The following is a 72089-nucleotide window of genomic DNA, read 5'->3' as shown; positions in this document are numbered from 1 at the left end:
AAGGAGCTGACTCTGGGGTCCGAGTGCCTGCAGAATCTGGAACGACTTCCCAGGGTACAGGAGAAAAGCATCTAGAAGCCTTGTGAAGCCTGAGGACTCTTTGAAGCGAGAGGGAAGACAATGTAGTCGTAATGTTAAGCGGATGAAAGCACAGAAAACTCAAAGAGATCCCTACCCAAAGGATAATAAAAGCCTTTATATGGCCGAGGCTTTGTCATAAGAGGACCCCGCCCTTCATCCTTCCTCCCAGGCAAGGAGCCTCCCTCCTCTCCAGATGGATGAACAAGGCACCCTCCACAGATATGGTAACTCAAGTGACACAGACGTTGGAAAGGTACAAAATTCCACACAAAAAGAAGGAATTTCAGAGCAGAGCAATAGTCCAGCAGGCAAGGTGCTTCCCTTGCACACTGCCGGCCCAGGTTCAATCTGTAGCATCCCATAAGGTGCCCTTAAAAACACCAGGAGTGATTCCTGAGTGCAGAGCCAGGAGTAAGCCCTGAGCACCACCTAATGTGGTCCCAAAAAAAAAAAAGTGACTTTCTAATAGGTTCACAGCTATTAATGCATTCTATCAGTAATGAAAACCCCCCAAAGCTGAATGCATCAAGCCCAAATGATTCATTCTAGCAAACATTCTACCAAAAGAAGAAATCATACCAATTTTCTATCTCCTCCAGAAGCAAGAAGTCGGCAGAACACTTTCTAACTCGTTCTATGAAGCCGAAACTATCCTAAGCCCAAAGCAAAGAGCTTGTAAGCAAAGAAAACCGTTTCTCAGAAAACTGAGCATACAAAAGTCAATCATAAAAGCACGACCTGATGTGGCTCAAAAACCAAAAAGTAAAAAGGAACAGGAGAAGAGAATGGAGGAATTCATGTGGGTAATCCACGGCACTTCCACACATGGCTGGACTCGGCAGAATGACCTACAGGCCGGTCTCCCCCAGGCAAAGGGACACGGACCCCAAGCACAACCCATGTGCTGATCAGCATCAGGACAGAACACAGGCTCCTCCCTGCCAGCCCCCTCTGGGAAAATCCCCAGGTAAGGCTCCCTTGAGCCCCTCCAGGCTCCTGTCCACTTCCAGACCCAAATCTGTGGTTCTAGTGGAAAGAGGGTGGGGGTGTGGGCTCCTCCATGAGCTCAGAGCAGTTGCCCTTGGTATGATCTAGCAATCGTTATTGAAATATTAGTAATAAGTTAAATACCCCTGCTGGGTTGGCCTCCACTAATTTGGCCTATATTCTCCTGTATACAAAGTGCTGTGAGTTGCATTTCCTTTAAAGTTAGGTATGATCACACTGGACAAGAACTGGGTGTTAAAAGTAGGGAAAGGGATATTACTGATAACTTTTCAGTGTCTGTACTGCAAAACGCAAGGGTCAAAAGGGAGGAGAAAGGAGAGAGAGAGAGAGAGAGAGAGAGAGAGAGAGAGAGAGAGAGAGAGAGACAGCCTGCCATACAGACAGGCAGGGGGTGGGGGTAGGGCGTGATAGGAGAGAAACTGGGGAATGTGCACTGGTGGAGGGATGGGTGTTGGAACACTGTATGGCTAAAACCTAACCATGCACAGCTTTGTAAGAGTCTATCTCACAGTGATTCAATTTAAAAAAATATTTTAAGGAGAAAAGAAAAAGCTAATTTTTTAAAATAAATAAAGTTAGGCCAGAAAGATAATACAGCAGGCATTTGCCTTGCACACAGGCAACCAAGTCTCAGCCCCCTAGATAATCTCCTCCCCCTGCACCCCCACCCCACTCCCACCTCTCCAGGAGTGAGTCCTGAGTGCAGAGCTAGGAGCAAACCCTGAGCATACTTGGGTGTGCCCCCATAAAGAAAAAAAATACGTTCAAACTCATGTTTCTTTTCTATATTTATGAGAGACTTTTGCTGTGATATGGGACTGAAATTGTTAGACCTCTTCACTGCGTTGACTAGTCGCCACGGGTTGTTTGGTTTATTGATAGAAATAATCAAATAAAAAAATTCAGATGTTGTTTCTTCTGTCCGACCCCTCTACATGCTCAGCTCTTTCCAGATTAATGTAAAGACACAGGGACCTGCCCTCACTGTTCCACATCTCTCTCTCTCTGTCTCTCTCTCTCTCTCTTTCTCTCTCTCTCTCAAGCCCAGCCCCTGACCCGCACTCTTCCCTGACTCAAGTCCTCCAGGTTCACCCCAACACGCCCCAACAAGAGGATCCCCAGACTCCAGTTTCTAGGAATGACTGTAATTCTGTTACACGCTTGCAAAGAGCAAGTCACAGGGTGTGGACAAGCCCGGTCTTCCCTGGATGGTGACCCAACGCAATGAACTCACTTTTGGGGTGGGGTTGGGGTGGGGTGGGAAGGGGGGGTCACAGCACAGAGGGTCCCATTCCCAGGCCTCGCTGTCCAGGGGAAAGGACCTCGGAGCTGTAGCTTAGAGGAACCAAAGCAGAGTCCTGACCCATGGCGATGTGCACTCTGGCTTGGGGATAAACGTTTGTGAGATGAGGAATAGCACATCTCTGTACACACACGCGCGCCCAGCTCAGCCAGGACTGGGGAGAAGAGATGCATGTCTCCCTGGGGACTCATTTTTCTTCTTTCCCGTCAGCCTTCGAGGTTCACAGCCAGTGGGTGACATCACCACGGCCGCCCTCGGCCTTGCTTCAGGAGCTCTCCCTGGGGGTGGGTCCAACTGCCACGGGCGTTTCCGACCTCTGTGCATGCAGCAGCCTCTGAGTGTTTGAACGTGTGCAGTCGGGAAAGGAACCAACACCGAGGAGGAGGAAGGGGGTGTCGATCTTACGTCCAGAGATGCCCAACTGAGACATGAATCAAGTGAGCGAGGACAGGGGAGGGGACGGGAAGGTCTGAGAACGTGTCGTGCTCTGCCTGCTGGCCGGAGGCTGGGGTTGGGTGGCCAGTACCACAGGTGTGGCCCGAAATAAAAAGTTTCCAAAGGCAAGTGAGTGAGTGGTTCATCTCTCGTGTGGGATAGCATGGAGCAGTGGTAGGGTGGATGCAAAGAGAGCAGGCCCAGCAGGCCCCCTGGAGAGACACAAACTATCTCGGGAAAGGAGGCTGCGAGGATGGAACTGGTGAATCTGGGCCTTGTCCTGCAGGTGAGGATGACCAAGGCTGACATTGCATGGCCAAACTACGTGCGCGCTCTTCGGGGAACTGGAAATCTATTCCAGTTCACAGAAGGTGAGCTTGTGGGGACTCAGAGAAGAGCAAAGGTGGAACGACAAGAGGACCAAGGCGGTCACAGCAGGTGCCTCTCCTGGGCGTCACAAGACCAACGTCAAGTAGCCGGAGAGATCGTGCAGTCCGAAGGGCACTTGCCTTGCACCGTGGCTAACCCAGATTGGGTCCCTGGACTCCTAGGTTGCCCCCAACCCTGCCAGGAGCGACCCCAGAGTGCAGAGCCAGGCGGAAGCCCAGAGCACAGCCGGGCATGTCTCCGAAAAAGAAGGGGAAACATCCTAAGCACAGGTACAGAAGAAAGGGACTGGAGCGATAGCATAGCTGGTAGGGCGTTTGCCTTGCATGCGGCCAGTCCGGGTTCGATTCCCAGCATCCCATTTGGTCCCCAGGAATGATTGCTGAGGGCATGAGCCAAGAGTAACCCCTGGGCATCGCCAGATGTGACCCCCCCCTCCCAAAAAAAGAGAGAGGAAAGACATGCGCAGATGCCCTGCTCCTGGGGACAGTCATTGGCCGGTGTCAGAATGCGGGTCTGTCCCCCTTTAAGTACGCCTGCCAGCCTGGAGTGCACTCTGCCCACCTCCCCGGGACAGGTGCCCGCCCACGAGCCAGTTCAAGTGGACACTTACACCCTCTGGGTACCGGGCCGGCGGAGACTCCGAAACTGACTTTTCCATCCGCTGCTGCGACTCAGCGTGTGTCCCCGCACCTTAGACCAAGGGAGGCTCTGAGGACCCTGGGGAATAAGGGGGAGACCAGCTGATGGTTCACGGCGGGTGCAGCCACCCACACCAAGGCTGTGCTCCTCAGTGGTCATTCCTGGGAAAGGGTCAGGCCAGCCCGTGCTACCCGCCAGGCTGCCCCTTTGAGACCGTGAAACCATGAGCATTCCCTGTGCTCCCAGCCTGGGCTCTCCACAGTCAACGCTGCGGGCAGAAGGAGACCACCCCCACCCCCGTCCCAGGATGCTTCCCAGTCCCCAGGACCTGGGGGCTGCCAACGGGGGCAGGGGGAGAGCCACCACAAAATCCCACCCAGGCTGGAGAGATGCAGGAGGCCGGGGTGTCCCTCACCAAGGAACCCTTAACAGTCTCCAAGTACCACTAGGTGTGGTCCAAAAATACAATTGAACAGAACTTTTTGGAGGTTTTTTGGGGTTTTCTTTGTTTTTAGGGGGGGTCACACCTGGCGATGCACAGGGGCTACTCCTGGTTCATGCACTCAGGAATTACTCCTGGCGGTGCTCGGGGGACCATATGTGATGCTGGGAATCGAACCCGGGTCAGCTGCATGCAAGGCAAACACCCTACCTGCTGTGCTATTGCTCCAGCCCCAGAACTTCTTCTTCTTTTTTTAAAGAGTGCACCAGAAGAATGAAAAAATAGCATCTTCATTGTTTGTAGTGCTGGCCTGTCACAGTGATAATATTTTAGATGCACAGGCTAAATAGAAATGTGTATTGTTAAAATGGATTTTGCATTGGTCTTTCTTACTTTTTTAATGTGCCCCCCGCCCAGAAATATTTAAATTACACATACGCCTTATTTTTTTTTTTTTTTTTTGCTTCCAAATAACAAATCGTGTTCTGTGGAGAAGCATTTTCTTTTTTTTTTTTTTTTTCTCATCTCAAACAGGAGGGCTGCAGTTCACAGGGAACGTTTGGAATCTAAGAATGCTGCCTCTGGAGCTAAGTACAAGTGGTTTGGGTTGGTTTTTTTTTTGGGGGGGGGGCTGTGCGAGAGGGGTCCTTGTGTAGGGGCGGAAGGGGGCAGGGTAAGGAGAAACCTCTACGGTGGGAGGGACTTACTCATCCCTCCGTGCTCAAGGATCAGAGATCATTCCTGAGAGACTCAGGGGACCATATGCGGTGCTGGGGATCGAACCCACGTCACTGGCATGCAAGGCAAGCGCCCTATCCATTGTGTATCTTGAATCCCTATTGAGAGCAAAAAACTGTAGTTTCTGGGAATCGCCAGAAGAGGGAGCAATTGCCACACTTAGGACTAGACAATGGCAGCTAGCTCCTTGAAAAAACTTATTAAACCAACTCAAACAATCAATTGATCAACAAGTCAATTGATAGAGCTAAGAAAATTAATTCAATGATGGAACAAAACTTTTAGCATTCACAGATAGGTAATATCAGTAACCAAAATATAATTAAAAACATAACCCAAAATATAATCAAAAGGAGGACTTATATCTGAATTCCAATGCTTTTAATTTTTCCCCCTTTCAGTCCTTTGAATTACACTATTCCCATTCTCTGTCCAAATTGCACATTTAAAATTAATTTTAATTCCATCTCAGATCTAGATATGCAAAATTAAACTTCCTAAGTGTCCTAATGTGACTTGACTTCCTGCCTTATTTATAAAGAAGCTTGTGTAAAAAAATTACAATAAAGGGAAGTCCTGGTAGTTGATAGTCAACATCCTATCATAATTAATGTACTTAATAGCAGTTACTCTTCAGAAGCTACTTGTCATCGGATTCTGCTTTTCTTGGAAACCTGCTGTTTATGTTTGGAGAATAAATCAGTTTGCAATTGACATTCCTCAAGAGGTTTCACGTGCAAACAAGAATAGCAATCACACTGAGGCAAATGAGAGTGGATTTGTTGCACGACAAAAAAGGTGATAAAACTGAAGGGAAAGGACGGAGCAAGAACCAAGGAGGCCAAACCCTGGGCAGGAGAGAGAGAGAACAGCAGGGAGAGACACCTGACCGAGACTCCCAAACTAGCAAACACAAAGAAACTTCCAGCCCCATGCTACCCCACCATCCCGGGGACGACCACAGCAGGTCACCCACCCCTTGCCAGGTCACTGATCCTAAAGCACTGGGCCACTTGTCCAAGATTCCAAAGCTCAGGCAGGACCACTGACTCCTGGATTTTCTGGACATCTCCAAGCTCTGCAACACCGACATCCCAGTAGTAACACACCAGATTGGACGGGATGTGACAGCGCAGCCAACCCATCACAAGACCAACAATAACATGGACACAAAAGGCTTAACTTACAACAGCAGCTCAATAAAACCTCAGACAAAGACTTAGCGTTCCCATGGTGAAATGCAACAACTTTCACAAATTCTCTTCTACAGAAGTACATTTTGATCGATCTGTTAGCCATTTAGTGGTTAGAAGCAGTATAAACTAAATTATTGTGGGGGCAGTCTTGAGGAGTGTTTGGGGAAAATGGAGACAACGGTGGAGGGAAGGTGACAGCGGTGATGGGATTGGTGTTGGAATACTGAATGTCTGTAACAAATCATCAGAAACAACTTTGTAAGCCACAGTATTTAAATAAAGTGTGTGAGGGTTGGGGATGGAGTGATACCATAGCAGGTAAGGCGTTTGCCTTGCATGTGGCCAACCTGGCCAACCCAAGTTCGATTCCTCTGTCCCTCTCAGAGAGCCCAGCAAGCCACCAAGATATCTCTCCTGCACATCAAAGCCTGGCAAGCTACCTGTGGCGTATTCAATATGCCAGACACAGTAACAAGTCCCACAATGGAGACGTTACTGGTGCCCGCTCGAGCAAATCCATGAACAACAGGAGAACAGTGACAGTGATAGTCGGGGGAGGGGTAATAGGAAGGGTTGCAAACTAGAACTCCAAAAGCAACCTCAGATATAATCTTCCATTTCCTGTGCTGATACATTTGACACAGTTTCTTATTTGGGGAAGAGAGGAGTTGGGGACATATCTAGCAGTACTCAGGGGCTACTCTGGGCTCTGTGCTCAGTAGTAACTCCTAGTGGGGCTTAAGGATCGTATGTGGTACCAGAATTCAAACCGGGGTGGACAGCAAGGCAAATGCCTTACTTCCTTTACTATCTGGCCTTTGACAAGGCTTCTTATATAAATATATATATGTGTGTGTGTGTGTGTGTGTGTGTATATATATATATATATATATATATATATATATATATATATATATGGGCTGGAGCAATAGCACAGCTGGTAGGGTATTTGCCTTGCACGTGGCTGACCCGGGTTTGATTCCTCCGTCCCTCTTGGAAAGCCCGACAAGCTACTGAGAGTATCCCACCCGCATGGCAGAGCCTGGCAAGCTCCCTGTGGCGTATTCAATATGCCAAAAACAGTAACTACAAGTCTCACAATGAAGAGGTTACTGGTGCCTGCTCGAGCAAATCAATGAACAAAGGGACAACAGTGCAGTGCTATATATACTTATACATATATTGTATATTCACAGTCAGTCACAGTCACAGTCCTCCCGTTGTTCATCGATTTGCTCGAGCGGGCCCAGTAACGTCTCCATTGAAGACTTTGTTGTTACTGTGTTTGGCATATCAAATACGTCACGGGGAGCTTGCCAGGCTCTGCCATGCGGGCGAGATGCTCTCGGTAGCTTGCCGGGCTCTCCGAGAGGGGTGGAGGAATTGAACTCGGGTCGGCCATATTGGCCGCTTGTAAGGCAAACGTCCTACTGCTGTGCTATCTTACAAATATATGTATAGGGAAAAGAGTTGGACCATCTCCAGCAGTATCCAAGGCTTACTCCTGGCTCTGTGCTTAGGGATCACTCCTGGTAGGGCTCAGGAGACTCTATGTGGTGCTGGGGATGGAACCCTGGCTGACTGCATGCAAGGCAAACACCCTACCTGTTGGGCTATCTCTCCAAACTCTTCAAGCCTTGTTATTCTTAAGCCTTTCAATAGTCACAGAAACATTTCATAAAGAGTGAAGAGCAGAGAGACTGTTACGTGTGAGCTGATGCTCACTGATACGTGCATCCATTCATGAATAAATTCTTCCATAAGATCAGTAAACGGCAGAGATGAGCCTCACCCAGTCCCTCCTGCCATCAATGTCTGTGGGCCTGAGAGGTGTGAGTCCCACATTGCCTGAGGCTCATTGCCTCCCAAGCCATCATTTCCATCTTAAGGGTCACACCAGCCCCTGGGGTTGACACGGGTGGCTGAGGGGGGTCGGACTTGGCACAGACAAGGAAACCAGCCAAGCGCGTGCATCCAGCATAAAGCACCCACTTTGGTAACTCAATACTGTTCCTGAACTTTCCTCGAGTTTCATACCTGATCGCCATCACTCTTACAAAAGAGCATTATATCGTGTGGGCCACTGCAGTCCCCCTGAAACTGTACAATGTTGCCATGTTTTATTTTCCCATCAGCTTAAGGTTACACCTTGGCATCAAATCATTCCTAGAGGTAAAAAATCAATATGCATCACCGTGCATTGAATTTCTGTTACGGTCTAGACATCGTAACTCATTATCTCTCATCTTTGCAGTAACTTGGTAAAGAAGGAATTATTCCTCCAATTATGAAAATAGAAAAATGAAGTTTCTGTCCCCAGGTCTCGGTTCAAGACCTGTAAGAGTTTCTGTTTGAAACCTTCTCCCCCCCCCCCCACTCCTCCCCACCAGTGCCACCCTATACGATCTGGCATAGAAGCAAAGTTGCGACTTGAAGCATAAGCAGTTATTGCAAGTAATAGAATAACATCACAGGATTGGTGTAGAGCTGTGCAAGATTTTAGACGTGCTCGGGTCACCATCTTCCCAAAGAAGTCAGCTAAAGACAGAGAAGCCAATGACTTTCTTTATGACCAAATAAAAGCAAACTGAGTCTAGAACTGGGGTCATCTGATTGATTCACGTCCCCTTTAATCAAATCTCTGCTCTTCACTCTCCAAGAAAGCCCACAGAGCTGTGAATGGGCGGGGGGTGGGGGGGACAGGATTAGCTCAGAGGACTTGAGGACGCCAGCCTCAGGGGGGAACTCTTTCTATCACACTGCAACTTAATAAAATTCCAAAACAATAAGACACAGGATAATAAACTCAGAGCACCACTGTTGGCACTTCTAAAATATATTTGTGTTGTAATACCCTTGAGTTAGACAATCAATGCACAATGCTGGCCTTTTTCACCAAGAAAGCTTAGAAGGGGGTTTGAAAGCGGGTTAGATGCCTTTCATATAATAGTCACCTCCATTTAGATGTGAAGATTGACATATTGTTCGCTGGGATCATTTACATGATACTTTACACTCCAGGGTCTTTGAAGAGAGTCAATTCCTAAATAAATTGATGTCTCCATCCCCCTCCGAGGTATATATTTACCCTGATCTCAAACTACTCCCTTGGGACTTTTATAATATCCCTTTTCTGGAATTCCTCACTGGCACAATAAAACCACTTTGTTTGGAGGGGGTATTTCTTGCCTGTGTGGGGGGAGTAAATGTTCTCTTTTAATAGGGAACCTGAACCCTTTGCTTCTACGAAGGGCCACCATCTTAAAAACAGATCCGAAATCAAGACTAAAAGCCAAGCATTTTGGTCTTTTCACGTCTTTACTTGAAATTTCCCCTCCTTTACATCTCTTACTGTACAGTGTGCTTTAAAAAATCTTGTGACTCCATACTCATAATGACACAGGAAAGGCCCTCATCATTGCGCTGAAATTTGCTGCTTTCTGGAAAGATTTTTATAAACTCAAGTGGCCTCAAAAAAATCCATTACAAAATTGCTTTTTAGAGTGCTACCAGTTGTCATTCCCATGTTGCTTTTCCATGATAACTATTTGGCTCCGATGCTTTGGAGGCTAGTTTAGGTACTGAACTCTCCAAGCGAACTCTCCAAGATATCAGGGGTGGCGAATGGAATTTTCCCATGAAAAACACAGCCATTTTGCAACTTCAAAAATATCTTTGGCTATGAATTGCCCTTGGGAGTGCTTTGTCTGGCATAGAATAGCTTATTTTCCCTGCATGACCTTAGGATATAATTTGGTAATGAGATCATTTGGCAACCTTGAGCTTTAATACAGTGAAATTAAATAATTGAACTGGCTGTGGTTTAAACCTATCTCACTCTTCCAAAGTGGAATCCGGCCAAGATTATGAATAAACACTTGAGCTTTCAAGACTTCCATTTTGTAATTATCATTTGAATAATATGGAAGGACAACGTTCCTCAGTAGCAGAGTTCCTTTATAGGAAAAAAAATGTAAATTCTATCATTGGAGCGGAAGTTTCTCCTCTCTGCACAATTCAGGTCCAACTTTATGTGATCGATGCAGCCAACACTTCTCATCAATGGCTTTTAGCTCATGAGGCATACTTTGTGTTTCTCAGGGTTGCGGGAGGATTGGCCCATATGGGCTGTTGACTGTGACTGCTTACTTTTTTCACCTCTGGTGGAGTTCTCTGGAGAAGGGCTCATGTTTGACATGCTGGACTCACATCAGCATCCAATGCCTCGTTCTAATAGGAGCTTCGACTGCACGACCTTTCTAGGTGTAAAATAAGGATTATTGGTTCAAGCATTGGTACATCAACAATCCCATCGTCTCTTCTTAGAGTCTTGGGGTTTGCATCTATTTATTCATATCAATGAGAAGTCCAGCCATGGACTTCGACAACAAAGTCCAAAGCACTAATAAAACAGGGCCAGGACTATCCGAGTGAAGCTAGTGTTTCTACCCAGTTAAGATTTTGTCTTTAAAAGCGTTGACCCTGCAGCTCAGCTAACCAAGACACATGCCTTTTAGGTCTGGCAATTTTTGTTTTTTATCACCACTGGAAAAAAAAGATTATTTTCAAATCTTTTTTATATTACATAGAAGCACTGATACATTTACAAAGAGAAAAGTTGCCAGCTGATTCTTGACTAAAGTGTGATCAGATTAACCTACTTCCCAGCCCCTCTGCCCAGAGAGTGAGCCAAAACCAACCAGAATGCCATTCACTACAAGTTCAAGTAGTAATGAAGTGATGAGGTTTTTCTATGGTGCTTGACCCAAAACCATAACCAAATTCTTTTAAATTCTTGTTCGGAGGGGGATGGCTGCAGAAGTTTGCACAGCAGTTAGGATACATGCTAGAACATAGACCGTGTCTATGGGATGACTGTGATAGACCTGGCTTCAGTCCCCACCATCACATGACCTGCCAGGCAGCATAGTTGGTGACTGGGGTAGCTCTAGAAGCTTCTGAGCAAGGATTAGTTAGGCCCCAAAGGCCCCCAGTGTTACAGTGAAGGGGAAAAGGGATGCCAGTAATTTAGTGATCATTTTTCATCTCACTAACATGAATGCTAACTGGTCAGATAGATCGTGCTAATATCCAAGAAGTAAGAATAAGCACAAAAAAGGGGGAACACATGATTGAAAGCCTACCTCAAGTGCTGCTAGAGAAGGCAGCTGGGATAGAGAAGGAACCACTATGGCAAAGATAATTGGAAATGATCACTCTGGATAAGAACTGCATACTGAAAGTAGGTAAAGGAACAAACATGATAACCTCTCAGTATCTGTGTTGCAAACCAGAGTGTCCAGAGGAGAGAAAGAGTAAGAGACAGAGAGAGAGAGAGAGAGAGAGAGAGAGAGAGAGAGAGAGATAGCAGACTGGGGCAGAGGGATGGTGGGAGGGAGACTGGGGTCATTGGTGGTGGGAAATGGGACACTGGTGGAGGGATGGGTGTTGGATCATTAGATGACTGAAATCCAATCATGAACAGCTTTGTAACTGTATCTCATGGTGACTCGATAAAAATTAATTAAGTTAAAAATAAAAAAGGGGGACACAGAGCAGGTAAGTTGTCCTTTTACCCATCATCTGTGCCAGGGTTGGAAAGTAGTAGTTTTCTCCCAACATCACCTGACCACATAGGAGAGCCAAGGGAACAGAGAGCTGCAGGGTTCTGGGCCTTGTAGAGAAGGCTGAGGTGTCCCAGTGACAGGGTCCAGAGCACCAGGCCCCAGACCAAAAGGACAGAAGTGGATATGAGGTCACTCAGAGAAGGGTTAAGACAAGTGACATGGGGCTGGAGCAATAGCACAGTGGGTAGAGTGTTTGCCTTGCATGTGGCTGACCCGGGTTCAATTCCCAGCATCCCATACGGTCCCCTGAACACCACCAGGGGTAATTCCTGGTGCATGAGCCAGCAGTAGCCCCTGTGAATTGCCAGGTGTGACCCAAAAAGCATTGTAGCACTGTCCTCCTGTTGTTCATCGATTTGCTCGAGCAGGCCCAGTTACGTCTCCATCACGAGACTTGTTGTTACTGTGTTTGGCATATCGAATACCTCACAGTTAGCTTGCCAGGCTTTACTGTGTGGGCAAGATACTCTCAGTAGTATCTCGGGCTCTTTGAGAGGGACGAAGGAATTGAACCTGGGTCGGCCGGGCCGGTTGCATGCAAGGCAAACGACCTACCACTGTGCTATCGCTCCAGCCCCCCCGCCCCCCAAAAAAAGACAAGTGACATGGCACACTGGGAAGTCAGCTTGGGAACAGGATGAGTGGTGTCCTCCGTGGGTTAAAGAGAGTCCTGGACACAGAGGAGGGACCTTAAACTACCCACTTACACTGTGAACAAAGAAACACTGTCACACTTGTTGGGAATTTCATATGATAATTTGGCATATGGAGTTCAAGGGCCCACACAGTTTTGTTGTAACACCAGCACCTTGGAGAGGGGGTCTGGGGGGCGGTAGTCCTTGGCACATTCTTAGGTCATCACATTGAACCACAGCCTGTTTGGCCAAATGTTGTGTGGAGTAGCCCCCAGGCCTCCTGAGCAACACTTGGGAGATCCTCAAAAATAAATAAATAAATAAATAAATCTTGTACATTTGGGGGACGCTGGAGAGAAAGCTCAATGGACTGAATACATGTCTTTCAGAATGTACCATCCCCTGCATCACAGTTCCCCAGGCACCACCCAGAACCCAGAACCCAGTCAGGAGTACCCTCAGAGCACCACTAGGCACGGCTCAGAAACATGAACAAAAAAGTTTTTTTCTAATAAAATGATATCTTTTTTAAAATATTTGCAAGTCTAAGTCTAGGCATTTTGAAAAGAAAGAAAGATGAAAGCAAAGGTAAAGTCTATAGGAAACATTTTCTTGAAGATGAAGTGATAAACTTCTAAAAATAATTGTAAAGACTATCCATAACAAGCAGTACAAAATAAATCATCTAGCATCTGCCTGTGGGGCAGGCTTGAGTGGAGGTGGCAAACTTTGAAATAATGGTGGTGAGAAGGTGTAATGGTGGGATTGTGTTGAAATATTGAATGTAATCAATTACTGTGAACAACTTTATGAAAATAAAATTGAAAAAATAATTGTAAAGAACAGGCTGGAGTGATAACACAGCAGGTAGGGCGTTTGCCTTGCACATGACCAACCTGGCCAACCTGAGTTTGATTCCTCTGTCCCTCTCGGAGAGCCCGGCAAACTATCGAAAGTATCTCACCTACACGGCAGAGCCTGGCAAGCTACCCGTGGTGTATTCAATATGCCAAACAGAGTAACAACAAGTCTCACAATGGAGACATTACTGGGCCTGCTTGAGCAAATCGATGAACAACAGGAGGACAGTGCTACAGTGCTACAATTGTAAAGAATATTGCAATATCATCAGAACAGAACAAAGTGCTTCTAAACAAAAATTATGCTTGAACTTTCTGTGTCTAACACATAAGTGCTACTCTCTTTTTTTGGCTTTTTGGGTCACACCCAGCCATGCTCAGGGGTTACTCCTAGCTCATGCACTCAGAAGGTGCTTGCGAGACCATATGGGATGCTGAGAATCGAACCCCGGTTGGCCACGTGCAAGGTGAACGCCCTACCTGCTATGCTATAGCTCCAGCCCCAAGTGCTACTCTTTTGCTGTTGTCTTTTGTGTTTTTTGGAGAGAACTCATAGCAGTGCTCACAGGGGTCACTCCAACAGGGCTTGGGAGATCACGGAGCACCAGGCACTGAGCCAGAGTCCCCAGCATCAAACCTCTGAACTGTCTCCCCAGGCCCATAGTTACTACCCTTACAATGTATTCATTTCATTTCTATTTACTTTTTCTGTGAGTTGACTTAATTTAGCAATCAAATCAGATGATGACAACTAATTCAGACCCGCTATTTCTGGGAAAATGTTCACTTAGACAATAAAATGCAAAGTTCTTTTCCTAATCTAGATTACCATTTGCCTGATGATGGCATTGTTGTTGTTGGGACTATTGTAGTACTTAGTGCTGGCAATTGCTCTGAGTCTGAACTTGAATCCTCTTAAATCTTTCTTTTGAAATTGGTCCTCAAGAAGTAAATGGAGGTCAATTTTTGGTCCAAATTTCTGTGTTTGTTTAGCGGAAGCAATCTTGAGAAACTTTGCCTTTGCAAGAGACAGCTGGAATGAATCTCTCTAAAGAAGGATCTCTCAGTGGACAATAAGAGTTTCTATGTCCAAATCCATTTTTCTGCTAGAATATGCATTATTCAGCACATTTGGAAGAGAAACTACAGAGAAATGGATTCTTTTCCTAAATCATATTCTTCTGCTCCAGACAACAAATATTGTTCTACGCACTGGTTTATACTGAAATCTTCCTCTATACATATCGATCTTAAGTTACTCCTTTTTTCCCTCCCTCACCAATTTTATATCTTAATAAAAGTAATATTTTTTATAGTCCCACAAAACATAAGTCACTATCACTATCATCCCATTGTTCATTGATTTGCTCAAGCAGGCACCAGTAACATCTCCATTCATCCCTGTCACATGCTAGTGTAGCCTGATGGCATATTGGGGGCTCTTTCAGGGTCAGGGGAATGAGGACCATCATTGTTACTGTTTTTGGCATATCGAGTACACCACTGGTAGTTTGCCAGGCTCTGCCATGAGTGCAGGATACTCTCAGTAGCTTGCCGGGCTCTCCAAGAGGGAAGGAGGCTTTTTTAAAATTATTGTTTTTATTAGTGAAACACCATGAGGTACAGTTGTAGATTTACAAATTTTTGTGCTTGGGTTTCAATTATACAATGATCAAATACCCTCCCTCCACCAGTGCCCATTTTTCACCACCATGGATCCCGATATCCCTCCCACACCCATCCCCCCCATCCCACCCTGCCTCTGTGGCAAGGCATTCCCTTTTGTTCTCTCTCTCCTTTTGGGTGTTGTGGTCTGCAAAAGAGGCATTGAGTGGCAATCATGTTCAGTCCATAGTCTACTTTCAAACTGCATCTCCCCTCCTGGGAGGATCCTCCAAACACCCTTAATTTGGTGCTCCCGGGAAGGAGGCTTTTGGGGCAGCCTCTAATCACCTTTACAGGTGTTCCCAGTCAGGCATATATAACATATATATCACACATTTATACATATAGAATCCTAAAACTGTCAAGCTGCTTGTCAATGTAGTATTTATAGTATTAATCTTATTTATTTCTTTTATGTTGTGAAGAGAGCATTATATCTCCTGTCTCTATAGGGATTTCTTCTAAAAGATGACTATGACAGACACTATCAGTGCTACCATTGGATAATTCATTCCCTTTCTCAGGGAATTTAGGAGGAAATTGTAAAGATGATTAATATGCAATGATGAGGGGACATTGCCAGTGCCGAAAAGTTCACTGATCAGTAGATTTGGAGTGAAAAGGGAAACTAACCTGGTGGGTCTGATCTAGTCAGGTGAGCTCTTTAACTGAGTTCCAGACTGAAGGAGAAACTAATGTAAGAAGATTTGGGGAGTGTGGAAGGGGATGGGAGACACTTGGCAAATTTTAGGGCTTACTCCTGACTCTGAGCTCAGGGATCACTCCTGGTCATGCTCAGGGCTTACTTCTGGCTCTGAGCTCAAGAATCACTCCTCACAGTGCTTGGGTGACTGTGAAGTGCCAGGGATAGAACCCAGGTTGGTAACAAGCAAAACAATTGCCTTGCCCACTGTACTATCTCTCCAGCCCCTAAAGTAAGAGACTTGAAGCAGAGAGACTCTGTGTAACTATGTGTGTTGCTTTCTTTGATGAAGCGAACTATCACAAATTCCATACACTTAAGGAAATTAATTCCAGCACAGCAGTAGGGCGTTTGCCTTGCGCGCAGCCAGCCTGGCTGAGCTGGGTTCGATTCCTTCGCCCCTCTAGGATAGCCTGGCAAGCTTCCGAGAGCATCTCGCCCGTGCGGCAAAGCCTGGCAAGCTATCTGTGACGTATTCGATATGCCAAACACAGTAACAACAAATATCAAATAATCACTGGAAGTTTGGAATGAGAACCTTCCCTCACTGGATCTCCTAACAAGACAAACGTACACTGAGTTTTACAGCAAGGCTTTGTCTGAACTTCTCACTCAAAGAAACTGTGATATGTAAAGTGTGTCATTTTAAGTGTCTGAACTTATATTCCTTTTTAATATAACAGTAGGAAACAAATATAATACCTAAAACAATTAGTCATTAAATGCTACAAGCATTTCCTCTAATAATATGAAGGATACTTTTGACATTTCCAACACAGAGAAGGAAAGAAGCGAAGATATCTTCATTTTTTACCTAGAAACTTCAAAAGAATATGTTGATAATCCATTAGAAATCATTTCTGTCAAGTTGACCTACATCTATGAACTGTTTTCTGCACATAAACCTACCAACTAGAAAGTTTGAAAGAAGAAAACATACTACTACGATAGAAAGTATAACAAAATAAAGTATAGATAAATAAGACTAGAATAAAAGTGTTCCAGAACCACAAACAAAATAATTAAATTAAATTAAATAAGAAGTAGACATGAAGACTTAGTAGACATGATATGGTTTGAAACCTCATGGATATTCAGTATGAGGTGAGGACAGGTGAGAGCTCAGAGCTCTATCATAGGCTTTGTATAGAGAAGGGCCAAGTTCAATTCCAATACCACATATTTCCGACAGCATAGCTGGGAGCAACCCCCATGCATCATGCTGGGAGTAGTCCATATCTTATATATATTTATGTAATTTATATATATACATATGCTTTAATCTACCAATCCAATTCTAAAAGAAAACTTTCAAAGATAAAACTTGATCAAAATGACATCAAAACTGACATGAAATGTCAATAGAAGAAATAAGCTATTATAAAATTTATTTATAACTAACATTTAGTGATATCAACACTCACCATTTTACAGATGCACAACAACAACTTAAAAAATTAAGGAATTTACATGCTAGCTGCTCAAGTCAAGATTTAAGCTTGGATCATTTTAATATCAAAACCTGAGTCCTTAAATAGTTTTCCATTCTCCTTGTAAAGAACTGGGCAGTCCCACAAGAAACTGAACATTTTTTTAAAATTTTTTATTACTGAAACACCATGAGATACAGTTGTAGACTTAAAAATTTTTGTGCTTGGGTTTCAGTTATACAATGATTGAGCACCCATCCCTCCACCAGTGCCCATTCTCCACCACCATTGATCCCAGTATCCTCCCACCCCCAACACCCCCGTCCCACCTTGCCTCTGTGGCAGGGCATTCCCTTTTGTTCTCTCTCTCCTTTTGGGTGCTGTGGTTTGCAAAAGAGGCATTGGCTGGCAATCATGTTCAGACTATAATATACTTTCAGCATGCATCTCCCATTCTGGGAGGATTCTCCCAATACCCTTTATTTGGTGCTCCCTTCTCTATCTGAACTGCCTTTTCCCCTAGAATGTGCAGTTGGCCTCCAAGCCATGGAGTAAACTTCCTGGTACTTATCTCAGCTATTCTTGGGTGTTAGTCTCCTAATTTGTTACTTTATGTTCCCCAGATGAATGCAGTCTTTCTAAGTCTGCCCCTCTCTTTCTGACTCATTTCGCTTAGCATGATATTTTCCATGTAAAACCACTTTTATGTAAATTTCATGACTTCATCTTTTCTAACAGCTACTTGATCACTTGACTTCCCATTAATCATTTGTCCCTGTCGCGTGCTAGTGTAGCCCAATGGCCTCTGTTCTTTCTAGGAACACAAAGAGCCTCAAACCAATCATTCATGATCTTGATGAAGAAGTCTGACCATCTGGTAGGTGGGTGGCCATGCCATGTTTTGACGTCTCGTGGAATCCAGTCGATAATGGCTCTAGTCCAGTGGTCGTCTCTAAATCTCATTACGTGTCCAGCCCTTCTGATTTTTGATGCCTTGGCAAACGAGACAGCGTCCCTGATTCTTGATTGTCAACGGAGGTTGGAACTCCGGATTCTTTCTCTCATTTGAGTGGAACGTGATAGTCCAAGCATAGCTCTTTTGATTCCTTTTTGGGAGACCCAAATAGCATTCTCATCCTGTTTTTGTAGTGCCCAGGTCTCTGAGGCGTATGTTGATGCAGGAAGAACAGTGGAATCAAAGAGATGTGCCCAGAGCTGGAGGTTCTTCATCCTCTTAGTTATTTCTTTGACACTCTTTAAGGCGTTCCAAGCCACTCTCTTCCTCCTGCGCAACTCAGGTACCAGGTCATTCGTCATAATGACTTCTGGACCTAGGTACAAATAACTGTTGCATTTGGAGATGGTCATTCCGTTGAGAGCGAATGGAACGTCAGGAACGAGGCTGTTTCTCATAAACATTGTCTTCGTAAGATTCAGCTGTAGTCCGACCTTTCCACACTCACGGTCGAAGTCGGCCAGCATTTGTGCCGCTTGGCTAATGTTTGGTGTTATTAGAACAATGTCATCAGCAAAGCGAGGTGGTGTGGTTGCCGAACCCCTCTCTTGACATCGATGATTACTTCTTTGTAGAATGGTGAGATCCTGGTAGTGAATCCGTAATACAGCTCACAGAGGATCCTGATGTATTGAGCTTGAATGCCCTTATTGGCTAGGGCTTCAATGACCGCTTCCATCTCAACAGAATCAATGGCCTTCTTTATTTATTTTTTTAAAATTTTTATTAGTGAGACATCATGAGGTACAGTTGTAGACTTACAAATTTTTGTGCTTGGGTTTCAATTATACAATGATCAAATATCCAACCCTCCACCAGTGTCAAAGCCCTTCTTTAAATCAATGAACGTTAGACAGAGCGGCATCTTGAACTCCTGAGAAACCTCAATGAGCTTGATTATTGTGTGAATATGGTCAATGGTGCTGAATCCTTTGTGGAACCCGGCTTGCTCGCATGGTTGTCCCTCATTTAGTGTTCTGCCAATCCTATTCAGGATGACTCAAGTGAACAGCTTGTAGATGACAGACAATCAGACAATAGGCAGATTGGGCGATAGTTGCCAATGTCGTGGATGTCTCCCTTCTTGTACAGTAGTACAGTCCTGCTGGTTTTCCATTGGGACGTCTAACAGCTACATAGTACTCTGTTGTGTAGATGTACCAAAGTTTCTTTAACCAGTCATCTGTTCTCAGGCACTCAGGTTTTTTCCAGATTCTGGCTATTGTAAACAGTGCTGCAATGAACAAACAAGGTCAGGTGTCACTTTGACTATACTTTTTTGCCTCTCTGGGATATATTCTCAGAAATGGTATTGCTGGGTCAAATGGGAGCTCAATTTCTAATTTTTTGAGAATTTTCCATACTGTTTTCTAAAAGGACTGAACCATTCGGCATTCCCACCAGCAATGAAGGAGGGTTCCTTACTCGCCACATCCGCGCCAGCACTGATTGCTTTTGTTCTTTTGGATGTGGGCCAGTCTCTGTGGTGTGAAATGATATCTCATTGTTGTTTTGATCTGCATCTCCCTGATGATTAATGATGTAGAGCATTTTCTTATGTGCCTTTAGCCATTCGAATTTCTTCTTTGATAAAGTTTCTGTACACTTCGTCTCCCCATTTTTTATGGGGTTGGATGTTTTCTTCTTGTGGAGTTCAACCAGTACCTAGTATATCCTTGATATCAACCCCTTGTCAGATGTGTATTCAGCAAATATCCTTTCCCATTCTGTAGACTGTCTTTGTATTTTGGTCAGTGTTTCTTTTGAGGTACAGAAGCTTCTTAGTTTAAGATGGTCCCATTTGACTATCTCTATTTTCACTTGCTCGGCCAGTGGCATGACATTTTTGAAGATACCATTTGCTTCAATGTCATGGAGGGTTTTGCCAACTTTGTCTTCAATGTACGTTAAGGATTCCAGTCTGATGTTGAGGTCTTTAATCCATTTTGATCTTACTTTTGTACCTGGTGTTAGGCAGAGATCTGAGCCCAGTTTTTTGCATATAGCTGTCCAGTTTTGCCAGCACAGTTTGTTAAAGAGGCTTTCCTTGCTCCACTTCACATTTCTTGCTCCCTTATCAAAGATTAGATGATCATATGTTTGGGGGTAGATGTCGGTACAGTCAACCCTGTTCCATTGGTCTGCAGCTCTGCCTTTGTTCCAGTACCACACAAATCACAAATCACAAATCATCCTGTTATTCGTCGATTGCTTCGAGCAGGCCCCAGTAACATCTCCTTCAACCTAGCCCTGTGATTATATTCAAGGCTCTTTAGGATAACGAGACCCATCATTGTTACTGGTATTTGGCATATTGGGTAAGCCACAGGGAGTTTGCCAGACTCTGCCGTGTGGGCAGGCTACATTTGGTAACCTGCCAGTTTGTCCAAAGTAGGAATGAGATAATAAGATGTCATAATAAGATGTCGCGCGGCTGCATTTGTGGCCACACGGTTCCGGGAGCTGTTTTTTATAGTCTCTGAGTCTAGGCCGTTGATGGGATTACACGGTGCCAGGGGGCCAGTTGGTGGGTGTGACCCCCGCCTACTGGAACTTGGAGGATCTGGGTGGAGGATGCTCGGCCCAAATCCAAGTAGGCTTGGAGATCTCGGCCCTGGAACCCACGTGACTTTGTCCCTCTGCCAGTACCTTCATGTGTGCGGAGAGTGGTCTCAGCATGGTGGTGGCTGGTCCTGGAAGTCTTTGGCTGCCGGAGCCCTGGTCAGGGCAGGGAGGAAAGCTCAACTCGCTCCCCTCCAAGGGGTCCTGGCGAGCGAGGACAGTCAGGTGCGGGGGCAGGAGACTGCACTCTTCTCTTCCGGGAGCTGGTTTTTATAGGGGTTCCAGTACCATGCTGTTTTGATTATTACTGCTTTGTAGTAGGAAACTGAATATTTTAAAACAAAACTACAACAATAAAAATTAGTTTTGCAGGCATAAGGATATGTGGTCAAGAGGAACCATTCAAATACAATCAAGATCTCAAAAAAAAATTCCTAATGAGAAATTTCATTTCATCATTTCATCATCCTGTTAATCGTCGATTGCCTCGAGCAGGCCCCAGTAACGTCTCTTTCATCCTAGACCTGAGATTATATTCACGGCTCTTTAGGAGAATGAGACCCATCATTGTTACTGGTATTTGGCATATTTGGTACGCCACGGGGAGTTTGCCAGACTCTGCCCTGTGGGCAGGCTACATTCGATAGCCTGCAAGTTTGTCCAAAGTAGGAATGAGATAATAAGATGTCATAATAAGATGTCGCGCGGCCGCGAATGCGGCCGCGCGGTTCCGGGATCTGCATTTTATAGTCTCTGAGTCTTGGCCGCTGATGGGATTACACGGCGCCAGGGGGCCAGGTGGTGGGTGTGACCCCCGCCTGCTGGAATTTGGAGGATCTGGATGGAAGATGCTCGACTCCAATCCGAGTAGGCTTGGAGGTCTCGGCCCCGGAACCCGCGTGGCTTTGTCCCTCTGCCAGTACCTTCATGTGTGCGGAGAGTGGTCTCAGCATGGTGGTGGCTGGTCCTGAAGGTCTTCGGCTGCCGGAGCCCCGGTCGGGGCGGGGAGGAAAGCTCAACCCGCTCCCCTCCAAGGGGTCCCGGCGAGGAATAAATATAATAAATATAATAAATATAATAAAAGTTGAATCTCAGATGAGTGGAGAAAAGGTGATTTACAGAATATCAGGGCAAAAAAAGAATATCAGAACAGACGAAAGATAAAGCAACAAAGCTAGATCCCTGACCATAATTGCACCAGAATAAATTTCAAAATAGTCAAGAGCTAGAGAGATAGTACAAGGTTTAAGGCATTTGACTTGTGTGCACTCCTGCCAGCACATTTGCTTTCCTGAATACTGCCAGGAGTCACTACGGAGAACAGAGTCAGAAGAAGCCCCTGAATACTACTAGGTATGACCCAACCGCCATCCCCCAACCAATGAAATATTGAAAGTACAGGAAGAAAACAGGGCATATTATTTTTTTTAAAAAATAAGTTAGTACTGGGTATTTTGTCTTAAAAATAAAGGAGAAAAATAATGATAAACGTGACCCTGATGAAACTTGAACTTTTGTATCATAAAATATTAATAGTCAAAAATATAAAATGGGAATGGCTCCAGCACATATAAAAACTCCTTAACACATAAGACATCAATAAACCAATACATAAAAGTAAAAAGATAAACACTGCAATAGAAAATTTAATTAAGAATTTGAACAGAGTTCAGTGAAAACATGGAAATACAATTTTTGAAACCACTTATCATAGCCAGAGAGATAGTACAGTGGTAGGGTGCTTGTTTGCATGTGGCTGACCCAGGTTGCATCCCCTGCACCATAGAATATACCCTGAGCCTCACTGGGAGTGACCCTTGAACCTAAAGCCCTGAAAACTTTTGAGTATGTCCCAAAACCAAACTAAAACAAAACAAAAACCTCTTACATGGTGAAATTTAAACATACAGAAAATACTCATTTCTAGTATCAATAGAAATCAAATGATCAACGAATGAATATTATTTCTTCTATAACACAAATACTTGGTGAAGACAAGTTAATTGGAATCAATTCTGCTGAAGACTTTGACAGAAGCAAAATGAATAAAAAAGAAGCTCAGACTTAATACCATAAGAGGGGCGAAGGGAGTTTTGAGAGACCAAATATCTTCTTACCTGTTTCAAGCAGAGAACTATCAGCCATAAACTCCCCAATAGCAAATCTAACGTAATAGTGAAGGGAGGCGTTCTTGGAGAAAGCCATCCAGAAAGGCAAGAGTAAACCAGACTTTGGTGGGAAAACATAAGTTTCATATATGAATTTTTATTGTGATGGTCATGATTGAGGAAAATATTATGTGCATTGACATTATAAAATCCCTGACATGAAGATGCTGAGAAATTGAGAGCGACTTATGTTGTAAATTAATTTTAAAAAATAATAAAAATAGTGATAACTATTTAAAAAACATGGCTAACTGGCAGCACCCCTCTTGACCTCTAAGAGGTGGCTGCAACTATCCTCAGTTTTGAGAAGCTGCATAAAACCATGTGTAAATAAGCCAACTTTATATGCCTCCAACAGCTTTGCCTATGGTTCTGAAGCCTTATTCAGGTTTTGCTTGAAGCTAGCAAAAAATGTCCCTCTGAGGAAACGTTCCTTCCCCAGGGACAAAGGCTATGGGTCTTAGTCACAGCCTTTTGCTAACCTGCGGAGCCTCTCCACGAGGTTCATGTCTCTACCATTGTATGCTGGCAGTTGTCATATGATCTTCTTGTGTCACTGTGGATTCTTTCCAGAAAAATCTATCATGGCTGTATCATTAGTGAGTCTGCTCCAGTTGGCGAACACTTTTGAGATCCAAACACTTTTGTATTATGTCATTTGAAACCATTTCTTTGTAAGTGCACTTTCAGTGTTCCAAGTATCCAGTTTTGGAGATGTCGGTGTGACCTTGCAAACTTCCTAGAGCAGGTAACTTCTCTCTTCTTCTGCGCCCAGGACTGACATCATTGTATTCCATAGACAGTCAGCAGTGATGACTAGTTGCTTTGGTTGAGACGGCTTTGGTCACATGACTGACTAATGGTGATGACTTGCTTCCCAAGCTCACTTATCAGTCCAGAAGCCCTAGATTGCTCCATAGGGATAAAATGAATAGGAATAATTAAAATGGGGATGGGACTCCTGGATCTCAGAGCATAATCAGAAAGGTATGCTCCTGACATGGCCAACAGGTTTCCTCCTGAAATCTGCCTGAGTCACCTCTCTCACATGATGAGACCTGTCAGGGCTTCGCCTTCTTCCAGTTATGTTTCAGGTCAAGGAGTGGCAGGCAACCCAACATGTAGAGTCCTGAGCTCTGGGTGCCTGTGTAGGGTACACTGTGAGGAATTGGTTATGAATTTCCTTTAAAATGATCTAAGAGGGGTCAGAGTGATAGTACAGCGGGTAGGGTACTTGCCTTGCACAGGGTGACTCAGGTTCTATTCTCGGCATCCCATATGGTATCCTGAGACTGCCAGGAGTGATTCCTGAGTGCAGAGCTAAGAATAACCCCTGAATACTGCCAAATGTATTCTCCAAAACAATTAGTTAATTTAATTGTCTCAGGGAGATGGATTTCATCCTGGACTTTGCTGATTGTTGAAACGACAGGTACTACATAGTAACCAATTGCCTCTCTGATCTTCAAGTCCTTGAATATGAACAGGAAGGCTTCATTTTGTTCAACACATGTTGGATATTAGGCACATAATCTGCCTTTGTATGGCTGGAGTGATAGCACAGCGGTAGGGCCTTTGCCTTGCGCACAGTCAGCCCGACTGAGCCGGGTTCGATTCCTCCGCCACTCTCGAAGAGCCTGGCAAGCTACTGAGAGTATTCAATATGCCAAACACAGTAACAAGAAGTCTCACAATGGAGACGTTACTGGGCCCGCTCGAGCAAATCGATGAACAACGGGAGGAAAGTGTTTGTTTGTTTGTAATCTGCCTTTGTAAGTGAGGAGTAGGAGTGAAGGAAATTACAAAAAGTAAGTAATAAAAACCCTCTGTCTTTAGTGACTTTACAGTATAGAAAGGAAGAACACAATGCAGGTGAAACTTACATTTATTGAGGATCTGCTTTGCCCTCTTGGGCACTCTGCATGCATGACCTCAGGAGAACTAACAGTGCAGAGTGTTATGACAGACCAAAAGAAGTTTCTTGGGACCTGAAACTTGGAAAACTAGAATGATTTTAATAGCATGACTTGGTGAAAGCTATTGAGAGCGGGAGGATAGAGGGAAGTGTATTGTTGGTACATCTGACTTTCTGAATCAAAACTTTGATTCAACAGTGACCTTCTTGACATTATTGCTTGATCTTTCATCCTGGTCCTGTCTACAAACAACAGGGAGATCCAGCTTCATAGGGCCAGTACCTGACCAAATCAGGATGGACTTTACTATGTTTTATATTTTGTTCTAACCCAAAGGAAAGAAAGGGAGGCATGGAAGGGAGAGAGAGGGAAGGGGCAAATCTTTCTATGAACGCTTAATTTCATATGGAACAGAGTTATGTTTCCAGGCTTGATGAGTCTGGTAGTGTTCCTGCATACATTTTAGTTCCTTCTCTTGCCATTCCTTCCCCAAAGCTCCTCTACATTCCAGCCAGCCCTCACACTTGTCAGGTATTTGACTCATCCATGATTTATTCATGTATTTTCTCTACCAGAGATGAGCTAGCATCTGACAGAATTCATTTAGAATTTTACACCTCAGTTTGACTAATACCTTTCCTAAGCACCTAACCATTTGTTACAGCTCAAGTTTTCCCTCTTCAGTGTTCCCATGAGACAAGCTGCCACTACTCTAGCATAAGTCACTGTTTTCTCATATTGGAATTGGAGTCAGAAGACTTGGGTTCAAACTCCAGCTCTGTGATTTAAGAGCTGTATTGGCCAAGGAACTTCTACCTCTCTAAGGTTTCCTATTTGTAAATATGGGATGTTTTATATGTAGCACTGTAGCACTGCTGTCCCTTTGTTCATCGATTTGCTCGAGTGGGCACCAGTAACGTCTCCATTGTAAGACTTTTTGTTAATGGTTTTTGGCATATAGAATACGCCACAGGTAGCTTGCCAGGCTTTGCCGTGTGGCAGGGATACTCTCTGTAGCTTGCCGGGCTCTCTGACAGGGGCAGTGGAATCAAACCCAGGTCGGCCGCGTGCAACCCTACCCACTGTACTATTGCTCCAGCCCACTTTATATGTAATTTACAGAATTAAGAATTTTGTTAAAAGACCGTAATATGAGAGCATTTGGGGGAAATTTCTATTCCAGTAGAATGCAGGCTCCTGAAGAACAAGAATCTCCCCGCTTCCCTCCAAAGATTAAATACTTTGTATTTTAATATGTATAGAGAATTACAAACAAATATGGAAATTTTAATATGCTTTTTTGCCCAACTTCCCTTATTGCCATCATTTTAAAATAACCCATGGTATGTTTGTCAAAATGAAGAAATTAATAACGATATACTAATACCAGTGAACTTTATTTGGATTTTATTAACTTCTGAACGGCACTGGTTAAACATTTTACAAAAGTAGAAAAATATTCAATTTGTGATTTTTCTGGTGTTTTCCCAACAGATTAGTCTATGGATTTTTTTGGTGCACTCCTTAATTTTTTAGTGCACTCCTTCACTCTTTTTCACTGCATATGAACATGACTTATTCATAACGATGAGAAGATGGATTTTTGACTACTTCATATGCAACATCAAACCTAGCCTGGCACAAGGTGCTAATAACTACTCGAAGAATTTCCCGGATTTGTATCTGTTTCATCTAATTCTTAAATGTGAAAAATCATGTATTACCCAACTTCAAGATTGATTGGTAACTGTTTACAAAAAGGAGTTGAACAGGAGTCTGGTTGTATTTTCTGGCAAAATCTAGTTTACCTGATAAGGTTTCTGTGATTTATTTTAAGTTGCACAGTCAAACAGCTTAATATATTTTGTCTCTTTTGTATATGAAGGACTGGAGCCCGTATAATATTTGCTTAGGAGATATAGGGAAAGACTTTGAGCTTTGATTTAGCGGTGCCATTGAGGAGACGAGAGAAGGAAGTTTAGGGTAGAGCAAAAAGACTTGGTTTTCAACATGTCTGTTTTGTCTTATGGGAAAAGCCTGAACATTTTGGAGCTCCCTGGAGTTTAGGTGCACATGCTAGACGGAAGGCAGGTGGGTCTGGAGATTCGGATTTGAAGCCCTTCTCTAATCTATTGTTACTTGAACCCCAAATCGAAACAGCTGAGATGGGTGGTGAGACAGGACATCAGACTCCAGGAAGATCTTGGGATACGAAGGGGCGACATGGAGGGAATTCGAGAACGTTAGGGCTGCTGTACAAGAAGTTGGGCGTTGCCAATATTAATTCGGGGGCTATTTTTCAATTTTAGGAGATGCCGGAAGATTGGAAATGATGCAGTGCGTAGGAAACGATTAAATCACGCCTCTGCGTGTTTAACTACGGAAGAGAGAGGGGGAAGGAGCGCTGGTCTTAAGCCTGCCATCAACGAATGAGCGGAGAAACGGAGCCAGCCCTTGAGCCCAGCCCTCGCCGGAGCCTCAGGGCGCCTGCGTCCACCGCGACTTCCGGCGCCCCCGTTCCGGGCTCGTCACTTCCGGCCTGGCGGCGCTGGGGCGGGCCGCCCCAGAGACCGGAGAGCGCGCGTGCTGATGACGAAGGCGGAAGTGCCTGGGCCCGAGGCGGGACGAGAACCCCGAGAGGCCTGAGGGGTGGGGGGGCTGGCGATTGCGGAAGTTTCGAGAGGCGGGTCGGGCCTGCGTCGGCGCGCGGAGCGGTGCAGTCCGGGCCGGGCTGCGTCCGGAGGGAGGCGGCCGTCGGGGTTCGAGCGCCGCCGCGCCTGCACTCGGTTGGTTGGGGGCCGCCCGGCCGGCGTCGCCGCCGCCGCCCTCGGCCGCCGCGCGCGCCGTCCCTGCCCCCGGGACGCGCCGCCGAGCTGCCTCCGCCATGGCCGCCACGTCGTCCAACCTGCAGGTAGGCGCCCCCCGAGCCCGGGAGTGGGGGGTGCGGGCCGCGCCCTGCGGCCGGGCGGGGTGGGCGGCGCCGCGCGGGCGGGCCGGGGGCGGGGCCGGGCCCGCCGCTTCCGGGTGGGCCGAGCCCCCCCCCTCCTCACGGGCCGAGGGCCGCGCCCCCCCCCACCCCCCCCAGCCGGCGGGCGGGGCCGGGGTCCCGGAGGCCGGAGGGAGCGAGGGGATCCCGCGGGGCGAGGGTCGTGGGGAACCGCGACGCGGGGTCAGTCGGGACCCCGTGCTCAAGCCCCCGGGTCCGCGCGCGGCTCCTGGGACACAGGCACGGACACACACACACACGCACACAAACGACACCCCTCCCCCATACACACCCGACACACACCCAGGTACGCACACACAAACGACACACCCCGCTCCCCCCCACACACACAGGCACGCACCTGACACACACCCTCCCAGGTACACACAAATGATACACCCCGATCCCCGCCATACACACACACCTGACACAAACCCCCCAAACACAAATGACACACTCCCTGATACGCACACACACCCCAGGTACACACAAACGGCACACACATACACACCCGATACCCACACACAAATGACACACACGCACACCCTCGATACACACATACCCCTGGTACACACACACACAACACCCCCCCCATACACACACACCCGACACACACACATCTATACACACCCAGGTACACACACACAAACGACACACCCTGCCCCCCACATGCACACACACCCCCCGACACACATACACCCCAGGTACACACAAATGATACACCCCGATCCCCCATACACACCCTACCCCCCACACCCAAATGACGCACACACCCCAGGTACACACAAACAACACCCACATACACACCTGATACTCACACACAATCAACACGCACACCCTCGATACACACATACCCCTGGTACACACACACAAATGAAACCTCCCCCAATACACACACATCTGACATACACACCCAGGTACACACACACACAAATGACACCTTCCCATACACACACCTGACACCCACACACACCCCAGGTATACACACACAAACACACTCTGTCACCCCCATACGCCCCCCCCCCTCGGCACACAAACTACACATACCACACCCCTGATGCACACATACCCCAGGTACACACACACAAATGACACACACACACCCCCCTGATACACACACCCCAGGTACATACAAACAGCACACACATACACACCCGATACACATACACAGACGATACCCCCCCCCCCCCCCCAGTATACACATACCCCTGGTACACACACACACGACACACTCCCGATAATACACACCCCAGGTACACACAAATGACACACACACACCGACACACACCCCCAGGTACACCCACACCAGATACATACACATAAATGACACACCCAGCACATACACATACTTCTGATAACACACACACACCACACCTGACTCTGGAGCTCTCTGAGCCCCTGGGTCTGCATGCACTTTTCTGGGACACAGACACACACACACACACACACACACACCTGACACACACACACACACACACACACCTGACACACACATCCAACCCCAGAGCTCTCTAGCCCCCGCGGCCGCATGCTCTCCTGGGACACATACGCGCGTGCGTACATACACACGACCTACATGAGCCCAGAGTCCTGCCTCCCCCCTCCCCCCCACGAGCCTGGCTGCTGGAGGAGGGAGGGTATCAACGTTTTGTTTGTAATCCCCTCCACCCCCCCCCCCCCCCAGCACCCTTGCGAGTTGAGTCTTAGTCGTTAGACTTGCGGGGATTGTGACCAAGAAGTACAGCCATTTCTGGAGCCAGTGTCTCCCAGCCCCCCCCGGGTTCTGTGGGATCCTCAGCCGGACAGTCCCCCTGGCTGGGTTAAGGCACCAGGGAAGTGTGAAATGCATGAGTATCCTTCTAGTTGGGAGTGCCGTGAGTCACACGAGTGTGCTTATTCCCCTCGGCACCCCCAGTGCCAGCATCCCTCCACCACAGGCCTGGGAAGGTGCCCCTTGTCCTGGTCTTGCCGTAGTGGTTGGCCGGATGCACATTTACCGGGGACCTGCTTCGTGCTCCTGTGGTAAGCGGGACCTGTTTAGGGAGAAGTTGGTCACAGAGTAATAGTGAGTGGGGGCAGCGAGAAGGCTTGCTTGGAACTTGCATCTGGAAACAGCCTAGAAGGATAATTAGTATTTTCTCTCCCACTTTATTATAATTGCTGCATTGACTTAAAGAATGAAAATGAATGTGCCTCTTGATTTGTGTATCCTTTCCAACAAGATAACGTGAAACTGAGATGCAGGGGCTCTTGCCTGGCACTCGGCTGTCTGGGACTTTAATCCCCAGCATCCCACGTGTTCGAACTCCCACCAGGAGTGATTCCCTGAGCACAGAGCCAGGAGTAAACCCTGAGCATTACCTAGTGTGCACCTTCCCCCCCCCCCCAAATAAAGTTGAATGCAGTGACCTTCACATCAAGTTTGTTAGCCCCATTCAGGAAGGGTTTTTTTGTCAGTGGACTTGGGAAAAGTTATTGATTGTTTGATGAAAGTATTTGAGTGTCAAGAGATGACTTCTTTGGAAAGGCACATCTTTATTTCCCAGTTGACTGTTTTTTTTTTTTTAATCTCATACCTTTCTTTTGTCAAGACCGTGTGTGCTTTGGTTATTTTACAATATCTTGCTTTTCATCTGGTATGCTTTTTTCTTTTGCAAGACTTTGCAGTTTCATTCTATAATATCAGCCCCATCATATTTTGGATTTGTTGGATATTTCCTTTGGGGGCTATACTTGGGGAGGGGGGGGGGGGACTCTCAGAGGCTTCTTCCACCTCTGCCTCCATGCTTGGGGATCATGCAGTGTTAAGGATACCACCCGAGCTTGAGGAATGCTTAGAGTATGCTTAAAGTTAACCAGGATTGGTGGTGCAATGCCTGTAGTTAAAGTTAACCAGGATTGGTGGTCCAAAGTGCGTTTTCTCATTCAAATCTTACTTGTGCTTTTGGTTTTGGTTTTGGGGCCACACGTGGTTGTGCTCAGGACTTACTCCTGGCTCTGTGTCAGGGATCACTCCTGGTGGTGCTTGGGGAACCATATGTGTGCCGAAGGTCGAGCCCAGATCAGATACATGTAACACACTGTTGAGTTTTTTGTGTCTCACTCAACATGCGATATACATAAGAAATGAGAACTGGTGAGCTGTCGCAAAGGCAGGCTCATCTGCAGACCAGGCGCAGACAGGACAGGGGCAGTGTCCCCAGGCTCTTCCGGGATGACGGGCAGAGAATGGGTGCTGGCGGGTCTCCGATCTCTAGTATGACACAGTTGTAGTTGACGTTTTGGCCATAGTCTCCATCATCAGAGTTCCATCATCCTAGTCTCCTCGCGGACCTCAAAGTCTCCCAAGCGTCAGTTTTCCTCCTCGTCGTCCTGTCTTCTCTTCGTAGCTGTGCTCTCTATCTTCATCCTTCATGCTCTGCTTCTGTGTGTGCCGTTGTGCTTTTTGCTGTCTCTGTTGTCTGTCCATGTCGACCTTCCTTCGGACTGAAGTGATTTGACTGACTTCATAACCTTGTAACCTTGTAATGTCTCCTCCCCGTCTCGTGGTCTCTAGTCTGCTACTGTTGTCACCTGCTCCAGTCTCTCGTCTCTTCTTCTCTGTCTCTATGCTCTGTCTCCATAGCTCTGTCTTTATCTCCTGCCGTTGTCTCTCTCTGACCGTTGCGCTCTTCCCTTAAGTCCTCTGTCTTCTGCCTCTCTTCTTCTGACCACCTGACTACCCCAGCCCCTTACAGCATAGTTTATATTGAAATCATGTAAGATGAGGATACAAAGATGGGGTTGAACATTAACAAATCAGCAAAGAGAAGTAAGGCCACTCATCTAGGAGACCAACTCAAGGACAAAATCTCATTGAAGAGATTCTTCCAGATTACTAGGAGATCCGCTCAAGGACAGGATTTCGTTCGGTGTGTGTTGCTTTCTTCTTTCCTCAGCTAGTAATCCATTTAAATAGTTGTAGTAAATTTATTTCTAATATTTCTGGCAATGTCATTTTATATGAGCACAGTAAGAGATAAATCAAGCTTAAAGTTTGGTTCTTCCTGAGGACATCTCACTTTATATTCCAGAACACAGTCCTCAGACCAGGTTGGTCTTCCTAACCCCAGTAGGGTCCTTATTCAGTTACCTCTTTTGGGTCATGACAGAGTTTGTCCATGACCCGGCTCTTAACTAATAGTTAAGTATTACGGCGCTTGGCCTGGTCCATTTCAATACCATCGTAGCTCCCAGCTTGCCCTGGGTCCATCAGTCCCTTGTCGGGACCCTGCTCTTGGAATACTAGGAGCTAAGGGCAACTGAGGCTTAAGTAAAGTAAATACAGATGCCCAGGACTAAATATTATTTTGGAGTCAGTTAACTCCCATGTTGCATCGCATAGCATCAATTGTCTTCTTGTGTCTACACAAAAAGGACATTGCTAAATAAACCATACAAATGACAAAAAAGGAAGAGAAAAGCAATATAGGCTTAGTAGTTGTGTCTCACTTGCACTGTTGTAGGAGTGACTCAATAAACCGTAAGCTCCCTGCAGGAGCAGCAAAGTGTTATCCAACAACACACTTTACAAGCTGTACTTCAAACTCGTGGCTTAGAAGAGGCATACCCAGGTGCCTTTGTGTGTGTGTGACTAGGAATAAAAAGATTTGAAGAGTATTCAGGTAATGAATAACTCTTCCACCGAACAAAGCAAATGTTACTAGATACATGTTTATGCTGGGGCGGGGGGCGGGGGGGAGGAATCAGATAAGTCAAAATTATAAAATAATGTAGTGGGTGCTAATAGATTGAGACTTCAGTGTGGAAGTTAGAGCACACAGGAAGGTTGTATCTCTTAAGGAAAATGAGAAATGTCCTCCAGAGGAGGTGCTGTGAGGTTAGATAAAATGAGAAGTTCTGACATTGGCTGGTGTTTGGGGTGATGTTGCTTTTATCCTCAAAACGGTTTATCAAGGTAAATTCAGTTTTGCTTCCCATAAGAAACTGAAGCGTAACAGTGTTGCAGTTTATCCCAAATTAATATTGTTAATTTGGATTCGCAATATTTTAAAAATTGGGACTGTTAAGAAATCTGTGCAGTTTTCACTACAAAATGTTGTTTTCTCAGACCACAGAAATATGTATTCCAGGCTGGGAGTGAGAGGAAAGTAAAATATGCTGCACTCTAGATGTGTAAGAAATCTTGGCAAGGATTGGGAGAAATTGCAACTAATGCAGCACCTTGAAAACCGTATCGAAAGTCCTGAGTATTGAATGAGTGTTGTTTACTATGGCGTGCATTTTGCTAATTCTTGGAGAATCATAAATGAAATGCGTCATCCCTGTCATCCAAGGGCTCATTTCCTGCTGTGATGAGGATGCCAGGACCCTTCAGCAGTACAGGGGGCAGGTGATCAGTTCTTTGAAACAGAGGCCAGGCCAGGCCTGGGTTTCGGGGAGAGCTCTGTACCCGGGGTCCGGGAGAAGCTTGAGTTGTTTGGGTTCTGTTTTTTAAACCGGGAGTGTCACATCTGGTGGTTACTTAGGGGTTACTCCTGGCTCTTCGCTAAGGGATCACTCCTGGTGGACTCGGGGGACCATCTGGGGTGCTGGGTATGCAAGGCCACATACAAGACCAATGCCCAACCCGCTGCACTATGGCTCCATCCCTGAGACTCAAGTTTTAGAGGGACAGGGCCTTTCAGATGGAAGCAGACTGTTGGCAAAGGCATGGAATCTGAGTCTTGGAGGTTGCCCAGATGGTTTGCTGTGACTAGAACTCAGTGCCAGGTGGGAGAGAACTGGGTGGAGCCATACCAGGAGTAGCTGTGTGCACCACACATAGATGTCTACCACATATAGGTGGTGAGTCCCAATCCTACTATATAAGGGGGAGGGGGGTATGGTGGAAGGCCTGTTTAGCCCAGTATAATTGGCCCTGAAGAAAGGTTACTGAAAGTAGTGGCAGTAGCTACTACTAGTATGGAAACAGCAGGCTTGTTAGACAGAATTCTGTGGGATGGGCAAGGGTGTGGGCCAAAGTAGGTTAGTAAGTATTGGAATAAAGAGAAAGGATGGACCGGGAACAAGTTGAAGAGGAAGAGGAAGTGGTCACGCTTAGTTTTGCGTTTAGAAAGTAAGGGAGGAGGCGGAATGTGGGCTTCGGAATGTGGATCACCGGAGGAGGAGCATGTTTGGGACCGGGGTGGTTCGTTGGGTCTGGAAGGTCTGTGTGGGGACAGTCGAGCCGAAGAAGCTGTTGGAGACCTCAAGAGGGAGCGCTGGACCAGATGCACGCACTTGGGGGTTATTAGCGGAGTCTGGGCATCCTGGAGGCTTTATGGGATGAGGAGAGTTTAGGACCACGGTAGGCCCCTCTGGACTCTCGACACTAAAGAGAGAGAAAGGGAGCCTGAAGAATTCTGTACCCAGAGAGGATGGTGGCGTTCAGCGCGGAGGAGACCCACACCATTGTCCGTGTTTATTGGGCTAGAGCCAAGCGACTGCAGTGCAGACACACAGCAGAGAGCTGCCTGGTGCCAGGAGAGAAATTGGGAGCTTGGGGTTCTCTCGAGGCCTTGGCCGTGCAAGTGAAGAGTTGAGTAGGTTGGTCATTAGCGGGAGGGTCTCAAAAACTTGGGGGTGCTGGTGTGTTTCCATTTCATTATGTAGATAGGAGCCTCAGTAGACCTTATCTACATAGATTTTTCTGCTGAAAAGAATCCAACCAAAAAGGAAATGGTTAGATTTACCTAGTTCCCCATCCTCTAATCGGAAAAGAACCGTCCCGGATGTCCCCAGCTCTTTCTTCCACGTGTGTGACTAGAATCTGACCCCGAGTAATGATCTTACGTCACTCTGTCGAATAGTCTATATAGCTGAACTCTGGATCAGGGAAAAAGGGAAGCATCAGGCAAACTGTTGTACTTAGGCAGTCTATATGCTAGCAGGAGACGATCGGCAAAACAACAAAACCCAGATGCAGGCACGAATGTCTGGAAGAACTTTAAGCAGAAGAGTGATGTAAATTGAAACCATTCGGGAATAATCTGCCTACACAGAATCAGCTTACATCATTGAAAACATCACAGAATGAGGGAATCAACAAAGATAAATTAACTCGAACAGAAAATTACTGCATGGTTTCTATCATTGAACAAAATTAAGAAACAGATTCAATCTAAAACCCCGGGATTCTGCAGAAGAGCATTAGAGGCAGGGCTCAAAGTGGACGGGTTCTGTGAACCGTAGAGGGATTATTTTATCTTGGTGGTGGATGTGATGTGGTCGATCGCATTCGGTGAGGTGTGAACCTGTACCTCTGAGACATACACAGTTGTAAACTAGTATCACATCAGTTATTTTAAAAGGAAGTGAGGGGCCGGAGAGATAATACAGCAGGTAAGGCACTTGCCTTGCACTTGGCTGACTGGGTTCAATTCCCAGCGTCCCCCGAGCCCTGCCAGAATCACTTCCTGAGTGCAGATCCAGGAGTACACCCTGAGCATGGCCGGTTGTGGCCCCCAAACAAAAAGCTACAGCCCAGATCCTGAGGAACTCAATTTTTCATCACAAATGAAAGGGAAAATTAGCAAAGGAACCTGGGCCTAAGCTGTGGGAGAGGAAGACTGGCCGGCATGTCAGGCAACTCAGCACAGGGCCTCCCTCAGCATGGGAGCACTTGGTTTTGCAGTGTCTTGGAGACCAGGATGAAAGACAGGGTGTGGTGAGAGCCCATTGTGGTTTTCACTTGCATTTCCTGTCGGCTAGTGATGTTGAACAGCTTTTTGTGTGTTGCCCATCCTGCATAAACAGCCTGCTAGTGGAAGATTTGCATGTCTTTAACCCTTTTTATTTTTATTTTATTTTTAAAATTTTTTTAAATTTTATTGAATCACTGTGAGATAGTTACAAGCTTTCATGTTTGGGTTACAATCACACAATGATCAAACACTCATCCCTCCACCAGTGCACATTTCCCACTACCAATATCCCTGGTATGTCCCCCCCTTTCCCACCCTCCCCCTGCCTCCGTGGCAGACATGATTCCCCATACTCTCTCTTTGCTTTTGGACGTTATGGTTTGCAATACAGACCCTGAGAGGTTATCATGTTTGGTCCTTTGTCTACTTTCTGCACACATCTCCCATCCCGACCGATTCCTCCAGCCAGCATTTTCTTAGTGATCCCTTCTCTGTTCCAGCTGCCTTCTCCCCTTTGCTCATGAGGCAGGCTTCCAGCTATGGAGCAATCTAGCTGTCCCATGTATCTACTATCCTTAGGTGTCAGCCTCATGATATGTTGTTTTATACTCCACAAATGAGTGCAGTCCTTCTATGTCTGTCCCTATCTTTAACCCTTTTTATATGTGGAGTGTCTAACTGTTGAGTTTTGAGGATTCTTTATAGAGTCCAGATGGTAGACCTTTTATGGATATGTGATGTACAGACCTTACTGTAGCACTGTAGCACTCTCCTCTCCCATTGTTCATCGATTTGCTCGAGCAGGCACCAGTAACGTCTCCATTGTGAGACTTGTTAACTGTTAAATATGCCACGGGGAGCTTGCCAGGCTCTGCCGTGCGGGTGGGATACTCTCAGTAGAGAGGGATGGAGGAATCGAACCCAAGTCGGCTGCGTGCGAGGCACATGCCCTACCCACTGTGCTGTCACTCCAGCCACAAACCTTATTTCTGGGTATATTGTCCCTTCGATAGCAAGACCAAGAATCCCAAGTTTTTGTGCCAGAGGGATGGTTCATGGGGTTGGGGCACGGGCTTTGCTTGCAGGAGCCTCAGCCTCTGCCCTGCATGGTCTCTCAGCACCCCTGGGCCCCACCCTGTACCCCCCCTGGGGAGCAGCGCCCAAGCGCACCTGGATGTGGCCCTGCCAACACAAAACAAAACGAAACGAAAAGGAACAGCAACTTTTTCTTTGCCCAATTCCAGATGCTCAGGCTTTGAAGACTGCATAATGTTTGGAGTTCATCTTTGTAGGGTTTAGGTTAGAGTGTTTCTCCCTCCCCTCCTCTCCCCTCCCCTGCTTCCCCTTTGCCCTCCTCCTACCCCTCAGGGGTGGCCAGTGGCTTCAGAACTGTGCACTAAGAATGACTTTCCACCTTGGACTGGTGCTTTTGCATTTCTGTCAAAAGTCAGTTGATGCAAATGTATATGGATTTGCTTGGGGGGTGGTTGTTTTAAATACTATGTTTGTTCATATTTATTACGGACATTTTTAGAAGATGCCAACATAGAAAATGAAAAAAACTGCCTAATCAACATAAGCCTTATTACATTTTCGTCTCATTTTTTTCTCTGCTCTTTTTTTTTGAGGATGGTATGTGGCAAATAGTTGAATTCACCCTACCTTTGTACTTAAGACTTCCCGTGTAAATACTTTCTATGTACAAATGTTTGTTAGTATTGTTTCAGTAATTCTATAGCATTCTATTTTGTGCAGTCTATCAGTATTTAAAATATGTCTTTTTAAGTTTAGGGTTTTTTTTCTTCTTTTTTTGACTTACTCCTAACTCTATGCTCAGGGATCACTCCTGGCAGAACTTGAGGCGCCAGATGTGGTCCTGGGGATCAAACCTGGCTCCTTTTGTTTTACTTTTTAAAAAGTTGTCTGTCTTTTACTATTTTGGTTAACCCTTTTAGTTAATTAGTGGGTAAAAGATTTGGGCATTTGAATCTTGCTATTTCATTCTCCCTTTGCTTCTGAAGGTGACACCTCACTTGCACTCACCTAGTGTTACTTGCTCTAGCTACGGTAATATAGGGATGATTGAGACTCACCCTGAAGGCTTTTAATCTAAGTTTTAAAATTATTCAGTTATCCTAATATGACTTCTGTTCGGCAGAAATTCTGTGAGACTCTGCTTGGCACTAGATATTCTAATTTTCAGATAGTGTTTGTTTATAGAATAAGTATGATTTGCCGTTTACACATAGTCATATTTTGTGATGTATAGTTATGATTTGGGAAATACGTGGTGATTCAGCAAAAATACTTTTTGTTTTAAGATTAAAGTTTGGAACGGGGCCTGGAGAGAGAGACACCTGTCAGGGTGCCTGCTTTGCGCGCAGCCAACCGAGGTTTGGGTCCCTGGAACCCCCAATGGCTCTTGATCCCCCAGGCACCTATAGGTGTGACCCAAAACCAAAAAATAAGTACATAAAAAAATTGGGGTGCGGGGCTGGAGCAATAGCACAGCGGGTAGGGCGTTTGCCTTGTACAAGGCCGACCCGGGTTCGATTCCCAGCATCCCATATGGTCCCCCAAGCACTGCCGGAGTAACTCCTGAGTGCATGAACCAGGAGGAACCCCTGTGCATCGCTGGGTGTGACCCAAAAAGGGAAAAAAAAATTGGGGTGAGGGATGGAGCGATAGTACAGAGGTCAGACATTTTTCCACACAAAATTGATCTCAACACTCAGGAGTGATCCCAGAGCGCAGGCCAGGAGGAGGCCCCCGAGCACTGCCGGGGGTAGTCCAGAAACCAAAGAAGAGGAACTTTTTTCAGGGATAATTGTTTCAAACGTGTGCTTGTGCTGGGGACTGGAGCACTGTGCAGCGGGTAGGGTGATTGCCCCGCATCCCTCGCACTGCTCCCTGAGCTCCATCAGGCACGGCTCAGCAGACAGTAAAAAAACTCAATTTGTGCTTGTGCTCTGCTTCTGATGGTGCGGTTTTCCCTCCTTCCACTAGAAAGCGATTGATCTCGCCAGCAAAGCGGCCCAGGAAGACAAGGCCGGGAACTACGAGGAGGCCCTGCAGCTGTACCAGCACGCCGTGCAGTATTTCCTCCACGTGGTCAAGTGTAAGCTCCTGCTCCAGGTGTTATTCAGAGTCACAGAGAGGAGGAATGGCGCTTTACTGATGGAAACGGAATGCAGTGCCAGGATGCTCTAAGTCATCAGTTGGGAGGGGAAATCCCATTAGCTCTCCAGGACACACTAGTTTCATCTTAGGTGCTCATCTAACACTTGTATGCAGATGTCAGTTACACAGTTCATTATTCAGAGGGTCACTGTCCTGCGGTGACCTGGGCTTCCCCTAGTGTGTTCAGGGACGTTCTCCATCCGCTCTTGCATCCCCACCCTGGCCAGCCGATGCGGGACAAAGGGACGGGAGCCACAGCTTGGTTGGTAATCAGGGGCCGTTTATGAAAGTCTCATAGCATTAGGTAAAGAGAAATCATGGAGGGTTGGGGGTGGTAATTACACATAGGTGTGATTGAACGTTATCATGGACAGTGAGCAGATGCCCTTCCTTCAGGGCAAATTCTTCTAGGAGATCCACTCAGGGACAGTATGTCATCTAGGGGCTTCAGCCCTCTGGATTCCTACTAGGAGATCCACCCAAGGGCGGAATTCTCTCTAAGTGCATATTGCTTTCTCCTTTCCTTTGCCAGTAATCCATTTAAACAATCTTATTAAATTTACTTCCAATAATATTTCTAGTCATTTTGTAGGAACACAATAAGAGCTTTATAAGCTTAAGTGGTGGCTCTTCCTGGGAACATCTCACTATATATCCCAGATCACACTCCGTAGGCTAAGTTAGTTTTCCCTAACTCCATCAGGGTCCTTATTCCTCTACAGGGGCTGGGGCAGTAGTATAGTGGGTAGGGCATTTGCCTTGCACATGGCCGACCAGGATTCGATTCCTCCATCCCTCTCGGAGAACCTGGCAAGAGACCGAGAGTATCCTGCCCGCATGGCAGAGCCTGGCAAGCTCCCCGTGGCGTATTCGATATGCCAAAACAGTAACAACAAGTCTCACAATGGAGACATTACTGGTGCCCATGCGAGCAAATCGATGAACAGCGGGAGGACAGTGCTCCAGTGCTCATTGTCTAATAACTTTTGTCTGAGAAAGCGGATTTCAGCTGTGTGCCCAGAATTTAAGAGACTAAGAAACCCCAAGTATGAAATGATTTCGTATGATTCAGCATTAATATATAATATCCTGTTTTGTTCTGAAAAAATCTTTTAATCATACCACTGTTGACCTCCAGCATTGTGGAAGGAATAAAAAAAAGAATTGATAATTGTTTATTACAACTGGTATTAGAGACAGTCCTCCCCCCCCAAATCCATAGTTCTTTTTTAAAATGTATGTCTAAGAGTTTAACTGTTTCGTATAAAACACTAATGTGAAAAATTCTCATTTCCCTTCCACAGATGAAACACAGGGAGATAAAGCCAAACAAAGTATCAGGGTAAAGTGCACAGAATATCTTGATAGAGCGGAAAAACTAAAGGAGTACCTGAAAAAGAAAGAGAAGAAACCCCAGAAGCCAGTGAAAGAGGGACAGCCAAGCCCAGCTGAGGAGAAGGGGTATGTATTCTAGCAACTATTTCAACCTTTATTAAATATCTTTTGTTCAGCTACTGACATTGAGCCATGCGCCATATCTTCTCTACTGCCTGTTTTTATTGATAAAGTTTTGTTGGAACGTAATTGCAGCCTTTCATTTATCTATTGTCTGGGGGCATTTGTGTCATACCAACCAAATCAAGTACGTGTGACTAAAACTCTGTGGCCCATATAACATTAAAATTATTGCTCATCAGTCCTTAACAGAAAATGTTTGTGAGCCCCTAATGTGTCAGACTCAGGACATTTAAATCCTCAAACGATCCTCTATGATCATTTAGTAGTAGTATAGGAGAACACTGGTAGGAATGGTTCTGGAGTCTGTGCCCTCTGGCCATTAAATAATATTGAAGACGTTATTTCCAGATGCCTACTTTATTCAGCCTAATAGGTTGGAGATTATTCTCTGCTGAGTGCTGGGACACTTCCACCCTCACCCACTGGCCATTTTGTTGGCGCCAGGAGTGGTTCCAGAGGACACAGACTGACGGACCCACGAGGCTCTAGGGGATTGGGAGATGGTAGTCAGTGTGCATGCCTTGCACGGGCCTGGCCCGGGTTCAATCTCGGGTGCCACATGGCCTCTGAGCATTGTCAGGTGTCCTGCAGTCCCCCCCCCCCCCCCCCCCCCCAACCCACCGTGGCCTCTGGACAGCCGACTGCTTCATGCTGTGTGAGAGTTTGAAGAAAGGGACAAGCACCAGGTTTTGTAGTCCTGGTCTGCGAACCCAAAGAGCACTTCCTCTTCTGCAGCTACAGCATTAGCGTAACAAAACCCACATCCCTGCTGATCCTTGGGTTGTGGAGTTTCAGCAGATGGGACTTTGCCAGGGTTCTTGGAATTAAAAAAAGGCCGCTGAGGCTATTGTTGCCAGACTGGAATTCCGAACTAGTGGGGGGCTGCTGGAAGTGACTTAAAGGCCACCACCTGGATGGCCTGGGTAATCCCTGGCATCAGAAGGCCTGAGCAGCACTGACTCCCCAGTGGGGCCCCCCTTGAATGCTGACCCTGGTGGCCCAGAGTCAGAGGGAGTCACCTTGTGTCTCCAGAGCATAGCTTCGAAGTCTCCTTGGAACACTCCACAGCTAACCCAGACCTGGCTGAGAAAATCCTTTGCAGAAGTGCCAAGATCTCAGCCCCCCTCCCCCACTCCGTGCTAGCAGTTGTGTTCTCTCCTCCCTGGGAGCGGAGGCTCACAGAGTCTTGGAGCCCCTCTGGCTTGCTCTAAGAGGCTTCCTGCTAGTCGGGGTGCGCCGGTTCTCCTGTCTGGAGCAGCATGGTTCACTTTGGCTCATTTAAGCACAAATGAGTTCATTACAGTGGAGCTTACAGAATTGGGGGGTGGGAGCCAGGCAGGCGTTCCCTATCACTGGGAGCAATGCCCCGCCTGATGAGGGGCGTTCAGTTTAGGATCCGCGCTGCCGGGAGCAGACAGCAGGACCTCGGCACTGCTGAAGTGCAGGAAGGCTTGCAGGCAGGCGTCGGCCTCACGCACAGCCCCACCTCCGCTCGCCCCTGTCTTCTTGGGGAGACTGGGAGCAACCCTCGCTGCAGGGAGCCGAGGAGCAGGGTTAAGTCCAGCCCCCACGACAAAAAAACGTAGTTGGAATAGTGGGAACTGAATGTGTTTACACACAGCCTCACCCGACACCTTCATCCAAAATACTGGTGCGTATAAAAATGCTATTTAGCGAGCCCTCCAACTTAGGGTAGTCAAGGTCTGCAGTTTAGAATAGAGCTTGTTTAGAAAGGGGAGTGTCTTGGGGCCAGAGTGATAGTACAGTGGGTAGGGCATTTGCCTTGCACGCAGCCGACCCTAGTTCGATCCTCGGCATCCCATATGGTCTCCCCAGCACTGCCAGGAGTAATTCCTGAGCGCAGAGCCAGGAGTAACCCCTGAGCATTGCTGAGTGTGACCCAAAAAGCAAAAAAAAAAAAAAGTCAAGTGTCTTGTGGCTAGAGCAGTAGCACAGTGGGCAGGGCTCTTGTCTTGCACCTGGGTTTGATCCCCAGCATATCCCATATGGTACCCCGAACACTGCCAGGAGCGGCCCAAAAACAAAAAAAAAAAGAGGACTGTCTCATATTTTAAAAACTATATAATGCCATATATTTTACTTTAACATTTTCCATTCAGCATTTTATCATGAACATATTTCCAATAAACTATTTCTACATCATTTTTAAAGTTTGCACTGAATATATCATATACTAATTCCTATAAATGAACATATATTACTTCTGATTTTTTTTCTTGATGCAAAAAGTATGGGTATGATTATCCTTTCAGACAAGTCCTTGAACTCACAAGTTATTTCTTCAAACAAAATTCCCAGATATGAAACATCTAGCTTGATTAATTTTTCTTTAGGGCTAGAAAGTTTTTTTGTAAGAAAGCCCAGACTTAGGGTCCAGGCCTTTGTACCTCAAATCATGATTATTCTTCATTTTTACCCCCTAGTAGTGACTTCTTGTTTGAAATGGAAACAAGCCTGGTCATGATGGGTTTTGTTGTTGTTCACAAGTCTGCAGCTTATCTTATATCTTACATAAAATGAGCTGTGGGGGTCATGCACTTACGAATTAAGACATGCATAGGTAATGTCTTGGGAATTTGGAGCAAGTTCCTGACTTCTTTTTTTTTTCCTGTTCATGTTTCCAACTTAATGGATAATAATGCCTGCTGTTTAACCTATTCTTAATTGTCAAGAATATAATTTTTAATGTGTCTTGCTTTTGCACTTAAATCACAAGTATTTTGGATTAATCTTTTCTTCACTTTTGTCTTATTTTGATAGCAATGAGAGGTCATTTGAATATATTAAATTCTTTTTATTAGGAATGACAGTGATGGAGAAGGAGAATCTGATGATCCTGAAAAAAAGAAACTACAGAATCAACTTCAAGGTTGCTTTGGATTTTCTTTTTAAGTTTACTATCTTACTTAAAAAATTAAAAAACAAAATTAAAGCAAAACCCAAAATCTGCTTCAGTTAATTGCTTATTTGAATAGTTTTTTTAACCTCTATTTAAATGAGGTTCAGGAACTGACTTTAGTTCCCAGGTCACATGCTAACTCTGTAGACATTTTCTTAGGATTTATTCTATTGGGTCTCTAATGGTTGGGGGTTTTATACCATAAAAATATTAGTCGTGTTTTACCTGCTTCGAAATGCCCTATCAGTCCACGTTACGCCCTTTAGTTTGTCTTGCTTGTCCCTTTCAGAGATGGTAGCTTTTACTACAAAGTGTGATGATATTTAAATTTAAATTTCCCAACATTGCCATAGCGTAGTTTATTCATTGGTGACTTCCTCATGTGTCCCACCCACTTTTCCTCGTCTGCTTTTTCACCCCATTTCATTGTTGCCATCTACATTCACCAATTTCTGCTTCCTATTCTCCCTTCCACCAGATACAAGCTCTTCCTACTCTACTCAGTGTATTGGCAGGATGGCAAGGCAGTGGGTTTTCCTTCCACTCATCTGCATTCTACTCCGGGGGCCTGATTAGGCAGGTTATCTAATCCCTTAGAGTCTGAGCTCCAAAATTGAAATCAGTAACTTCTACTGTTGAAAGGTTACAGTGTAAATACTGTCTGATATTATCAAGGCTCAGTAAATGGTCACTCTGAGTATCTAAAAAGATATCTGTTGGTGGAGGGGAGCGAACATTGGTGAAAAGATTGATGTTGGGACATTGTATGCCTAAAACTTTGTAAATCACTGTCTAATATAATATATATATATAGACAGCTATTTAATTGTTGGGTAGTTGTGGAGACCTGAAATATTAGATAATGATTTTTTTATTTTGAATTATATACTGTGATTGGCAATGTCTGTTTTGTTAATTTGAACTTAATGAATGGATGCGTGAACAGAGAAAGGCTTTCCTTTCTGTACACTTAATCTTGATTAATGATTGATGACAATACCTAGATTTAACCTTGCATAATTTACCTTACTGTGAAGATAAATCATAACTCATTTAGAAAATTCATAGCAGAATTTGAGTAGATGGTGCTCATATATATAACATAAATTTATTTTTATGTAGAACGCATGAAATGAAGTAAATATTTCCTCATAGGTTTAATAATCCGAATGAAATGTAGAAGAGTGAAGGGTAGAAGGGAATTGGCATTTGGGCTTTTTTCTTAATTTAGACTTAATTTGAACTTTGGGGTTGTAAACAATAATTATGGTTTTACTTAATTTATGGGCTGGAGCGATAGCACAGCGGGTAGGGCGTTTACCTTGCATGCAACCTACCTGGCCGACCCGAGTTTGATTCCTCCGCCCCGCTCGGAGAGCCCAGCAAGCTACCGAGAGTATTTCGCCCGCACGGCAAAGGCTTTGCAAGCTACCTGTGATGCATTCGATATGCCAAACACAGTAACAAGTCTCACAACGTTACTGGGCCCGCCCGAGCAAATCGATGAACAATGGGAGAACAGTGCTACAGTGCCTAATTTAGTCTACGTAGATTTTTATAATTTGGGGAAATAAGCTGCAGAATATAATTTAGAGTGATGGGTAGGATGATCTTACCTAGTGGCCAGCATGCTCTGTCAGGGGTGCACTCTGCCCTATGACGTGTCTGTCCTCTTCCAGCAGGCTGCTTCATAGCTTGTGGTTGATTAGTCTGGAGCGATAGCACCGTGGTAGGGCGTTTGCCTTGCACGCAGCCAACATGGCCGACCCGAGTTCGATTCCTCCGCCCCTCTCGGAGAGCCCGGCAAGCTACCGAGAGTATCTCGCCCGCACGGCAGAGCCTGGCAAACTCCCCGTGACGTATTCGATATGCCAAACACAGTAACAACAAGTCTCATGATGGAGACGTTACTGGGCCCGCTCGAGCAAATCAGTGAACAACGGGAGGATTGTGACCGTGACTGGAAAATTGGAGAAGCTTTTGATAAACGATAACCTAAAAAGGTTTTCTAGTGAGCCATATTAAAAAAATCTTTTGTTGATTTGCTACGCCGATGGTTATGACTTTTTGATATTCAGCATTAAAAAATGAAATAATTAGGGGCCAGAGCGGTAGTAAAACAGGTGGGCTGCTTGCCTTGCATATCTGGTTCCATCTCCAGCACTCCTTATGGTCCCTCGAGCCTGCTGGGAATGATCCCTGAGCACAGAGCTAGGAGTAAGCCCTGAGCACCACCCAAAACAAACAAAAATGAAATAATTAAAATAGCTTTGATGGTACAGACACACGCAAAACTGTAAATAGGTTTAATTTGAAGGCAAAATTGAAAATCTCAAAGTATTGCAAAGCAACAAGAATGTGTAACTCTCTTTTTCTGTCATGCCGTTCCTTCTCTTTCTCCTCCCCTCCTCACATCTATGGATATCTTTCCGTTTGCTTATCTTGAGTTAAAAGTATTTTCTTTCTTTTTTTTAAAATTTTGTTTATTTTTGCTTTTTGGGTCACACCTGGCTCTGTACCCGGGAATTACTCCTGGCGGTGCTCGGGGAACCATATGGGATGCCAGGGATCGAACCCGAGTCGGATGCGTGAAAGGCAATTGCCTTATCCACTGTACTATCGCTCCGGCCCCACGTTAAATATATTAAGTAGTTTCAGAGAGCATTAGATCACCATTTCTTTTGTTTAAAAGGAAAAATGATCAGTCAAAAATAATCTGTTGGACAAGACTGCCGGTGCTCCGGAATGTCAGTCATTCAGACAGTGGCCGTGGGTGAAGTGGGTGTTTCGCGTGTTTCCAAGCACTCTAATACTCCGTTCCTTGATCCTTCTAACCTGTCTGAGTCACTTGGAAGTGTGGACAGGTGGAATTATTTTAATCTAACAACAAGGAAGCAGAGCTAGCAAAGTGAAGTGACTTTTGCTCTAGTTATGAGCCAGCCGCCCAGGCATTCCTGCTCCTGCTGACGGATCATTCAGCTGCTTCCTCATCTGCTTTAGAAAGGTTTAGGGGCATTTTTATAAAATGTTTCCGGGCAGTTCTTGAGTTATTTCTTTAACGTCATCTTTCGTGTTGCCTAATATCTTTGATGGCATAGTCTTCCCTAATTCAAAGCCTACCTAAATTTTTTAGGTGCCATTGTTATAGAGCGGCCAAATGTGAAATGGAGCGATGTCGCTGGTCTCGAAGGAGCCAAAGAAGCACTGAAAGAAGCTGTGATATTGCCCATTAAATTCCCTCATCTTTTTACAGGTGAGATAACTTTAAAGTTGTCGTTTAATGATTTTTAAAAGCACCCTGATGACTGAGGTAAAAGCCGTATGTATTCTTGCTACCATATCATGAGTTACTACCCTCAGTTGTTACAAGGTAGTGGTAATGCCTTTATCCAAAGATATTTCATACACGTGTATGTCTTTGTAAAACATGTATTGCAGAACCACCCCGTTGTCAGCCCATAGAGCATAGGTAAGTCTGATAGAGACAGGTGCAGTGCCCTCATTGAAATGGAGTGTTATATCTGCATTAGAAAATTGAGCTCAACATTGTAATTGACGGGGAAAGTCCACATATGTTGGAAAAGTCAAGGTTTTCGTTAGAGTAACTAACTGGTTTCGTTTTTGCTTTGGTCATCTGTAGACTACTGTCCTTTTGCAGATACCTCTAATTATCCATAGTTGCCTTAATATATTTCTTAATGTATATCTGATACTTGATTGCCAGGTGTAACCTAGCCTGGTTTGTTTCAGGCTGTGTTATAATTCCTGTTGAGCAAAATTAAGATTAACATATATTTTGTACAACTAGTATTTAAGGGAGGGTTTTGTTAAGTTTGTCAAATCATGGGACCAGGAAGATGCAGGAATTCAGGCTTTGCATGCAGGAAGCCTGGGTGCACTCCCTGGCACCGCATGGTCCGCTGAGTACCTCCCTACCCCTCTTCCCTTCCCCCCCCACAAGAAACTCCCAAGCACCACACCAGGAGTATCCCTGAGCACTATCAGGTGTGGTCCCAAAGCAAAACAGACACAACGAACAAAAGTTTCCTCGTTATTTGAAAGAAAATGTACTATATGTGATAATAATCAGTGAACAGACAGTTGAATAGAACTGCCTCGGGGGGTTAGCCAAACTTTCTTAGGTTCACTCTTCCAGAAGTCACGAATTTCCAAAGAAAATACTTCCAGCTGCCCTTCCCGGTGGGTGTAGGTTCTGTTATCAAGCAGCGCACAAAATAAATGACCGAGAAGTGCTTTTTAACATGACTCATTTTCTGCTACTGAGCTGTAACCCACCGAGGTCCCAGTGCCCTTCTGTATACATAATTTTCTATGTGCACACTGTAGTTTTCATAGATGATAAGTGAACGAGCAAGCAGATGATTCTAAATAAAAACACTCTGGGCAAAGTGCTTAGGGGAAAATATATATGCATATAAAATACATATTACACACATACATTGTGTATGATCTCTCTTACTTTGATAAATTAAAAATGTTTGATTTTACCAGTAGCTTTAGAAAAAGTTCATCGCCGTATTCAGTATGGGTGATGTCTTTAGCCGCTGAAATGAAGCGTCTTGAAGGTCTCACGTTATTTTTCTGCTGTGAATTTCAGGCAAGAGAACCCCTTGGAGGGGGATCCTGTTGTTCGGGCCGCCTGGGACGGGAAAGTCTTACTTAGCCAAAGCTGTAGCCACAGAAGCCAACAACTCAACGTTCTTTTCAATATCTTCTTCTGACCTGGTTTCTAAGTGGCTCGGTGAAAGTGAAAAGTAAGTAAATAAGTTGGCTTTTTTTTAAATGATTCTATTCGTCAGGTAATTGCTGATGCCATTTTATCAAGTAATAATTTCTTATCTCAATAATAAACATGTAGACAAGTGACATAGTAATCTATCTCTCTATCAGACTTGTCTTTATGTTGAGATTTATGTTGTGGGCAAAGATAGTTTAAAAAAAATACTTAGCTGTAAAGTGATTTTCCAGTTGTACATTTTTTTTTTCTGGGCCAAAACATGATTAGGTTTTTCCAAATCTTGTAGAGTAATAGTACTTAATATTGGCATGTTGTTTTATTGTTTTTTTACTGTTATGCCACTTACTGTTTTTCAGAAACTGAAAGCTTTTACTTGTTTTTAGGTTAGTCAAGAACTTATTCCAACTTGCCAGGGAGAACAAACCTTCCATTATCTTCATTGATGAAATTGATTCTCTTTGTGGTTCAAGAAGCGAAAATGAGAGCGAAGCAGCGCGTAGGATTAAGACCGAATTCTTGGTTCAAATGCAAGGTGAGGCTAATTTTTTAAAAAATTTTCTTTATCATGTACCCATTATTATACTTCTAAAAGAAAATAATTTGAGCGGAAATTTTCCAGCCTTAACGATATTGAGTGTATCTTTTTTTTTTTTTTGCCTCTTTTCACTCCGGTTATCTACCACTTAGGTATATAATTTTATTCAACTATAATCATTTTGTGGGACCTGCTAGCATAAATAGTAAAGAGGTTTGTGCATTCACGAACTTACACATGAAACAGTATCATTAGTAAGAGGAAAACAGAAATCGGAAGTCTTTCAAGAAACTTTCAAATACGTTCCTGCTCTTACTTGTCACTTTCTGGAATAGCAGTGCTCTCACAGACTTGGGGTGCATTCAGTTTCTGTCATGTGCAGGAGTTTCTGTGACCAGTATGGCAAGCAGTGGGCAAGGGCTTTCTTTTTCTTAAATTTTTTAATTTTGTTTTGTTTTGGGGGCCACGCCCAGCCATGCTAACAGTTACTCCTGACTCTGCTCAGAATCAATCCTGGCAGGCAGGACGGGTTTTCTGTCTGGTACTTTGATGTTAAAGTACCAGGAAGTGAGTAGCTGTGGGAGGTTGCCAATCAGGCTGCCAAGGTTGTGCTGGGGTCTGAATGCGGTGAGCCCCACTGCAGATACCTGAGTGTGGAAAGAGGGTCAGTGATCTGGTTCCAGTGTCACCTTCTGTTTACTGGAGACATAAAGTCCTGAGGTTACATGCAAATAAAACATGCATCTGTAGTTTTGGGGGTTCTGTTATTGGGAATATTTGCATATTTTAGCAGTATGATATTTGATTGAAAAGAATTTTTATCAGAGTCTCAAGATGAGACGCTTTAACATTAAAGTACCATATTTTTAAGCTGAGGCTTAACCGGCACTAAAATGTCAACGTCTAGCAGCTCTCCTACTTTATTAAGAAATAAATAAATAAAATGTCAGCATATTTAACATAACACATATTTTGATGCAGGGGTTGGTGTGGACAATGATGGAATTTTGGTTCTTGGAGCTACAAATATACCCTGGGTTCTGGACTCTGCCATTAGGCGAAGGTATGGTGACAGTAATTCTCTTGTTTCTAACGACAGATATATAGCAAATGAATAGTTTAGTTTTTCTCTAGAAAGGAGACATTCAAATAACTTTTAAAATTATTAAATGTACTGTTGTCCTCTTGCTTTGGACAAAGAGTGGCAAGTGTTTGCTGTATTACCAGTTGAGATTTCTAAGATCGGAATCTGTCACATTGGAAAATAATTACCTATTCCTACCATTAGTTCGGATTAAGTTTTGTGAGCCCCGTTGCCTTGGATCTTTGCAAATAATTTGGCACCAGAGAGGGTAGCAGGTAAGGTGCTTGTCTTTCTATTCCCAGCACTCCATGTTGCCCCTCTCAGCCCACCAGAAGCGATCTGTGGGCACAGAGCCAAGACTAAGGCCTCGACACCACTGGGGTATGGCCCAGAAATTAAAGTAAAAAAACCCAAATATTTGGTATTTCAGTGGGGGGAAATATATAAAAGATTAATTCTTTCTTCTATATTCTTTCCTTACTCCATTTAATCTTGGACTGTAAAAATCAGCACTTTTGTTTTTGCTGTTTTTATCTTTTTTGGTTTGTTAGCTGCTTTGTCCTAGAAAAACACGCCCGAATTCTGGGCCAGAGTGATGGCATAGAGGGCAGGGCGCTCTCCTTGTATGCAGCTGCCCCAGGATTGATCCCTGGCACCACATTCAGTCCATGGGGCCCCCCAGGAGGGAGCCCAGAACACAGGGCCAGGAGCAAGCCCTCGGCACTACCGGGTGTGGCCCCAAAATAAAACATTCTGAACCCATTTCTAGAGATTCATTCATTCATTCATTCATTCATCATCCTGTTATTCGTCGATTGCCTCGAGCAGGCCCCAGTAACGTCTCTTTCATCCTAGCCCTGAGATTATATTCACGGCTCTTTAGGAGAATGAGACCCATCATTGTTACTGGTATTTGGCATATTTGGTGCGCCATGGGGAGTTTGCCAGACTCTGCCCTGTGGGCAGGCTATATTCGATAGCCTGCAGGTTTGTCCAGAGTAGGAATGAGATAATAAGATGTCATAAAAAGATGTCCTGATAAGATGTCCTGCGGTTCCGGTTCCGGGAGCTGGATTTTATAGTCTCTGAGTCTTGGCCGTTGATGGGATTACACGGCGCCAGGGGGCCAGGTGGTGGGTGTGACCCCTGCCTACTGGAATTTGGAGGATCTGGATTTCTAGAGATAATGGAAAAAAATCAGTGGTTTTGTTGTTGTTGCTGCTGCTGCTGTTTTAGTTTTCTGAGCTCTGCTGACTGGGTGCTCTGGAGTTGTTCTAAGCAGTGCTCAGTTGTTCATTCATAACTGAGGATCGAACCTCGACCTCTCATGTGCAGCGCGCACGCTCCAGTGCTTTGTGCCTCCCTCCCTCTCTTTCAAGAAGACGAAAATGTTTTCATTTTTATTGCCACAGAGCTGACTCGGGATTTTTCCTCAGTGCTTTCTCCCTCTCTCTAAATACCAAAATTCTAAGACAGCAACCTATTTATTCTGTTTAAAACCTATTACTTCTTTAGAATAGAGTGAATTATTTGTTCTGATGTACCCATTGGAGTGGAGTGGGGTGCTGTATCCGGGCGATCTCAGAGAGCTGGAGTAGTGTCCAGCATGCAGGAGCCCCAGGTGCTATGCTCACAGTCTCATGGTCCCCTGAGCACCACCAGGAGTGATCCTTGAGCAGTGACCAGGAGTTTTTGCATCAGGTGTAATTCCAAAAACAAAAATATGGACTTGAGAGATATTACAACACGTAGGCATCTCAGATGGTTTCCTGTGAACCATGAGGAGTAATTCCTGAATCCAGATCAAGCAATAACTCTTGAGCATCGCTGGGTATGTTCAAAAACAAAAAACAAAGCCTAAAAAAAATTAAAATTTGCTTTTTTATATAAGTAAACAGTCACGGTCCTCTCGTTGTTCATCGATTTGCTCAAGTGGGCTCAGTAACATCTCCATCATGAGACTTGTAGTTACTGTGTTTGGCATATCGAGTACGTCACGGGTAGCTTGCCAGGCTCTGCCGTGCGGATGAGATACTCTCGGTAGCTTTCCGGGCTCTCCGAGAGGGGCGGAGGAATCGAACTCAGGTCGACCATGTTGGCTGCGTGCAAGACAAACGCCCTACTGCTGTGCTATCGCTCCAGCCCCTTATATAAGTAAATTAAGTGAAATAAAGTGAGGACCTGGGAGATACTTTAGTGGTTCTGGGGTGGTATAGGACCCAAATTCAAACCCCAGCACCCAGTCCTCCACCCCACCCCCAATCCAGAGCACTGTGGGTGTGGCCCTGAAGGCCAGAGCACCACCAGATGTGTCCCTGACGGTTCCCAGTCTGCAGGCACCTCAAACTGAACCACCCTGCCCAGTTGGCCTTGATTCTCGGGAGTGGTCCCTGGGGCTCCCTGAGCACTGCTTGTGAGCCCCCAAAAGTAAAATAAAGAGGTCCTTTTGTATAACTGTGTTTATCTATGAGAGTAATCGTTACATGTATTAATCTTGATCGAGAAGTTCAGAGTGTGATTCTATGGGAAACTAATATTTCATGAGTTACAGACATATAAGCCCGATAGCCAAAATGACCCCCAAAACCTATGAAAACACGTAAACAGAACTGGTTACCTGCTCTTTGTTTCTTTGCGTTGAATATGTTCTGAATATTTCTCCCTTATTTATCCTGACTCCTGACCCGTTTAGGCCCATTTAACTTATCCTCATTGTGTGCAAGAGACCCTAAATCTTTTATTTTAGAAAATATACTTAGTAGAAATCGAATGTAGTAACATTCTTGGTTTAATTTCTTCCTTCATTTTAAGATTTGAGAAGCGAATATATATTCCTTTGCCTGAGCCCCACGCCCGAGCGGCAATGTTTAAACTGCACTTGGGGGCCACTCAGAACAGTCTCACAGAAGCGGACTTCCGAGAACTCGGAAAGAAAACGGATGGTTATTCCGGGGCAGACATCAGCATCATCGTGCGCGACGCACTGATGCAGCCTGTTCGCAAGGTGCAGTCGGCCACCCACTTTAAGAAGGTAAGTTTCGCACTGGAAGCCGTCCCTTTCTCTGTGTTCCATGGAGTTTCGAGACCTGCGTTGATTTTGTCTCTGAAGATTTTCAGGATAATTGATTCAGTGGAGTTAACATGATATTCATATTTTCATTTTATGGGAAAAAAAATCTTCCCGTTAGTAGCACCTTCCTCCCGTTGTTCATAGATTTGCTCGAGCAGGCACCAGTAACGTCTCCCTTGTGAGACTTGTTTTACTGTGTTTGGCTTATCGAATACGTCACGGGGAGCTTGCTAGGCTTTGCCGTGTGGGCGAGATACTCTCGCTAGCTTGCCAGGCTCTCAGAGGGATGGAGGAATCAACCCAGGTTGGCCATGTGCAGGGCAAACGCCCTACCGCTGTGCTATCTCTCCATCCCATTAGTGGCCACTATTAATAGTCCTACAATGTTTGAGAAATTTCTGTGAATAACTTTTACAAATATTTATTTGGTGAGTTATAGAAACTTCAGTTTGTTGTTGCTGCTAATGCATTTATACCTCAGACAAAATAGAAATAATGTTGAAACATTCTTAGAGTTTGCACGAGAGCAGATTTCCCTGTGCTGGTGGGTTCTTGAGAATTGAAGGATTTGCATACAAAACTCGAAGAACGAAAGTCAGTCCACTGTACAGAAAAGATGTCCAGGGCCCTCCCTAGGTGTCCAGGCTCTCCTTTTCCCATGAGCGATGACTGGGTCCTGTCCCTGGGGCTTCCCGGTCCCTGAATGACTTCTCTGCCCCACACTGTCCACTTGTCTCCTGTGAATGGTGGCCAGATCCTGTCCCACGCTGCTCTCTGTCTGTGTGCAGCTGCCCACACCAAGTACCCTGGCTCCGTGGTCACCAGGCCTCCCAGCTGTCCCCCAACAGTTCCTGTTGCCTAGTCCTGGGTTTCCTACTCTCTAGCCTCGTGTGTGTGTGTGTGTGTGTGTGTGTGTGTGTGTGTGTTGTGTGTGTTGTGTGTATACGCATGCACGAGTCCCAAGCTCAGCACTTTCTCCACCTCCCAGACACCCCCCTTCTCCTCCCCCCGTATTCAGGTTAGGTCCCTGTCCATCCAGGCTCATGCAGCCACACCTGACCTGGGTCCAGAGAAAGGGCAAGCTCTGGGCTTCCTTTTATCAGTAGCCAAATCCCCCCCACCCCCCATTCCATTCTACCTTCTGATTGGCTACCTGTTCCAAGGGCAGGGATTTAAAGTGACCTGTACATCTTTTCTGTACAATAAACTAACTTTCAAGTGATATAATTCATACAAATAGTTCAAAGTTTGTTGATAAAGCTTTAGTTCTTTCACACTAAAACTTTCAGGTATCACAGAAGCTTTGAGAAATAATAAACTTAAAATTTTTTTTTAATATGTCTGGTTTTTAACTTCATTTCCATTAAATATACCCTAGAGAAAAAAGGAAAATCTTAGCCAGGGGCCGTTTATTTTTAACTTCTTGTGTTTCTTTTTTCTTTTTTTTTCACATTGATAGTGATATTTTAATAAAAAGAGATTATAAGTCATCTTTATCTCATTTTCTTTTTCCTTTTTTTTAATAATGTAGGAGTACTGCTATTTGTTCAATCATTGATTAAGCTGATTGAATTGGACGTGAACTCCCCATAACTTATTTTTTTTTCTTTTTTACTGAGATAGAGTTACAAAGCTTTCATGTTTGAGATTCCGCTGTGTACTGGTGGAACACCCGTCCCTCCATCAGTGCATATATTCCACCACCGTCCTTCCCCCCATTTCTTCACTCTGCCTCTGTGGCAGACAATTTCCCCGATACTGTCTTTCTAAATTTGGGTATTATGTTTTGATTAAATTTTTCCACCACCATTCAAGCCTGCCTGCCAGGGGCAGACGCTAGATAATTTATTTTCCATTGATCATTTTGACTATCATGAGAGCTTGTGCGGCTGCAGTTGTAAATGTAAATTTTTAGACTGTAAATAGTTGAGTTCCAGAGACATCTTTGTATGGCACTAATCCATTTTGGGATTCAATTGGGAGTCTCTGGGCCAGGACTATTGGTGTGCTAAGATGGCACCCGAGGCAAATTGTGGGCATGACAGCCAGTCCGCTGGGCAGGCAGGGACCTGGGGAGGGACAGCCCGATTCCTTTACCACCATGTGTGACCTGGAGATTTCATCCTAGAACTTGCATACCTGGGCCTTGCTTGTGAAAGCTCTTGGTCACCAGGATTCCATCTAGAGTAGACGGGGAGACTGGAACCTGCTCTGTCTGGGGTACCTACATGAAATTGGCTCAGTATGGGGCCTGGAGAGATCTCTGGCCCTGTGGTGTATTCAGGGACTCATGGCCATGTCTCTGGGCCAGGGCTATTGGTGCACTAAGATGGCGTCCAGAGGCTAATTCTGGGTGTGACAGTCTGTTGGGCGGGCGGGATCTGGGACAGACAGCCCCCGGCCTCTTTTGCCATGCGGCCTGGAGATTTAATTCTGGAACCCGCATACCTGGGCCTTGCTTGTAGAAGCTCTTGGTCACCGGGATTCCATCTGTAGCAGGCGAACTTCTTGTGTTTCAATAAATAATTTATTGTAGAAAAATTTAAAGTAAAGCAGTATTCATCTTTACTCAGAGATAATCATGTTTGTTGTATATTTTTCTAATTATTTTCTGAAATATCTTAACAACGTAGTACGTTTTCAGATTTCCTGATAATGGCCAAAGTCCTAATGTTTGTTTAATTTGTTCAGATGAATATTTCAGTTTCCTTTCATTTCAGGTTTCTGGACCTTCTCGAGCTGACCCTAACAATATAGTTGATGATCTGCTGACGCCTTGTTCTCCTGGCGACCCTGGGGCCATAGAAATGACCTGGATGGATGTTCCTGGGGACAAACTCTTGGAGCCTGTTGTTAGCATGGTCAGACAGTTTGTTTGATTTTAAGAAAAATTGTAAAACATACTTTTGTCAAAGATAAAAAATTTTAGTAGGTGAGATGAGCTAGAAAATATTTATTTGATTAAACATTTATTTACTACTACACAAACGTAGAGGAGTAATTGAAATAATTGAGTATAAATTGTTAAAAAATAATTTGCTCGAGCGGGCCCAGTAACGTCTCCTTTGGAGACTTTGTTGTTACTGTGTTTGGCATATTGAATACGTCATGGGGAGCTTGCCAGGCTCTGCCGTGTGGGCGAGCGATAGCACAGCGGTAGGGCGTTTGCCTTGCACGCAGCAAACATGGCCGACCCGAGTTCGATTCCTCCGCCCTTCTCGGAGAGCCCAGCAAGCTACCAAGAGTATCTCGCCCGCATGGCAGAGCCTGACAAGCCACCCGTGATGTATTCGATATGCCAAACACAGTAACAACAAAATCTCCAATGGAGACGTTACTGGACCCGCTCGAGCAAAAAATAATCTTTTAAGTAATTTGTAATTTGAGGAAAATTTAATTTTAAGTGGAAAAGCTGTTATTCAAAGCTGTACAGTTTTCTAAATTTACAGGTTTGATATCTATCTAGGTTAACTTCACCAAATTGCATATAGTTGTCAAGACTTACCTACTAACCTTCATAAAAACTAGGAGTTGGAGGGTTCCTGGGGGCATGTGGCCAGACACATGAGGAGCAGGGCCAGGGCTTCTTCATACAAAGGAGCAGTCCAGCTCTTAGAGCCCTCCTCCCTGTGGTGAGAGTTTGGTTTTATAAACAAATCTGTTTTTATAAAATATCCAGAACCCCTACCATGTGTCATGGTGTCCGAGGACTTCTTTAAGGTTTCCAAGAAAGTTTGCAGTAAAAGACTTTGAAGAAAAGTTTTGGGGAGTGGCGGTACAGCATGTCAGGCACTTGCCTTGCACATCACAGACCCGGGTTTGATTCCTAGCACCCCTTGTGGTCCACCACCCCCTTCCCCCCGCCTCCCGAACATGCCAGAAGAGTGATTCCTGAGCCAGGAGTAAGCCCTGAGCATTGCTGGGTTTGGAGGGTCTTGGGGGGTGGAGTTATATAAGCAAAGACATAACTGTAGTTCATTTGGAAGAATTGAATAAGACTTCATAAGTAATAAGAGTTCTGGGGATCGAAGAGAGAATGTGGTGGGCTGGTCGCTTGCTTTGCACGCTGTAAACCCAAGTTCAACCTCCGACACCTTTTATGGTCCCCAGAGCACCTCTGAGGTCACTGTCACTGTAAGGCATATTATTTTCAAGACTTACTGTGATTAGGAATATCTAATGTGTTTGTGTTTTTTTATGAAAAAATTTCAGATTGTAAAATTCTCTTCTGGTAGATATTCCAAGTTTTATGTGAGAATTGACAGTTTTCAGAGAAGAAACTTACATGGTATACAGACAAACAAGTAGGCGTAAATAGCTGCAGATGTATAACTTACATAAATACACACTGAACAAGTGTGTATACAAATTAGATTTATGAGTTAACTGATCTTAATCCTTATTTCAGAAACTCTTTTTTGCTTAATTCTTGACATTTTTAAAAATTTATTTGATGGGGTGGGGGTGGGGGGCTTGGGCCACACCTCATTGTACTCAGGTTTTACTCCCGGCTGGCTTTATGGTCACGGTTCACTCCTGCCAGGGTTTGTGGGCGATCATATGCAGCACAGTAGATCACATCTGGGTCGGCAGCATAAAAGGCAACCTCCTTACCCACTTAGTATCTCTCTGACCCACAAGATCATTTTTCAAAGTTTTGTACTTGGGACCACATTCTCTTTTAGGGAACATACACTCTTAGACATTTTAAAAACAAATTCCTTTTATCAGCATATTTTATTATCATTTAATTGATAATTTTAGCTAATACTTTAACATTTTGTTATTTTTAGAAGGGGTCATGCTGACAGTTCTCAGGGCTCACTTCCTGTTGTCCTGGGGGAACCAGGTGATCCTGGGAATTGAGCCATCTAAGCATTGACTACTGGTTATATTCCTTTCGAATCGCAGTTGGAAAACTACTCTTTTGTGTGTGTGTGAGGGGTGGGGCCAGGGAGCACACTGGGCTGTTCTCAGGAGTCACTTCTGGCATCTGGGGTGGGGGAGAAGGGGGACGTGAGAAACACCTTACCCACCTACCTATCACACTAGCCCCTGGAAAACTACTCTTATTTTAGAAAACTAAAAACCGGAAAAGACATCAAGGGCATATTTGGGGCACCTTTGTCTTGATGCTAAGAGGAATGTCTTGCTGATGGCAACGGGGTGCGGGGAATGGACCCTGACGATTGAGTCAGGACAGGCAGGCAACTGAAGGCTTCTCTGTGGGGAGTAATGCCGGAAGGATAAGGAATTGGATGTAGTTATTAATGGCACTGCAGCTAGTCAGATCAACGTTGAGTAACAGTAATAGCAATGGCAATGCAGTACGTTTTACTCTAAATGTATGAAAATCAAAATAAATCAGAATCAGTCCTATTTCTGAGAGTATTCATGACTGGATGTTCCTAATGCACCCTCTCTTCTCCCTGACAGTCCGATATGTTGCGGTCCCTCTCGAGCACGAAGCCCACCGTCAATGAGCAGGACTTGTTGAAACTGAAGAAGTTTACGGAAGATTTCGGCCAGGAAGGCTAGAGCAGAGGCTGCAAGGAAGACCCTTACCATATATGTTCTTTCTGTTGTAGGTATTTTTGCCTTTCTTGGCTGACATTCAGATTACTCGCAGTAAAACTCGCCGTCCGTCCACAGGGGAATATAGCTCTGACTTCAGCGGTTCCTTTCAGTTTAATCTGTGCTTTTGTTCCATTACCTATTTGGTGGCACCTGTTGTTATACCCGATTCTAGAGGAGGGGGCTTATGAGGAAATGAATGCTTTATCAATGGCAAGAAGAGAAATTACCCAGTTAAAAAGACCATTAAAGTTGACTTGCGATGCAAATATTTAAAATTGTTATAAATGGTGATCTTTGCAAGCAGTTTCTTTTTTAAGCTAGAATAATAAGGCTGTATTTCATATTTTTACAAATAGTCTTAGGCATCGTTCTTCTCAATGTAAAATTTTGTTCACTTCTTACGAAAACGTAAATGCTAGCATCTTTATTCTCAGGGATGGGCAATAAACAGAAAAGAGCACTGTGATTGGGTTAAAGATAACTGATGTGTGTTTCAGTTCAGGCTCTGAATAAATCCTTAGGACAAATTGATGTTTATCTCTGTAGATTTAAATAATTTGTTTAAAAGCAGCAGGCTTTTATATTTAACTAAATACCTTTCACTGTGCAATCTCAAGAGAAAGACTTTCTAAATTAGGCATTGTCTTTATCTTGAAGAAATTTGTCTATTTCAGTGTCTTTTACTAGCAAGATTGACCAAAACCGGTGGATAATATGTACTTTTTAAACAACTTTGTTATGAAATACTGTAATGGAAAAACCTTTGCTAAAAAGATTGACCTCTTTGAATTGTGGGAAATTCATTGTGTGATGTTGCAGTATGTGTGTGTATGTGTATATATCTATATATACATAAAATTTTTTTAAATATATAGAATAGCAAGGGTCTTGTCTTCTATCTTTTAAGTTCAGGGAATGTTTTTTTCCTGGCCCACACATACAGTATCATTGTGATGCTTCTTGAAGCTTTGGAGTTGAGCTGATGTCTCCTTAAATAATAAAATACAAACTTGATATTATATTATTTTAATATCTTCAAATAAGTAATCTGAGGGTGTGTATTACACACTTTAGCATCAGCACTAAGTTGTGCCTTGTATATTTGCATTGACTAAACTTGCAGAACATTAATTTAGCTAGAATAAGGTAGATTCCTAAATTCTACCTTACAAATGCTATAGAATTCACTTGCATTTTTAAATATATTTGCACATTTACATGTTATGCAACTTGGTTGCCTTTGGATCTTCTGTACAGATTTTTTTGTTGATATTAAATGGAAATCATAGGCGTGAAAAATACTGTTCTTATGTGAAGTAAATTTATATAATCTTCAATTGGCTAATCTTCTGTGTATGCTTCCTTTTTTTTGGAGATCTGTATAATATAAAGTAACTGTCTTAAGTGATTACACAGAAATTATTAAAAGTCATTAAGATACAAAAATCTAATTTCCAGCAGTTTTGAAGTGAGAACTAGGAATTGGTTTGGTAGACTAACTCTAAATTCTTTGTGGTTGTCTTGTAGGTAGTTTATATCCTGTGCTTGCAGCAGAATTATGCAGGCAATCTTGCTATTAGTTGCATCGTTTGGAAAATCAGTAGTTATATTTACAGTATTCTACTTACATTGATGAAGCACCTGACCGAATAGTATGGAAGTATTGACTTAGAGGACGTGCTGTTACTCTTCCCTCTCACATATGCTCTAAAGCTGTGTCTGCCCATATTCCTTCCAGCCACAGCTCTGGTTTCTCCATTTTTCTCTAAAATGGTTTCTGGAATTTGATTCCCTCAGACTTGCTGTAGAGTATAGCACATAGGTCATTTCCATGTGTTTGTCAGTAACGGGTGAGTCTGAGGGAACTGAACGCCCACGCCCTCTGTTGTTTTGTATGGGAGCCACGCCCCGTAGTGCTGGGGACCCACCCCCAGTGTGGCCAGGCCTGAGGGCTCCTGGGTGCAAAGCTGTGTTCCAGCCCTTGGCGCTGTCTCCCTGCCCTTGACCCCATGCTGTTTTTATCCAGAATTATAAGAATTAGAAAACTTCGAGGTGTTTTCGAGACTGCAAGTCAATCTTACTTTAGCATCTCTATGAACTTTCATACGTATATTTTAGAATACATATGTATATTTTTTTAATCGCAGTGTGAAACCTACAAAGACCTTATTTACAAAGTATTTCATGAGGATGTTGATTTCTGGGTTGACTACATGTGCACACAGAAAAGTGGAATGAGTATATTTGACTAATGTGCAATAGTAAATTTGTGTAGTTAAGAAGTGGACATAACCTCCCAGGACTGTTCCCGTCTGTGTTCTTAACGTGACTGCAAATGTGGCAACATGGAGCGTTCGTGTGGGGGTTTCATCTCCACTCTGAGCACTCAGAGACTGTATTTTCCTGCCTCCCTGCCTGCCTCCTTCGTTCATTCATACCGTTCTCCCACCCTCACATGGTGTCCATTCTGCTTCCTCTGCTGGTGCAAGTCTGACTTTCCTTAGAAATGACACATGACCCTTGTTAAAGAATTAACTACCCACATGCTACTTTTTCAGTTTTTTCGGCACCAACCTGCCATTACTCTCTTAAAATTTGCACGGTCACAGAACATTCTCTTAGGTATTTATCAGATAGATTGTAATTTCGTCACAGAGTTACAATTCCCTTGGAATGAGCATGGTATGGACCATATTTATTACTTAATAAAGGCTTAAAAAAGAGATCAGGGACTCGAGGGACATAATCATGTGTGATGGACTTGATTCCCGGTACTGCACATCTCCCTCCCCAAGGACCGCTGGGTATGATCCTAAAAAGTCAGTATTGCCGAGGAATGGGGGAAGTCTCTCTTTTAATTTGGTGAAATTTAAGAAAATCCAGATGGGCTGCCCCTATCACCGCCTGTAGGGCATCCTGGCCATGAGCTGCTCAGCCATCCTTTGTGGGCCTCCTGACCAGGTCTCACATTCACCACCGGGGCCCGCTGCACCAGGGGCTGCCCCTCCAGCCAGGAAATCTTCAAAGGGTTGTCAAGCTGCAGCCTTGAGGTTGGCAGATGCCAACCTGCGGTGGCTGCTCCTTCCTGGAGAGCACTGGGTTGAGCACCTCCCAGCACCTCTGCAGAAGTTTTAGGAGCACATCTCTACAGCTGCTGCCCTTTGGCGCAAGCCAGGGAGATTGACTTGAGGAAAGAGTGCTTGACCCACCTGAGCCACCTGCGTTCAGGGAAATGCCAGGCCTACATCACATCAGTCCTGACATTGGCACGGGCATTGTGGGTTCATCACCTTTCCCTAATAGAAAAGAATTTCAGGGGACTGGAGTGATAGCACAGCAGGTAGGGCATTTGCCTTGCATGCGGCCGACCCGGGTTCGATTCCCGGCATCCCATACGGTTCCCTGAGCACTGCCAGGAGTACTTCCTGAGTGCATGAGCCAGGAGTAGTAGCCCCTGAGCATTGCCAGGTAAGACCCCCCCCCCCCCCAAAAAAAAAAGAAAAAGAAAAGAATTTCAGTAGGAGGCAAAGTAATAAAGCAAGGGTTTTTTTTTAATTGAAAATTAGAAACATGGGGGCTGGAGCAATAGCACAACAGGTAAGGCGTTTGCCTTGCACGCAGCCAACCCAGGTTCGATTCCCAGCATCCCATATGGTCCTCGAGCACCACAGGAGTGATTCCTGAGTGCAGAGCCAGGAGTAACTCCTAAGCATCACTGGGTGTGACCCAAAAAGCAAAAATAAATAAACATTATCTCAAAAATGTGGACCAAAATATTAAAGAAAGAAAGAAGAAAGAAAGAAAGAAAGAAAGAAAGAAAGAAAGAAAGAAAGAAAGAAAGAAAGAAAGAAAAGAAACTTAGAAACAGGCTCGAGGAGAGAAAGAGGGGCAGTGTGTTCGAGAGAGCTTGGGCAGCAAAGAACCATCGAGACAGGCAGGTGAGATGCATGTCCAAGGGAGAACACAGGTTTGAGAAGCAGGCCTGTAAGGAATTTATTAAAGCTCAGTATCCACTTAGGATTCAAATCAATTCTAAAACTAGGAATGGGGCAGCGTTTAAGGCACACTGGCAGCCTGCCTGGGTTCATCTCTGCACCACATATGGTCCAGCCAATGCAGTAAGTTTAGGGCTTTATTGGAGGAAACAAAATTTTCATTCTCACATGGCATGATTGTGTATGTAGAAAATTCGTATTAATCTAAAATTCAAAATAATTTATAAGAAAGTTATAAAAGGTACATATTTCATATTCTTGGAAAAGTACTATTACAGCATTAGATGACATCAGGAAAAATAAAAGCCTCAGATATCCCCAAAATGAATCTGAAAGGAACATAGGACCTCCACATAGAAAACTAGGAAACAGTTCCCAAAACTTTTTAAGTTGCTAAGTAGAGACCCTATTTCTGAATTGGAAGACTCCCTCTTCAAAGAAGTCAGTTCTGGGCAAATTGGCATATAATTTAATTCCTAAATTTAGAAGTGGGTGATTGATAACATGTATTTGGGGAGAGAGAGAAAGGAAAATAAATTCCTAATAATTTGCTGGTTATTGAAAGGCTATCTTTTACACTTTGAATTCATATTAAAATACAGTATCTTTCTCCTAGCTCGATTTTTCTCTTAGTCACCCGTAATATCCATTTCGACATCGGTAGTCTACATAGATATCTGGAATGATTTTCACTGATGTGTTAATGTTATTTGTGAGAGTGAGATTTGGCTGATTTTTTTTTTTTGCCTCTTTCATTGTCTGATATACCCGTTATCTTACTTTAAATGAGAATCTCTCTTGCTGTTCCTTATAGCCCCTCCTTGCGTTGTTTTTCTCTGTAGCAGTTACCACAAGCTAACACACTGTATAATTTACTTTTTTTCTGATTTGTACTTTCTCCTGCTGATGTGTATTCTGAGCTGGGATATTCTTTTCTCTTTTGTTCTCCTCCGTGTTTCCAGTATCTAGAACAGTGCCTGGTGTCTGATGGGTGCTCAATAAATCTTTGTTGACTGAATGATTCTTTGTTTTCCTTCTAAGTTAGCATACTCTATAGTCAGCGTGCGTAATTCCACCCCCCCCCCCCCCTCAATTTTTGACTTTTTTGATGGTTTGTTTTTAAGAAAATTGGGAATTGAGGCCAGGGAGATAATATATTGGGTAGGGTACTTGCCTTGCATGTGGCCAACCCAGGTTGAATTCCTGGCATCATACAGTCCCCAAGCCCACCAGGAGTGATTCCAGAGTACAGAGCCAGGAGCAACCCCTGAGCATTGCTGGGTGTGGCCCCAAATCCAAAAAAAAGAAAAATAGGAGTTTAAAAAAAAATGGGAACTGAAACATACACATACACCGAAAATTTAACTGGCTCTAACTGGGTGATAAGTTTTTGTTTTTGTATTTTGACACTAAGTATTGTTTTTGTATTTTGACACTAAGTAAGGTTTTATGTTTGTAATCTTTAAATTATTTTTATTACTAAATATGTAGACATTTTAAGAAAGTATTAGCCATTTAGACTGCTAGTCATTGGAATTTGATTTTTCTCCTGGAGCCCAAGGAAATGACAAAAACTCTTAGGAAGAGAGAAAAAAAAAGACAAAGCAGTTCATCCCAGAGCCATCACTCACAGGTAGTTTGGAGGGGTGCTGTTCATCCAAACTTGCTTCCTGGTTTGGGTCACAACCCTTTCCTCCTGCAGGAACCAAATTAGGTAGAGCTTGTGGTTCTGCATCACTTGGCAGGCAGGCCTGGCCTGGCCATGACATGTTAGGTCATACCACCCATGTTCTGCCATCATGCGTACCATGGCAATGGCAGGACATTGAAACAGGCTCGGCGACAGCTTCTCACTAACTGGCATGTTTCTGGCAACTCTTGATGAGACAGCATAATTGCAGTATTATCTATGGTCACATGGAGTGATACGCTCAGTGAAGGCAAGGTCTTGAGAAACCTTAACTTTGTAGCTGTTGTGGAACAAAGTAAAGGCATGAGAACTATTTACCGGGGTCAAGGTGGGGGTGGAAATCTATGAATGGGCTAAGATAGTTCTTGCATCCAAAGTACTACAGTTAATCAAAAGTAAAACTCAGTATGTGTGCATTTGTGAGAATTTGGAAGAATCTGAGAATTAGTGGATATTTGGAGGACAGTGTATTGGGATGAATTAAGTTATTCAGTTGGGAAATCCTTTTGTTCCAGATATGGTTGAAATAACATGGGTTCGGTCAACAGAAACTCTGAATTTGGTATTTTGGTTTGAACATCTGAGAGGGTTTTAATTGCTTGCATGACTGGTTTTAGAGAGATTGAACTCAACGCTGGACTCGCTCTGCACTCTAATGTGAAAAACAGTCAACATCTGTAGGAATCAAATATTAGAATGGATTTATCATACAAGATTTATTCACAAAGCCGCAACAGTTACGAACCAGAAACCAGTCCATTAACCGAGTCTTTGCCAGATAAAAGGAATGCATTCTGAAGTGTTTCACGAGGCCCTCTAATTTTGCAGAAACTGGAAAGAGCCTTTGGTTACAGGAACCAAGTTCATTTCATTTCATTTCATCATCCTGTTGTTCGTCGATTGCCTCGAGCAGGCCCCAGTAACGTCTCTTTCATCCTAACCCTGAGATTATATTCAAGGCTCTTTAGGAGAATGAGACCCATCATTGTTACTGGTATTTGGCATATTTGGTACGCCACGGGGAGTTTGCCGGACTCTGCCCTGTGGGCAGGCTACATTCGATAGCCTGCAAGTTTGTCCAAAGAAGGAATGAGATGATAAAATGTCATAAAAGATGTCCTGATAAGATGTTGCACGGCCGCATTCGCGGCCGCGCGGTTCCAGAAGCTGAAACCAGGTGGTGGGTGTGACCCCCGCCTACTGGAATTTGGAGGATCTGGGTGGAGGATGCTCGACTCCAATCCGAGTAGGCTGGGAGATCTCGGCCCCAGAACCCGCGTGGATTTGTCCCTCTGCCAGTACCTTCAGGTGTGCGGAGAGTGGTCTCAGCATGATGGTGGCTGAAGACCTCCAGGACCAGCCACCATCATGCTGAGACAGGAACCAAGTAGTGGCATTTAATCTGTATAAGCCAGGTGGAGTTGTGTGATAAAAATCTCTTACCCTAGAGATCATAAGCAGTAATTCAGTAGTTACGCGAATCAAAATAAATGGCAACCTAGCCCTTAAGATGCTCTTTTGCAGTGCAACTCCCCAACTCCCAATTCTGGTAAAACTTGAGACCTGGCCAGGATGGATAGCTTACATCTCACTCAGTTTCCGGAACAGTCAGGCCATTCACTCTGACACTTGAGATTCTCTGTGTCTGAGCCTGGCTCTTGTATGAACATAGGGAAATGTGTAGTTCTGTGATTTTTCCCTGCTGTCATGCCTTGAGGCTACTCAATAAATCTGTGGTAAGATGGAGAAAGGCAATACTTGGACCCTGGTAGCATTCGGAGGCACTAGCTGATTCTTTATGGGGAAATCTGGTAGTCATCATCTATTTCAGAGACTTGCGGGCAAGTGTTAAGGGTATGAGATGTTTGCCACAGACTTCCCAGTAGCATATCTAGTGGAACATGGACAATCTTCAACAGTGGTTCAGACGTGGCTCCAGTTTCCTGTCTGGCCCGTATAAAGGTCAAAGGAAAGCGAAAGAGAATTCCTCTGGAATGTATTCCCTCTTTAAAACAAAGAGTCGTCAAACACTATTTTATACACTAGCAGAAATAAAAAGGCCCTGGCAGCATTAAAGATGTTGAAAAAAGTGTGATACTAACTTCAGGATGGGTAGTACAGAAAAAAAAAGTGAGTTTTAAAGAATATTAGTCTCTGTACATTCTGTTTATCTGTTTGTCTATTTTATAATCAAAGTTATGTGGAGGTGCTTGAGGGTAGGAAGGGCCCTGAAGAACAGGCAGACACAGATGCTCCATCTTACATAGTAAGTGGTGGTGCCAGGCTGTCAGGAAGCGACAACAAGAAATGGAAGTTCCAAAGGTAACTAATAGGTGAATTCTAAGTGGTGATATTTACTGTCAAAATGGGAGGAATGATGTAGGATAACAAATGAGTGAGGACTTCTTTTGAAGGAGCCGGCAGCTTCTCTGTGAAATCTGGAACAGCACAAGATCAAGACTAGAAATGCAGGTGCAGGGCTATGGCCAGACCTGGGACTCACAGAAAAACCGGCTTCGGCTCTGCACAAGTCATTCCCGAAATTCATGGCTTGAGGAAGGAGCCGATTCCTTTTTCAGTGCTGCACAGTCGCAGTCAGCCAGTGACTAGGACTGGACAAGAGGGGTTGAAGTGGGCAGCGGGCCATCTCCAGACCTGAGTCTCAGCTCTGCACACTAGGCAGCCTCATGAGCCTTCCAATAATGGCCCTTTGGGATCTGGTACCTGCCTGCACGATGTCCCAAGGGTATCATCCCTGCTCCCAGCCTGTCTCCGAATACCTTCCATTCGGAGGCTTGTGTTATTCCCCTGGACATGTGCTGCACTTGGTCTCTGTCTGCAAGTGTCTATTTGGGTGGCTTCTCGTCTTGTCGCCATTGTCAATAGTGCTGTGAGCATTGCTGCCTAGGACCCTGTTTTGCCCTGTGCTTCCAGTTTGGGGGCATGTATCAGGAGTGGAATTGCTGGAGCTTAGGGTCATTCTGTGTTTCACCTTTTGAAGAGCTCCCAACTCGTTTTCTGCGGTGACTGCCATTTACATTTCTCTCAGGAATGCATGATATTTCCAGTTTCTCCATATTCCCCCAATAAATATGTATTCTAATGTCCCATTCTGTATTCTAATCCCCATTCTCTTTCTTTTTTCTGGGATGTTGGTAATAGCTACCTCAGGGGGTTTGAAGCATATTTGTTATTTTTATATGTTTGTAGGGGATTTAGGGGCCGTTCCCAGTAATACCCAGACAACTGGACCAGGTATTTGGGCCTGGAAATATGATGCATATTATACAGGTCAATTCAAAGTGGATCAGAGACATTGAGGTAGACCAGAATCCATAAAATATGTTGACAAAAATATAGTCAGAGCACTCCAAGATTTGAACCTCAGAGCTGCTTTCAATGATATGGCGCCATTGGTAAGGACATCAGAAACAAAAGTAAAGAAAGGGACTTTATCAAAGAGTTTCTTTATGGCAAAAAATTCATAAATGACCCAGATAAAACTATAAAACACCCAACTGGATGAATTTGTATAAATTAATTTGGTATAAATTAATTTGCATAAATTAACTCATGTAAATTCATTTCTACAAATTAATTTGATTATTTTCTAACCGTAGAAAATATTTGCAGTCAGCACATCAAATAAGGGGCTAATTACCAAGATATATAAAGTATTCACAAAAATCAACAACAAAAAATATCCAAAGAAAATAGATAACTTCTCTCAAGATGGACAGGTGGCCAATAAGCACATGAAAAAGTGCTCATTATTGCTGTCGGGGAAATCCAAATCAAGACATCGGGAGGCCGTCTCACCCTGTGAGAATGGCACATGTCAGGAAAATGTTGGCAACCATCTGTTGGTGGGAATCACGATCACGATCATTCTGTTTGTCGATTGCCTCAAGCAGGCACCAGTAACGTCTCCTTCCTAGCCCTGAGATTTTAAAAGAGCCAAATGCAATGCTCTTTCAGGGTTAGGAGAATGAGACCAATCATTGTCACTGGTATTTGGCATATTGAATACGGCACGGAAAGTTTGCCAGACTCTGCCGTGTGGGCAGGATACTTTTGGTAGCCTGCCAGGTTCTCCAAAGTAAGAAAGAGATAGTAAGCTGTCACACGGCTGTGAAGGGCCAGGCACTTCCAGAAGCTGGGTTTTATAGTCTCTGGGTCTTGGCCGTTGATGGGACCAACCTGGCGCCGGCGGCAGCTGGTTGAGTATGACACCTACCTACTGGAAGATGGGGGATCTGGGTGGAGAAGGCTCAGCCCCAATCCAAGCAGGCTTGGAGATCTCAGCCCCGGGACCCTCATGCCTGGATTCCTCTGCCGGTTCCTTCATGCATGAGGCTTGTCCGGACGTGTGGAGAGTGGTCTCAGCATGGCTGTGGCTGGTTCTGGAGGTCTTCAGCTGCTGGGGCTCTGTCCGGGGGGGGGGGGGGGGGGGGGGAGGGGGTACTCAACCCGCCCCCTCCAAGGGGCCCTGTAAGGACAGCCAGGCATGGGGGCAGGAGATTCTGCCATTGGTGGGAATGTGGCAGGAAAAAACTGATCCATTGCTGTTGGGAATGTCGACTGGTTCAAGCCCTTGGGAAAACAGTGTGAAGATATCTCAGAAAAGTAAGACTAGAGCTGCCATATGACCCAGCAATTCCAGTATGTACCCCCAATACACAAAATTATCCATTCAAAGGAACGTGCACACTTATTCATTGTAGCATTCAGCACAACCGCTGGGATATGGAATCAGCCAGGAGAAAGCCCTGAGCACTGCCGGGTATAGCCTACCTACCCAAAACAAATTGCAGTTTGAAGAACATAAAAGGTAAAAGGTAAAGGCCCTCCCGTTGATCGTCGATTTGCTCGAGCGGGCCCAGTAACGTCTCCATTGGAGACTTTGTTGTTACTGTGTCTGGCATATCGAATACTCTCGGTAGCTTGCCAGGCTCTCCGAGAGGGGCGGAGGAATCGAACTCGGGTCGGCCATGTTGGCCGCTTGTAAGGCGAACACTCTACCCGCTGTGCTATTGAAGAACAGAGGAACAATTTTAGGGACCCACAATATGTCCCAAGGTGGAAGTGGCAAAGGCTGAAGTCAGGGAAGAGGTAACAGACAAGGGTTCAAAGCCAGGTGGAAGGTATGAGGCAGGTAGAAGGCTCTCAAGGTCAGACCCCCGGTCCTTCCACACAGGCTGTTCTCATTCTTGCAGACTTCGCATGTTGGCGGTTTGGTTCAGTGAAATAGTTTTATCTTTTAGGTCTATATCCAAGGGTTCTCGAGGGCTCTGGCTGGATGCTTGGGGTTGCTCCTGGTTGTGTTTGGGGGACAGTAGGTGCCAGGAAGCAAACTATGTGCTTAGCCCGTTGGTCTCTGGCTCTAAAGCAACTATTTCCGAAGTGGCCTGCTCTAATCTTAAAGTGATCTAGTGATGTCATGCAATCTTAACATGATGGTATGAAGGAACAATTCTAAGATTTCGCATCTAATTGCTGGCAAACACAATCCACTTTTCAAAACGATGAAGGATCTCTTTGTCAACAAATGGGACTTGCGGCTTAAGTTTTATGCAGGAATGTTTTCTGATGGGATAGCTGCAAAGTCTAGAACAAAAATATTTGGACTAAGTCGCTTGTATCAAAGTTAAGTGTGTTGCTTCTTACTAAACAACAGCCATGGAAATAAACTATGCTCAGTGAAGAGTGCAATTTTTGGATTTTTACAAACATTTGTAAGTTGATTTAGAAGTGATTTGGGGCCGTCTCAGCTGGGGCTGCCCTAACAAAATAGTGGACCACGTGATGTAACAACAGATACTCATTTCCTACAGCTCTGGAGACTGGGAAGTCGAAGATCAAGGCGCGAGCAGACTAGACTTCTGCCAAGAGTTCTTTTCCTGAGTTTCTGAAGACTGACTTCCCGTTGTCTTCCATTGTCTGTGAAGGGGGATATGAAGGGCTGGGTAGCAGAGGCCGGGAGTGAGCATCTTCTCTTGTTTCTTCTCTGAGGACGCTAACCCTATCACCCCGGAAACCACTGTGAAGACTTCTTTAGTGCCTCCAGTTCCATTGCAGGTTACGGCTTTGAGGTGAACCCTGATGTGGACAGATTTCTTTTATATGCGGACATATTATATGCGGACAGATGCTTTTAGTAACACCGCGGTTACTAAGGAGGAACGCTGCAACCCAATTTGAAAAGAATTGCACCGCTAAATTTGCTTATTCATCAAATTTCTGTTTTCATGATTTTGACTTTCTGTCTTCATTATCTTGACTTTCCTACAGAAATAATGGCATGCTTTGCAGGGTCCAATAAGCATCGAAGGGTCAAATCGGAAGTTAGAGCCTTGGAAAAAGTGAACGTCCACAGATTGCTGTGACCTAGTTTAGATTGTTTTCCACAGCTGAACATCGGCAATGCGAGTGACAAAGCCGTTGGCTTTGAAAGCGCCTCACTCACATGACTTCCACAGGGGATTGGCTATTGTCTAGGAGCTGGGATTCCCGAGTGGACGCATCCATTGTCATGTGGACATGGCCACAGATGATGGGAGTTTACATGAAGTCTCAAGGGTGTTTCCCAGGAAAGCCAGGAAGAAGCAACATGGACTCTGAGTAAATCCTAGAATGTCCCTTCTTCCACAATAGTCACAAAGACCCACCTCATTCAGGGAACCTGGTCCCTCCACGCAGTTTGTGAGTGTCAAGGTCACAATGAAAAAGAGCACTTGATTTGGAGAAACAGAGGCAGCAATCTTTGGAAATGATAGTTTGTTATAAAAGATGGGGTTGGTTTGTTTGTTTGTATTTTGCCTTTCAGTGTTGAGAGGACCTGAGAGTCTCTCCTGGAGATAGTTGGCCAACCAAGTTAGAGGTTCAGTCTTTTTTTTTTTTTTTGCTTTTGCTTTTTGGGTTACACCCAGCAATGCACAGGGGTTACTCCTGGTTCATGCACTCGGGAATTACTCCTGGCGGTGCTCAGGGGACCATATGGGATGCTGGGAATCAAACCCAGGTCAGCCGCATGCAAGGCAAACAAACTACCTGCTGTGCTATTGCTCCAGCCCCTAGAGATTCAGTCTTACGGCTTCCTCAGCCTCCGAAAATATCTATTAAACTACTGTTATTATTATTAAAATGACAGAGTTACATTTTGCAGCTCTAGACAGTATTTGTTAAAGTATATTCTTAAGTGCATTTAATGGGAAGTTATGAAAATTGGTATTTTGCATGTCTTTTGGTTTTATTTCTAAATGGTGTACAAACATAAAGGAAATTAGGGGCTGGAGCAATAGCACAACAGGCAGGGCGTTTGCCTTGCACACAGCCGACCGGGGTATGATTCCCAGTATCCCATATGGTCCCCTGAGCACCGCCAGTGGTAATTCCTGAGTGCAGAACCAGGAGTAACCCCTGTGCATCGCCAGGTGTGACCCAAAAAGAAAACAAAACAAACCTAAAGGAAATTTAAAAAGGGATTTCAACACAACTTGGGAAACTGTGGCGTCTGCTAAAAATGAAGAGGCTGAACTGACTGGCAGAGGTCAGTGGGTTGCACTTCCCACTGGGAACATTTCCAGGACTATTGTGCAAGGCCCATGGCCCTGGATTGCTGGAGAGTAGGGCTTTGTCCTTCCTTTCCCATATATATATGTGTGTGTGTGTGTGTGTGTGTGTGTGTGTGTGTGTGTGTATGTGTGTGTGTATATATATGTCTTTCACTGGAAACTTTTGTGTATTTGTTATTAGGATCTTTTTCTTCTTTTTTTGTTTTTGGGACACCCCGGCTCAAAACCGGTTCTGTGCTTGGACATCACTTCTGGCAGGGCTCAATGGACCAGGTGAGTGACAGTGATCAAACCTGGATCAGCTGCTTGTAAGGCAAAACACCCTCCCCACCATTCTTTCTCCAGACCCTATTTTTGTTCTGTTTCTATAATTTACATCATATACATATATGTGTGTGTGTGTGTGTGTGTGTGTGTGTGTGTGTGTATCCCTGTGTTTGCTTTTACATCCTTAAGGTATATAACATTTATATGCCATTCTTGGCCCTAGCCCGTACATTTGCGTTCATCTTTATTCTACTGTTTTATATATATACATACATACATACATACATACATTTATACATATACACATGGGCTGGAGCAATAACACAGCAGTAGGGCGTTTGCCTTGCACGCAGCCAGCCTGGCTGAGCCGGGTTCAATTCCTCCGCCCCTCTCGGAGAGCCCAGCAAGCTACCAAGACTATCTCGCCTGCACGGCA

The 72089-nt window shown here is 44.7% G+C and overlaps 1 protein-coding gene across 1 annotated transcript; it reads left to right on the top strand.

Moving 5' to 3' along the window:
• The first annotated feature begins 27491 nt into the window (after positions 1-27491).
• Positions 27492-59802, top strand: VPS4B (vacuolar protein sorting 4 homolog B). Its single transcript, XM_056106956.1, has 11 exons — positions 27492-27724; positions 38491-38602; positions 39969-40125; positions 43005-43072; positions 46236-46355; positions 47721-47877; positions 48245-48393; positions 49378-49459; positions 52292-52511; positions 55271-55411; positions 57987-59802. The coding sequence occupies exons 1-11, from the start codon at positions 27698-27700 to the stop codon at positions 58086-58088; spliced, it is 1335 nt and encodes a 444-aa protein (XP_055962931.1). The 5' UTR covers positions 27492-27697; the 3' UTR covers positions 58089-59802.
• Positions 59803-72089: the final 12287 nt, after the last annotated feature.

This window comes from Sorex fumeus, unplaced genomic scaffold (genome assembly GCF_029834395.1).
Source record: "Sorex fumeus unplaced genomic scaffold, SorFum_2.1 ptg000151l, whole genome shotgun sequence".
In the NCBI taxonomy this organism is placed as follows: Eukaryota; Metazoa; Chordata; class Mammalia; order Eulipotyphla; family Soricidae; genus Sorex; species Sorex fumeus.
Note: the sequence above shows the minus strand (reverse complement) of the source record. Positions and strands in the feature narration are given on the sequence as shown.

Excerpts from the sequence above, each read along its gene's own strand:
- VPS4B (XM_056106956.1), top strand. The coding sequence starts at position 27,698 with ATGGCCGCCACGTCGTCCAACCTGCAG. Across the intron at positions 46,356-47,720 it reads ATTCCCTCATCTTTTTACAG|GCAAGAGAACCCCTTGGAGG; the intron begins GTGAGATAACTT and ends TGTGAATTTCAG. Across the intron at positions 55,412-57,986 it reads TGGAGCCTGTTGTTAGCATG|TCCGATATGTTGCGGTCCCT; the intron begins GTCAGACAGTTT and ends TCTCCCTGACAG.